At 40.8% G+C, this 72,089-nt stretch overlaps 1 protein-coding gene across 1 annotated transcript; it reads right to left on the bottom strand.

Moving 5' to 3' along the window:
• Window positions 1-44,288: 44,288 nt before the first annotated feature.
• On the bottom strand, window positions 44,289-67,741 carry SPATA31E1 (SPATA31 subfamily E member 1; the record flags this gene model as incomplete). Its single annotated transcript, XM_082626623.1, has 6 exons — window positions 44,289-44,813; window positions 44,903-46,559; window positions 46,836-46,896; window positions 47,476-47,533; window positions 48,277-48,569; window positions 67,669-67,741. The coding sequence occupies 6 exons, from the start codon at window positions 67,739-67,741 to the stop codon at window positions 44,289-44,291; spliced, it is 2,667 nt and encodes an 888-aa protein (XP_082482749.1).
• Window positions 67,742-72,089: the final 4,348 nt, after the last annotated feature.

Raw genomic sequence — 72,089 nt, 5'->3', positions numbered from 1 at the left:
TCATGGGCTCTAGAGCACAGGCTCAGTAGTTGTGGTGCACAGGCTTAGTTGCTCTGCGGCATGTGGGATCTTCCCGTACCAGGGCTTGAACCCACGTCCCCTTCATTGGCAGGTGGATTCTTAACCACTGCGCTACCAGGGAAGACCCAGTCTGTGTCTTTGGGTTGGAGTGTTTAATCCATTCACATTTAAGGTAATTATTGATATATGTGTTCCTATTACCATTTTCTTAATGTTTTAGGTTTGTTTTTGCAGGTTTTTTTCTTTTCTTGTGTTTCCCACTTAGAGAAGTTCCTTTAGCATTTGTTGTAGAGCCTCGTTTGGTGGTGCTGAATTCTCTTAGCCTTTGCTTGTTTGTAAAGCTTTTGATTTCTTCATTGAATCTGAATGAGATCCTTGCTGGATATAGGGTATTCTGGGTTGTAGGTTCTTCCTTTATCATCACTTTAAATATATTGTGCCACTCCCTTCTGACTTGTAGAATTTCTGTTGAGAAATCAGCTGTTAACCTTATGGGAGTTCCCTTGTATGTTATTTGTCATTTTTCCCTTGTTGCTTTTAATAATTTGTCTTTGTCTTTATTTTTTGTCAGTTTGATTACTGTGTGTCTCGGTGTATTTCTCCTTGGCTTTATCCTGCCTGGGACTCTGTGCTTCCTGCACTTGGGTGGCTATTTCCTCTCCCATGTTAGGGAATTTTTCGACTATAATCTCTTCAAATATTTTCTCAGGTTCTTCTCTCTCTCTTCTCCTTCTGGGACCCCTATCATGCGAATATCGGTGTGTTTAATGTTGTCCCAGAGGTCTCTTAGGATGTCTTCATTTCTTTTCATTCTTTTTTCTTTATTCTCTTCTGCGGCAGTGATATCCACCATTCTGTCTTACAGGTCACTCCTCCGTTCTTCTGCCTCAGTTATTCTGCTATTGATTCCTTCTAGTGTATTTTTCATTTCAGTTATTGTATTGTTCATCTGTGTGTGTTTGTTCTTTAATTCTTCTAGATCTTTGTTAAACATTTCTTGCGTCTTCTGAATCTTTGCCTGCATTCATTTTTTGAGGTCCTGGATCATCTTCACTATCAATATTCTGCATTCTTTTTCTGGAAGGTTGCCTATCTCCCCTTTATTTAGTTGTTTTTCTGGGGTTTTATCTTGTTCCTTCATCAGGGACATAGTCCTCTGTCTTTTCATTTTGTCTGTCTTTCTGTGATTGTGGTTTTTATTCCACAGGCTGCAGGATTGTAGTTCTTCTTGGTTCTTCTGTCTGCCCTCTGGTGGATGAGGATCTCATTTTAACTGTGTTTTATCTTATTTGGAGCTGGTGATCTTCTTGGATGTGTAAGTTAATAATTTTCAGCAAATTTGGGATGTTTTCAGCCATTTAAAATATAGTTTTTCTGTTCCTTTCTCTCTTTCCTCTTTTCTGGTACTCCTATCACATATTTTGGTATATTTGTTGGTGTCCACATTTCTCTGAGGCTTGGTTATTTTTCTTCATTCTATTTTTTTTCTGTTCTTCAGATTGTATAATCTCTATCTATTTATATGTCTTCAAGATTGTTGATTGTTCCTTCTCTCAGTTCAAATCTACTGGTGAGTCCTTCCAATGAATTTTTATTTTTATTAATATTTATACTACTTTTCAATACCAAAATGTCCATTTAAAAAAAAATAATTTCTGCCTCTTTATTGGTATCTCTGATGAAACTGTGTCTTCATATCAGGCTTTACTTCTTTAAGCATGATTTACTTTAGTTGTTGAATATATTTTTCAATGGTTGTTTTGAAGTCTTTGTCTGTTAAATCTGGTCCTTCTCAAAGTCAGTTTCTGTTGCTTGCTTTTTTGCCTGAGTATGTGTCAAACATTCCTCTTTCTTTGCACTTCTCATATGGTTGTTTTTGTTGTTGTTGAAAGCTGAACATTTTGGGTAATGTATTATAGCAACTCTGGGTACTGATTCCCCTCCCTGCTCCCCTGGCTTGTTGTTATTTGCTTGTTTATTTGTTTTGTGACTTGGCTAAGATTATTTTTGTGAAGTCTATTTCTTCCACAGTGTGAAGCAGTGTGAAACCTCAGAGCGTCCATGAATGGGTTCATGAAGCTTCTCACATTGTCAACCTGGAAATGGACTTTATATGTTGTGTCTGCTACTAAGATTTTTCTTATGTTTATCTTGAATAATTAAAAAAATTGGAAATAGCAGCGTTTATTATTCTGATTTTCTCTTTTCGTATTCTAAGCATGTTCCTTTTTAAAAATAGCATTTTTTTTTTAAGATCATGATTTTAATGGCTGCTCTGCCATTTTACCTGTTGGTACAACCAATTCTCTAGGGAGACCCTTAACCATTCTTGCTGTTACAGTTTTCTGTCTTCTTTGCTCTGTGATCCTATGCTCTGTTAGCAGAGTTGTCGTTCTAAAGCAAAGATATGATCTTTACCAGGGTTCTGTTGTATATAAACAAGGCTACTGGCTATGGTGACATATGGCTCAAGCTACTCACTTCCAAGGTGCTGGTCCTGAGTGCAGGATGCAGTTCCTCAGCCTTATCTTGGCACTTAAGACCTTCACATACTACCCCAGCAACTTCTTTAGCCTTTCTCATGAATGAATCCTTCATTTTCTACCTGTATGCGCTACCCCAAATATTCTTGCCTCTGTGTTGTGGTTTTGCATTCTGTCACCATAAATTCTTATGGGTTGCATTATGTCACCATAAATTCTTATCTCCCTTCTGTTAGAGAATTACTGCTACAGACATTTTGCTGGGGCTTCCAGCCAAAAAACTATTCTTTCTCTCCTGTACTCTAGTAGGTCTTTGTGATGAGTATTTTCTAGGGAGATTTGTGCTCAGTCAAAATTATCACTTTAGATGACTGTAGTCATTTAGTAATTACTTTAGGTGTCTGGTCATTCTCTCCTATTTCCTTCCTCCTTTTTATTTGTTAAAGACCTCCTCTGTGCCTAGCACCTCGCTATGGAAGTGCTGTCATACCTTTTACACCATTAGAATAACAGTGTAGAGAAATGGACCTACATTAATTTTCTTCCTAGGGCAATCATTGTGGTTTTTCAAACTTAACATCCTTGTTTTTCATTAATTAAAACACATGGAATGTTTTATTCTTCATAAAAGACCTTGGTTGTTACTGGCAATTGTTTAATTTTTTCAAAATTGAAAACAATGTGGGGGTGGTATGGGGTATCAAGCAGTGAGTGTCCCTTTCAAAGAATAGCAGGGCACCGTGAGACCTGACTGTTTTGGGTGTAGATGTGGCAGCTTCTTTTTATGAAATCTAAAAAGAGTTTTATTCTGTAGACAAAAGGAGAAAAAAACTTTAGAGACACAGATACTAACAGGTAACTCTGTATTCATTAAATAACTATGCATAGGATTGTGACCCAGTAGCTTACAGATCAAAATTTGAGTCAGGCTATAAGCCTGCCTCCTTCAGGATCACCTCATAGACTATTTTTCAAGTATGCTTCTGATGTTGGTGGAGAGGGCAGGTGTATCAAGAAAAAGGAGCTAATTAAATACTTTGTTACTGCTGTGTTTAGTGAAATTGAGATAAATTCTTGCCAGGAACGTTTTTCTTTATTAACTTGACCTTAAACGACTTTTTCTCTGACTCTACCCAGGACATCTTAAAAGCCTATGCCATTTTCTCCCTACAAAATATGCCTAAAAGGATCCCAAAATAGTACAGACTGTCAAGACAGAGATGTCTTCTGTTTGCTCTTTGGGTGGAAGGCTTTTAAGCACTGCAAGCTTTGCTAAGAATCTGATGCCCAATGCCTTAGGTAAAGGCACTTAAGCGTAAAGAAGGTAACACACTGTAAAGATGCCCAGAGGTGACATACTAATCCGCTCGGGCTGCTTTAACAAAACACTACCGACTGGGTAGCTTAAAGAATAGATATTTATTTCTCATAATTCTGGAGGCTTAAAGTCTAGCATCAAGGTGCTGGCAGATTCAGTTCCTGGTGAGGACCCTCTTCCTGGCTTGCAGGTGACCACCTTCCTGCTGTGTCCTTACACAGTGGAGAGAGAGTGAGCAAGCTCTATCTCTTCTTATAAGGACACTAATCCCATCATGGGGGCCCCACCCTTATGACCTCATCTAAACTTAATTTCCTCCTGAAGTCCTACCACCAAATAGCATTACTTGTGGGCTTCAACATATGAATTTGGGGAGTGCATAAACATTCAGTACGTAACAGGTGATTGCCCCCACATTTATCATTGGATTTTAAGGTAATCATAGAGCCCACATCCCCAGCTTATGTAGGATGTGTGCACCTGTACATTGGGAGAGGGTTAACCACTCCTCTCTGAGAATCAGAGTTCAGTAGTCCTGAGAGAAAACTTGGCAGGCTGGAAACTCTCTCTCTTTCTCTCTCTCTCTCTCTTTCCTCTCAGGCCTCTTTTGGGATATAATCACATACCATGCAATTAATCCATTTCAAGTGTATAATTCAACAGAGGAGTCCCTCTTTGTAAGTGTTGCGGGAAGGCTATTCTTAAATGAAACGAAAATGTGATAAAGGAGAATGTTTGGGAATCTTTCACACATAAAGAGAATTGATTAGTGACAATGACACCACCAGCTCAAAAACAGGAACACTGATGCTGTGAACTAGACACCTAGGTTATTTTGTGAGAAATGCTTCATAGATAATTCTGAATGAATGTTGGCTGTTGTTCTTTGTTGGTTTAAATATAGGTCTTGGCCATTTGTATGCTTATATTGTTTTGGATGTTTTCTTGTACTCAGTTCAGTTCAAAATGGGGTTATATGCAGTTGAACAAAATGGGGGATCATTTCACTGTGGGTCTAACATTTGGCTAGGACACAGGTCAGATGAATGTTATGAGAAAGAGAGTGGAGGCATTGGCTGGGTCCGCACTGACTGAGTCTCTAACAGGAAAGCTTCTGGGTTTAGTTTGGAGTTTTGTAATGTACACTCTAATTCCATTGTCCGTCTTGTTTAGGCTGCTTTGGGGGGATGGTGACTGTCTTTTTCCCTGTACTCTGTGTGCTCTCACTACCTGCTGCCTCTGTACACAGACAGGCAGCTGCAATAATGAGGTGTGATAAATCAGGTGCTGAGCTCATGGCAGGAGTTACAAATTATTCAAGACTTTCACAGGGGAGCTGGGACTAAGACTATCCAGGTAATGCTGCAATCAATCATAGAGTAGAAAAACTGCCTCAGTCTGCCAAGCGAAATCAGAGAAGGCTGTCTCAGAACATTGCCAGGTGACCTTGTGGTGGGTGAAAGCAGCATGAAAATCATAAGGTGGTAGGATACTATTTGGGCTGCCTCTCCTAATGGAAATTTTGAGTATATCACCTGGACTTGCTCTCTCTTCTAGCAGAAACAATTGTGATAAAATTACCTTGGAAGAACACTGGAAGTTTATTTTTGAGACTAGTCATCTTTTGTTCAATAGTAAGTGAATTTCACTATGCTTGAAGTATTATAATCAGTTTGAGTTATAAACAAATGCAAAACACATAGTCTTTAATTAGGAGATTCAAAAATTCCAATATTTTCTTATTTCTATCCCTCTTGTCAAGGAAACAAAAACTGCACATTGTAATATAAAAATCAGAGTTATTCATTTGTTCATGGTCAGTTACCTTCAAGTGTCTGAAGGAGGAGGGGAAAAAGTTATATGTTTAAATAAGTTGTTTCAATCTAATTATATAGGATTTGTACTTTTTTTTTTTTTTTTTTTTTTTTTTTGCGGTACGCGGGTCTCTCACTGCTGTGCCCTCTCCCGCTGCGGAGCACAGGCTCCGGACGCGCTGGCTCAGTGGCCATGGCTCACGGGCCCAGCCGCTCCGTGGCATGTGGGATCCTCCCGGACCGGGGCACGAACCCGTGTGCCCTGCATCGGCAGGCGGACTCTCAACCCCTGCGCCACCAGGGAAGCCCAGGATTTGTACTTTTAACTGATGCCTTTAAAATTAATGTCAAATGCAAAAAGGTGTTATGTTAATCAGAAGTCCTCAGATGCTGCCCCTAGTAGCAGGGAATAATTTTGGAACAAGGAACATGCTTATTATTATCCTTATTATCTACTTTAGTAATTCACATGGCAAGAGTATTGTACTTAGCCTGTGTGGTAAAAATGTTAAGTTATCAATATAGGTGCTGTATAAACATGTTTAGTGATAAAACTAGTATGTTTAGAGTTTAGAGATTTCTATATGAAATCAGGAATATTTACACTGTGAAAAGTGAGAGTGAAAAGAAAGGATCTTTCAGTTGTGAAAATTAGATATTTGGAGTCCTAAATGTTAAGACATTGTTAAATTGATGACTACCACAAGTCTCCATTTCCTGTATACACACCTCTTTGAATACATGGCTTTACTGTCCATCTTTTTAAGAGGTAGAGTCTTTTATCCCATTTATTTACCTAGAATGGCCTTGTGACTGGCTTTGACCAGAAGAATGTGGAGTGAGTAATATTTGTGACAATCTGATCTAGGACTCAAGGGGACTTGTAACTTCCTCTTACCCCACAGAATGTAGTGTGTCTGTGTGAGGAAGCTTGGAAGAGCCTCATAAAGGGTGAGACCACGTGGAGCTGAGATGGGATCTTCCAGCTGAGGTCCCTCTGGATGAATCAGTCCCCAGTTGAACAGCCACATGAATAATCTCAGATGAGACAAGCAAAAGAACTTTTCAGTTGAGCCTGGCCCGAATAGAACTGTGAGCAAGTATAATCCTGTTTTAGCCCCTTCTGGGGTACTTTGTTATGCAGTGATAGATATCTAACGCAGTTATTCTAAATGCCAGCATGCAGGGTTAAGTCTAGTAAAAGGACTAAGAATTCATGATCTTGCTCTTTGTTTCTCTTAAATGCTCCATTTAACTAGTTTTCTGTTTGTGATCAACTGTTGTAAGGTACTACATGGTTAGGAAAGCTCAGCATTATCAACTTACAATCAGCTGTTCTTAAGGCATTTTATATATTAGCCAATCCCACTATATGACTCCCATTACCTCCCTATGTTTAATCATACCTCTCCTTCCAGTCTGGCGTCCTCTCTTTGTAGACAAAAAGACTACAGGGTCTATCGTTTGTTGATCTTTCTGTCTCCGGTTCTCAGCAGAGTGCCTTCCACATGTACTGTTCAGTGGGCGATTATTGATTGATTGGGTACATCTTTGTTGAGCTTCTGCCAGAGTCTGTGGTCTTTGCTGGCAGGTAACTCGTTCTCTGACTCCACGATCCAGATAGCTGCCTGGCCCATGACAGTTAATCAATGCATTCTTGGGATTGATTGATGCCTTTTGCTTATTTCTCTAATCTCTGTCAAGGAAAAGTAGAGGAAAGTTACATACAGAAATAAATGATTTTACTTTTATGAGAGCCAAAAAAGTACAGTGTGAATCCATCACCTTCAGTGAATTCCTGGCTCAGACCACTGCATGTTAAATGGTAAAGTAACTGCAAGTACTTGAAGACGTCTGCAGTGGGAAGGGGAGCACCATTTCAGGAACAGATGATTGTAAGTTACCTTTTTTTTTTTTTTTTTTTGCGGTATGCGGGCCTCTCACCGCTGTGGCCTCCCCCGTTGCGGAGCACAGGCTCCGGATGCGCAGGCCCAGCGGCCATGGCCCACGGGCCCAGCCGCTCCGCGGCATATGGGATCCTCCCAGACCGGGGCACGAACCCGTATCCCCTGCATCGGCAGGCGGACTCTCAACCACTGCGCCACCAGGGAGGCCCCTGTAAGTTACCTTTTAAAATCTCCAGTTGGTGCATATATTTAAAAGTGAAATATGCATTGCTAGTGGGCTCCATCTCACAAAAGTGAGAGCTTCCTGCTCTTCCTGTCAGTGCCTGACAGTTCATGTTTTTCTTAATACTCATCAGTATCCCTTCTGTCCCCTACTAGAATAGGTGACTTTAAGAAGAGGACCTCCACTGTGATGGTGACATGGACTGGAAGGATTCTGAGGGAGATGTGGGAACAAATTGCCTCACTTCCATTCTGCAAGTGAGCAGAAGCACAGCCAAGTAGTAGGGAAGAGCCAGCAGGGCTCTTGGGTTGTAGGCATTGTCCCATTGTGTTCAGAAAATCCCCTCTGGCTTTGCTGGATATTCCCTGTTAGATTCTTTTTCTAAAAAAATATATTTATTTTTGCTATGTTGGGTCTTTGTTTCTATGCGAGGGCTTTCTCTAGTTGTGGCAAGCTGGGGCTACTCTTCATTGTGGTGCGCGGGCCTCTCACTGTCACGGCCTCTCCCGTTGTGGAGCACTAGCTCCAGATGCGCAGTCTCAGTAGTCCTGGCTCACGGGCCCAGTTGCTCCGCGGCATGTGGGATCCTCCCAGACCAGGGCTCGAACCCGTGTCCCCTGCATTAGCAGGCAGACTCAACCACTGCGCCACCAGGGAAGCCCCCACCCTGTTAGATTCTTTAAAGTAACAAAACAACCCTCTGTTTTGAGGAAGAGAGGAAAGTGACTGATGTGTGACATATGGACTGCCCACATACTCATTAAGGGTCATATAAAGTATGCAGTCAAAACTTTGGAATTAATGAAAAGAATGTTGGTGGTAGAAATTTAGGAAGGATCTAGAAGCAGGTACTCTCTTCAGGGGGTTGCACGTTCTAGTGACCACCTAAAGAGCTAGAACTCATGCACGTGAATCATTAGCATCAGGCCAGTGAAAGAGGATTCTGGGAACAAGCCAGCTTGAAGATGGAAAAGCATTCCTTTTACCAGATAAGTATGACCCTAGGCCTAAATGAAATACATTTAGATCTCACTTAGATTGTGACATCCAGATGTATGAATTAGGAAAATTACAGGTTTGCTGGATGTTCCTGTTTCAATATGGATTGAGGGGATAAACATCACATGCAAAGATTTTTGGGAAGTACAATTTGATGACCTCAGCATGCAGGGAATAGACCAGAATTCCAAATCTCACAGGTGTTTTCTTTTGGCTGATATTAAAAATAGTCCTTCCAAACTTTGTTTTGGTTTGTTCTCGCCTTTTGGCTATTGTGAGTAGTGTTGCTATTAATATGTATATAGAAGTTTTTACTTACACACCTGTTTGGAAAATATACCTACGAGTAGAATTGCAATTCTAAGTTTAATTTTTTTAGGAAATGTCAAACTGTTTTCCATACTGATTGTACCATTTTCTGTTCCCACTAGCATTGGACAAGGGTTTTGATTTTTCCACATCCTTGCCAACAGTTGATATATATATTCCACTGTTATGATTATAGCCATCCTAGTGGGTGTGAAGTGGTATCTCATTATGGTTTTGATTTGCATTTCCCTAATGAATAATGATGTGGAGCACCTTTTCATGTGCTTGCTGGCCATTTGTATATCTTCTTTGGAACAGTATCTATTCAAGTGCTTTGCTTATATTATAACTGAATTGTTTGTCTTTTTTGTCATTGAGCTTCATGTAGCTTGATATTTCCCATTCTTGTCCTTTATATGAGTGAGATGGTGCAGAATGTACTCTCTTGTCATGGGTTCCTTTTGCATAATATTGTGTTTTTGTATTCATCTGTATTATTACACATAGTGGTAGAGCATTTATGCTTGTTGCTGTGTTGTTTTCCACTTTACATTTGCAGTTTGTTCTCCTTTATGTTTTTGATGGACATTTCATAGTTTCCAGTTTTTGGCTATTCCAAACCACACTTCAATAACAGTTCTAACGGCTCACAGTGAGCATTCCTATACATGCCTGTTGGTCCTGGCAGCTGTGGAAGGATTGACTGACAGCAGTTTATACCACAAAGCAATTAGTCTGAGTGATCTGGAGCCTTGGACACAGATGTTATCATGGGTTATTATTTCTGACGGAGTTGTTTCCTTAAAGGAGGACTTGTGACACTTAGCAAGCACCTCTCTCTCCAGTTGAAAGCATGTCGATGCATAGGTGTCTGCACCTCCAGGTTATAGTGTTTCTTTTTTTTTTATTGAAGTATTCTTGATTTTCAATATTATATTATCAATAGTTTCAGGTGCACAACATAGTGATTCAATATTTTTATAGATTATACTCCATTTAAAGTTATTATTATAAAATATTGGCTATATTCCCTGTGCTGTACAATAGATACTTGTAGCTTACTTATTTTATACATAGCAGTTTGTGCCTCTTAATCCCCTACCCCATTTTACCCCTCTCCCCTTCTGTCTCCCTATTGGTAACCACTAGTTTGTTCTCTATAACTGTGAGTCTCTTTCTGTTTTGTTGCTCATCTGTTTGCTTTATTTTTTAGATTCCATATATAAGTGAGAACATACAGTATTTGTCTTTCTCTGTCTGACTTATTTCACTGAGCACAATACCCTCCAGGTTCATCCATGTTGTTGCAAATGGCAAAATGTCCTTTTTTTTAGTGGTTGAGTAATATTCCATTGTATATATATACCACATGTTCTTTATCCTTTCATCTGTTGATGGACACTTAGGTTGCTTCTATATCTTGGCTAATCTAAATAATGCTGCTATGAACATTGGGGTGCATGTATCTTTTGAATTAGTGTTTTTGTTTTCTTTGGATATATACCCAGAAATGGAATAACCGAATAATATAGTAGCTCTATTTTTAGTTTTTTGAGGAACCTCCATTCTGTTTTCCACAGTGGCTCACCAGTTTACCCACCACCGTGTGTTAAGATTCCCTTTTCTCCACATCCTCACCAACCAGGTAATAGGATTTCTCAAGGTCAGAAATAGTCTTATTTTTGTTAGTTCCTCTGTCACAAACAGGATTGTGCCTTCTGTAGATTTAGTAGATGCAATGGAGGCGTATGGACTAGATACTTATGGAATATTAATAAAAATGAAAGATCCTCATACAATAAACATCTTAAGACTTGCTAAGGCATGGTGTTTTCTTTCTTTTCTACTTGTCCCTAGAACTTTTGAGTCTGTAATTTCTTGGACTCCGGTATGGAATGCCCTTATATGCAGCTAATCAGCATCTTTAACTCCTGCTCCATGTGGAGATTCAGAGTGTAGACTTTCTGTAGCAGTCCTCTATGGACATCTTTACACTAGTACTAGACAGCTATTTCTTAGCACTTTAGCACTTTAAAAATACTTTAGATTAATAGTGATGAGAGTGGACATCCTTGTCTTGTTCCTGGTCTTAGAGGAAATGCTTTCAGTTTTTCACCATTGAAGATGATGTTTGCTGTGGGTTTGTCATACATGGCCTTTATTATGTTGAGGTAGGTTCCCTCTATGCCCACTTTCTGGAGAGTTTTTATCATAAATGGATGTTGAATTTTGTCAAAAGCTTTTTCTGCTTCTATTGAGATGATCATATGCGTTTTTTTTCTTTCAGTTTGTTAATATGATGTATCACATTGCTTGATTTACGTATATTGAAGAACCCTTGTATCCCTGGGATAAATACCACTTGATCATGGTGTATGATTCTTTTAATGTGTTGTTGGATTCTGTCTGCTAGTATTTTATTGAGGATTTTTGCGTCTGTATTCATCAGTGATATTGGTCTGTAATTTTCTTTTTATGTGATATCTTTGTCTGGTTTTGGATTCAGGGTGACGGTGGCCTCATAGAATGAGCTTAGGAATGTTCCTTCCTCTGCAGTTTCTTGGACGAGTTTGAGAAGGATAAATGTTAGCTCTTCTCTGAATGTTTGATAGAATTCGCCTGTGAAGCCATCTGGTCCTAGACTTTTGTTTATTGGAAGATTTTTAATCACAGTTTCAATTTCATTACATGTGATTGGTCTGTTTATATAATCTATTTCATCCTGGTTCAGTCTTGGAATGTTATACCTTTCTAAGGCTTTGTCCATTTCTTCCAGGTTGTCCATTTTATTGGCATACAGTTGCTTGTAGTAGTCTCGTATGATGCTTCGTATTTCTGTGGTGTCTGCTGTAACTTCTCCTTTTTCATTTCTAATTTTATTGATTTGCGTCCTCTCCATCTTTTTCTTGATGAGTCTGGCTAAAGGTTTATCAATTTTGTTTATCTTCTCAAAGAACTAGCTTTTTTAAAAATTGATCTTTGCTACTGTTTTCTTTGTTCCTATTTCATTTATTTCTGCTCTGATCTTTATGATTTCTTTCCTTCTACTAACTTCCATACTAGCACTGGAAGTCCTATCCATGGCAGTCAGAGAAGAAAAAGAAGTAAAAGGAATCCAAATCGGAAAAGAAGAAGTAAAACTGTCCCTGTTTGCAGATGATATGATACTACACATAGAAAATCCTAAAGATGCCACCAGAGAACTACTAGAACTAATCAATGAATTTGGTAAAGTTGCAGGATACAAAATTAATGCACAGAAATCTCTTGCATTCCTATACACTAACAACAAAAGATCAGAAAGAGAAATTAAGGAAACACTCCCATTCACCATTGCAACAAAAAGAATAAAATACCTAGGAATAAACCTACCTAAGGAGGTGAAAGACCTGTACACAGAAAACTATTAGACACTGATGAAAGAAATCAAAGATGACACAAACAGATGGAGACATATACATGTTCTTGGACTGGAAGAATCAATATTGTGAAAATGACTATACTACCTAAAGCAATCTACAGATTCAGTCCAATCCCTATCAAACTACCAATGGCATTTTTCACAGAACTAGAACAAAAACCCTTAAAATTTGTATGGAGACACAAAAGACCCTAAATAGAAGATGTGGTACATATGTACAATGGAATATTACTCAGCCATAAGAAGGAACAAAATTGGGTCATTTGTAGAGACGTGGATGGACCTAGAGACTGTCATACAGAGTGAAGTCAGAAAGAGAAAAACAAATATCGTATAGTAACACATATATGTGGAATCTAGAAAAATGGTACAGATGAACCAGTTTGCAGGGCAGAAATAGAGACACGGATGTAGAGAACAAACGTATGGACACCAAGGGGGGAAAGTGAGGGGGGGGAATGACTTGGGAGATTGGGATTGACATATATACACTAATATGTATAAAATAGGTAACTAATGAGAACCTGTATAGCACAGGGAACTCTACTCAGTGCTGTGTGGTGACCTAAATCGGATGGAAATCCAAAAAAGAGGGGATATGTTTATACGTATAGCTGATTCACTTTTCTGTACAGAAGAAACTAACACAACATTGTAAAGCAACTATACCCTAATAAAAAATACTCTACCTTATTTTGTTAGTTATTTCATAATGACTCTGAAGCAGATAATATTCTTGTTTGTTTTTTTTTTTTTTCTGTATGCGGGCCTCTCACTGTTGTGGCCTCTCCCGTTGTGGAGCACAGGCTCCGGACGCGCAGGCTCAGCGGCCATGGCTCACGGGCCCAGCCGCTCCGCGGCACACGGGATCCTCCCGGACCGGGGCACGAACCCGTGTCCCCTGCATCGGCAGGCGGACTCCCAACAACTGCGCCACCAGGGAAGCCCCAGATAATATTCTTAAGCGATGAATTTGCCTTTATTTCCTTCAAAGTAAGAAAAAACATCAGCATGACTCTTCTTTTCTTATTAGGTTGGAGGATAAAAAATACTTCTTGATTTATAGTTTGAAGGGACAGGGTGTATAATATGTATGTCCTTATCATTATCTTTTTATCTTGTATGCCACTACTAAAGAGACCAAACAAGATGTCTTTAGAAGAAAAATATCCGAATGGCAAAATAACATATTTTTGCAAGAAAACTTTTCTTAAAACTCTCACTTGGCCATATGAGTTTGTTTTTTTGGAAGTTCTATTCCTATGACTTTGAAAACATCTCTCTATTCATCATGAACATATGATACGTATGAGATATTTATTTAGTCCATTTATAAACTATTCTCTGTCCTGGCTTAATTGTGGTGTGTTATAGATAATTTAGTAGATTTATTTGTTAAATGTATGTGCCTCCTGTTCTCAGACACTGCTTAGCATAGTGAAAAAGTGGGGATTTTAGAATTGGACAGACCTAGATCCCTTTATTTGTGGAGTGTCCACTGACAACTTACTTAATCTCCCTGAGTCTTAGCTTCTGCATATTTAAAATAGGAATGATAACATTTGCCCTGGAGGGTTGATATGAATTAAATTCCATTAGCAAAAACAGTACAAAGAGCCCACAACACACTAATCAAGGAAGAATTACCTTTCCTTGCAAAAGTGTTCCATGCACACAGGAAAGAAACATGGTACCTAAAAACAAGAAATGCTAAACACCTAAGGATTTGAAGGAAGGGTTCACAGAGAGAAAGATGAAACATTGCCAGAAATCAAGGGCTGGCTCAGTCAGGATTAATGTGAACATGGGAATTGGTCTTTCTCTGACTGGGTGTGGTGTTTGTGAAGGTAGGGTCAGTCTGGGTCGGACCTGCAGAGCTGTGTGCACGGTGGGGTTGGCTGTCCTCACTTCGCCCTCAGGAATGGATGCTCCTGGGAGTGGACATTGGGAGGGGTCCTTAGAAGAAAGAAACTTAGAAGGGTTATATTTCTTTAGAGTGTTTTTAATTGATAAGCCCTGCAATGTGCCTTTGGTGAATAGATTCTCCCATTCTTGGAGGATGAGAGCAGGCAGGAGGAATAGCCATCTCTCAGGAGACAGAAGGATCCCATTCTCCTTCCTTTTCATCTGACTTGTACAGAGAATCTGTCTTTCTCAGGGGTACACAGAGTAAAAAGACCTTCTAAAAATCAGTCAAGCCAGAGCGACTCCAAGTTTTGGAGAAGTGGCTGACAACTGTGGCAGCTGTAGTCAGAGCCTCTCCTGGGAGCCCTGAGACCCACCACTGTCCTGTAACTTCCAGTGCAGCTCCTCAGGCTCTTTTCCCAGGAACCAGAGTTCTTGCTCTGCTCACTGACTTGGTGGCCCTGCCTGTATCATCATACTTTTTTTCTGGGCCCTTCTTCCTTGGTTTTATAAATATAATGCATCCTGAACAACATGTAAATAGTAAAATATGCATCATCAGAAGTTAATTCCAAGCTGTCTTCATTATTTATCCCTTATGTAGTTTAGGAAGGTATTTTAGACTTTCCAGGGTGCTGCTACCTGCTGCCTTGTTCTCTGATGATGAGTTAGGGCCATGGTTTCTGTTTATTACTGGGTCCATTGCATATTCTGAGCCACTACTCTCCATGTGAGTTATAGCATTGAGAGGAGGTTTCAAGGTACGTTGCTCTTGCAGTAGATGCTGGACAAATCTTGTCGAAGGGGCACAGTATGTTTACCTAGTAACTCTCAGACACAGTGAGCCCTGCCTAGAGGTGAGTTCTTTTTCTTTTCTGAGCATGTCTCTGGGATCTCTTCTTTCCATTTTTACAAGTAATTCTGCTCTGAAATTGGGAAGGCAATTCAGTTATGTTTCTGGCCACATATTGGGTGTCTTGGGCATTGCTTCAGGCCCTGTGTCCTAACTACTTTACTAGAATGGACCTGGGTGTATTTCTCTAAAAAGTGGCACTTTGTTATGTGACAACTGGAAAAGGTTGACATGTAAAATTCTTACTTTCTTAGCATAGAATTTCATGTGGTCTATCATGATCCATTTTTTAGTACCCTTACCTTACAGAAAGAAAAGAAAAGGTAAGTCAATCAGTGCTGATGTTTCCATTTGCTTCAGTTAAGATTGATGTCAGGAATAAATCATAGATCCCAGGTCTAGGATCCCTGGAAATCATTCCCTCTAAATTCTCTGATGGTGAAATCATCACTTACTTTGCTCTCTTCCTGGTAGAACACTTTTGTATATAATGGAAGTTAAATAGTATTGTTTATCCACTGGCTTCGTGCAGCAAATCGTGTGAAGGTGGTTATGTTATTATAATTGCTGTTTTTGTTTTATACATTCAGTCATTATTTAGTGCCTCCCATATGTCAGGCACAATTCTTGGCATCAGCTATATAATAATGAACAAAATGGCCCAAGATCCCTGCTCTCAGGGAGCTCTGTGATTGGAGGTACTCCAGCTTCATGGAGAAATAAACACAATGCAGAGAGATTATGTAAATTGCACAATCACCACCATTTAGTTGGTCAACAAAGTTGGGATTTAAGTCTGAGACTTATCTTAAAGCTAAGATTCTATTGATTTGTCTTGAAATCTGTAAATGATCCAAATAGTGGGCATAAAAAAACACGTTCCATGGGGAAAAAGTAGTATAAATATTATTTTAAGTGTAAAAAAAAAGGGAAGAACAAATCCCCACTAAAAAGTTTATGATTTATTCCTGACTTCAACCTTAACTGAAGCCAGTGAAAACATTGGCACTGATTATGTTTCCTTTTCTTTTAGTAAGGTAAGAGTACCAGGAAAATGGAGGCAGACCTATTTTAGGGAATATGCCAGATAATAGAAGTGGTGGGGACAGGTAAGTGTATGTCAACCACTGAGTGTAATTCACTCATAGAAGAACATTACCCCTCACGGATGAACTGCTAGACCTCACAGGGGGACAGTGAAGCAGAAGGAGCCTGCAGAGGAATTCAAAATACAATCATATCTGCTTAATATGATAGAATTTTCTGAGGGCCAGAAAAAGAAAATCAGTGGGGAAAAAAGTTATTTTTTCAGGCACTTGGTAGAAACCAGAGAGCAATTCTCTGGACTTGGGGTATCAGTAGAGAAGCTGAAATAGATCATGAGTTACTTAGTAGGGACATAATGTTATGAATAGGCATATTATCTGCCCTTCACAGCACTCTGCTTTTCTAGAATAGAGACGTGCTTGGATTAATGATAATGAGGCCATGGTTTTTCTTGTCTCAGTAATTAATGTCCTGTCACTTGGGAGGCTGCTTGATACAGTACTCCATTCCCATATCTGTGGGTCTGGAATAGCAGGAGATGGCTTTCTGAGGAGCAAAAAAGTTGTAACAGTCAAAGGCTTATAATATTAAAAGGGATGAGATATTTTTTACATTGCCTGCTTTGGTCAGTAAAATGTTTCAGTATTAAGAGGGGAGGGGAATCCTGTTTTCAAAGTGAAAACATAATGCATTCAGTAGAAAAACAAAGAGATAAAAAGAAGATCGTACACTTTCCTTTGGCATTTGGCAAAAATCAGTGAGTTGATTTTTAATATTCTTAGAAGGTACCTGTTTTGTAGTCTGGCAGTTTCTTAAAAAGCCAAGCAGACACCCATCATACAAAGCCATCATATAATCCAGCCATTCTGCACCTAGATATTACCCACGACAAATAAATCATATATCCACACAAAGACTTGTGTATGGATGTTCATAGCAGGTTTATTTGTAACAGCCCAAACCAGTAAATAACCCATATATCCGTCAACAAGTGAATGGATAAAGAGAGTATGATATATGCCTGCAATAGAATAATACATGACAATAAAAGGAAGTAAACTGTTGGTACACACAACAGCATGATTAATCTCAATTATGCTGAGGGAAAGAAGCTAGAAAAAAATACTGTATGAGTCTATGTGTATGAAGTTCTAGAAAATGCAGATAAATCTGTCATTACAAAAAGTAGTTAAATGTTTGCCTGGGGATGGAAGGAATGAGGGGAGTAGGAAGGGGTTACAGAAGGGCATGAGGAAACTTTTGGGAGTGATGGATGTGTTCACTATCTTAATTAGGCTGATGGTTTCATGGGCACACATTATATTTTGAGCTCCAGATAATGTCACATTAAGAAATTTGGGTTTTGTCTTTTAGACTGAAAAACCACTGAAAATTTTGGATCAGAAACTAAGATTAAGAAAGCAGCCTTTCTCTTGGTCAATGTGGTCTTCTTTCTAGAGTTGGGGTATTACATTATATACACCATGAAATTCTGGAAACAATCAGAGATAGTAAATCCTGTATATGCCTCTTCTACCTTGAGTTGATGTTCAGTGGTCATTCAGTCAAATGCTTTTTAAAAGAATACTTCTGTTAAAACTGCAGTAATTCATTCAGAACAGTATAGCAACTGTACTTACATTATAGTGCCTTGGATAATTAACGGATTCTGCCTTTCCAGCGTTGTGTTGTTTAATTTTCTGGAGTTACTGTTGGGCATATCTGGTTATTTTTTCTCAGGTTAACATAAAGTCAAAATGAAAATAAGTCAGGAGAAGCATAGTGACCTTAAAAACTGTAACTTTAAAAAGTACTTCTGTGACTCTTATGAAACTTCTATCAAGGATTTTTATCTATTATGTTGATCATTTTTTACTGTATAGGTCCAATTTAAACACTTCCTTTAAAATTTATTGCCAAAAAAACTTTCTCTCAATTGACATATAGTTGTAGTTTTTGTTTCTAAAAATCAGTATTCTCACTTGTTTATCTTTACTTCAAAGAAATTGAGGATCTTTTCTTTATAGTGGTAAAATATGCATAACGTAATATTTATCATTTAAACTGTTCCAAAGTGTGTAATTCAGTAGCATCAAATACATTTGCAGTGTTGTGCAATCATCACCACTATATCTGAAACTTTTTTGTCATCCCCAACAAAAACTTTGTATCAATTAAACAATAATTCCTCTTTTCCCTTAAACTCTATTCTACTTTCTGTCTCTGTGAATCACCAAATGATTGTTGTTTTGTTATCTGGACAATTTCACTTAGCATAATGTTTTCAAGATACATCCATGTTGCAGCATATATAAAAATTTCATTTCTTTTTATGGCTGAATAATATTCCTTTGTATGTATATATCACAATTTGTTTAGACGTTCCTTTGCTCAAGGACACATGTTATTTACACCTTTTGGCTATTGAGAATAACTTGGCTATGAACATTGGTGTACATATATATGTTCAAGTCCCTGCTTTTAATTCTTTTGAATGTATACCTAGGAATGAAATTGTGGGTCATATGGTAGTTTCATGTTTAGTCTTTTGAAAAAACAACAAACTGTTTTCAACAGCAGCTGTACCATTTTACATTCCCACCAGCAACGCACAAGAGTTCCAATTTCTCTACATCCTTGTCATCACTTGTTTCCCTTTTTTTTTTTAAACCCATCCTAGTAGGTATAAAATGCTATCTCATTGTAGCTGTGATTTGCATTTCCCTAATGACTAATGATATGGAGCACATTTTCATGTGCTTATTAGCCATTTGCATATCTCCTTTGAGAAATGTCTATTCAAGTCCTTTGCCCGTTTTTGAATTGGGTTATTTGGTGTTATGGAGTTGTGGGAGCTCTTTATATATTCTGGATATTAATCCCCTATCAGATGTTCTTTGCAAATATTTTACCCCATTATTTATTTATTATTTATTTATATATTTTGATAGTATCCTTTGGTGCACAAACATTAATTTGATCAAGTCCAATTTATCATTTTTTTCTTTTGTTACCTGTGCTTTGGTGTCATACTCATTAAGTCATTGCCAAATCCAATGTAATGAAGACTTTAAAATTTTTTTCCCTGAGTTTTACACTTTGAGCTCTTAAATTTAGATCTTTGATCCATTTTGAATTGACCTTTGCGTTTAATAGGAGGTAAGGGTCCAACTTCTTTTGCATGTGGATATCCAGTTTTCCCAGCATCATTTGTTGAAAAGACTTTCTTTTTCCCATTGAATGGTCTTGGCACCTTTGTCAAAAATCAATTTACCATATATGTGAGAGTTTATTTCTGAGCTCTCTATTCTATGCCAGTGGTCTATATGTCTGTCCTTATGCCAATACCATTCTGTATTAGCTACTACAGCTTTGCAGTAAGTTTCAAAGTCAGGAAGTATGAGTCTTCCAGTTTTCTTTCTTTTCTGTAGGACTGTTTTAGCTATTTAAAGCCCCCTAAAATTCCATTTTTGTGAAAAGAACTATTGGTATTTTGATAGGGATTACATTGAATCTGTAGCTTGCTTTGGGTGGTATTAACATCATAAAAATATTAAGTCTTCCTAGCCATGAATATAAATATCTTTCCATTTATTTGTGTCTTCTTTAGTTTCTTATTTATTGATTCATTTATTTTTTGGCTGCGTTGGGTCTTTGTTGCTGCAAGCCGGCTTTCTCTAGTTGCGGTGAGTGGGGGCTACTCTTTGTTGCAGTGCGCGGGCTTCTCATTGCGGCGGTTTCTCTTGTTGCAGAACAGGGGCTCTAGGCACGTGGGCTCAGTAGTTGTGGCACGCGGGCTGTCGAGTGCAGGCTCAGTAGTTGTGGTACATGGGCTTAGTTGCTCTGCAGCGTGTGGGATCTTCCCGGACCAGGGATCAAACCCCTGTCCCGTGCATTGGCAGGCGGATTCTTAACCACTGCACCACTAGGGAAGTCCCTTCTTCAGTTTCTTTCAGCAGTATTTTGTAGTTTTCAGTGTACAACTCTTTCACCTGCTTGGTTAGATTTACTACAATGTATTTAATTCTTTTAGGTGCTATTATCAATAGAATTGCTTTCCTAATTTTTTTTTGCCTTTTTTATTGCTGGTATTTAGAAATGCATCTGATTTTTGCGTGTTGATCTTGTACTCTGCAACTTCGCTGAATTTATTAGTTCTAGTAGCTTTCTACTTGGTGTATTCTATATATTGGATGGTGTCATCTGCAATAGTTTTAGCTCTTTCTATTTTGGATGCCTTTTATTCACTTTTCTTTTCTGATAGCTCTGGTTAGAACTTCTAGTAGAATGTTGAATAGCAGCAGTGAAAGTGGGTATTCTTGTTTTTGTTTCTTATCTTAGGTGGACAGTTTTCAGTCCCTTACCATTGATTATAATGTTAGCTGTGGGTTTTTGTAAATATTTTTTAATATGTTGAGGGATTTTCCCTCTATTTCCAGACTTCTGGAAGTTTTTTTTATCATGAAAGTATGTTTGATTTTGTCAAATGCCTTTTCTGCATCAATTGGGATAATCATGTGTTTTTTTTTCCTTGTTCTATTAATGTCACACATTACATTGATTAATATTCTTTTTTTTTTTTTTTTTTTTTTTTTTTTTTTGCGGTACGCGGGCCTCTCACTGTTGTGGCCTCTCCCGTTGCGGAGCACAGGCTCCGGACGCACAGGCTCAGCGGCCATGGCTCACGGGCCCAGCCGCTCCGTGGCATGTGGGATCCTCCCAGACCGGGGCACGAACCTGTGTCCCCTGCATCGGCAGGCGGACTCTCAACCACTGCGCCACCAGGGAAACCCACATTGATTAATATTCTTATGTTGAATGATTCTTACATTTCAGGAATAAATGGTATTTGGTCATGGTAAGTAATTATTTTAAAATGCTGTTGGATTCAATTTACTAATATTTTGTTGAGGACTTTTGCATCTATCTTCATAAGGGCTGTTGATCTGTGATTTACTTTTCTTGTGGTATTTTTTTTTCTGGCTTTGATATAAATTAATGCTGGATTCATAAAATGAGGTAGGAAGTGTTCCCTCCTTGTCAGTGGTTTGGAAGAGCTTGAGAAGGATTGATATTACTTCTTCTTTAAATGTTTGGTAGAATTCTTTTGTGAAGCCACCTGGTCCAGGACTTCTCTTTGCTGGTAAGTTTTAGATTAATAATTCAGTCTCTTTACCTGTTATAGGTCTGTTGAGATTTTTATTTGTGAGTTGGTTTAGGGCATTTGTGTGTTTCAAGAAGTTTGTCCATTTCTCTTAATGGTTATCTAATTTGTTGGCTTACAATTGTTCATAGTATTCTTCTATAATTCCTTTTTGCCTCTATAAGGTTTGTAGTAATACTTCCACTGTTATTCTGATTTTAGTTATTTGTGTCTTCTCTTTTTTATTTTGTCAGTCTAGCTAAAGGTTTGTCAATTCTGTTTATTTTTTCAAAGAACCAAATTTTAGTTTCATTATTTTTTTTCTATTGTTTTATTTCTCCAGTTTGTTAACTTTGCTCTAAACTTTATTATTTCTTTCCATCTGCTAGCTTTGAGTTTGGCTTTATTTTCCTTTTCTAGTTCCTTATGATGTGAAGCTGTTGATTTGAGATCTTACATTTTTTTTACAATGTAAACATTTACACCTATTGATTTCCCTCTGAGCACTACTTCCACTGCATCCCATAAATTTGGTATGTTGTGTTTTTATTTTGATTTGTTTCTAAGTATTTTCTAATTTATCTTGTGATGGCTTCTTTAAGAGTATGTTGTTGAGTTTCCACAAATTTGTGAATTTTCCTGTTTTCTTTGTTACTGATTTTTAACTTCATCCTGTTGTGATTGGAGAAGGTACTTAGTATGATATCTGTCTTTTAATCTATTCAGACTTATTTTGTGGTTTAACATGTGATCTGTCCTGTAGAATGTCCCATGTGCACTTGAAAAAAAACTGTATTCTGCTGTTTTGGGGTAGTGTTCTATATAACTTTTATATCTAGTTGGTTTGTTGCATTTTTCAAGTCCTCTATTTTCTTACATCTCTTATGTCTGACTGATCTATCCATTACTGAAAGCGGGGCATTGATATCACCACCATTATTATAGGGCTCTCTATTTCTCACCTTCTGTTCTATCAATTTGATGCTTCATATATTTTGAGGTATTTTATTAGGTGCATAAATGTTTGTAATTTCTATTTTCATTGTGATATCGAACCTTTTTTAATTTAATTTTTTATTGAAGTATAGTTGATTTACATTTTATTAGTTTCAGGTGTACAACATAGTTATTCAGTATTTTTACAGGTTATACTCCATTTAAAGTTATTACAAAATAATGGCTATATTCCCTGTGCTGTACAATATATCCTTGTTGCTTGTCTATTTTAGATATAGTAGTTTCTATCTCTTAATCCCATACCCCTATCTTGCCCTTCTGTCCTTCTCTCTCCCCACTGGTAACCACTAGTTTGTTTTCCATATCTGAGAGTCTGTTTCTAATTTGTTATATACCTTTGTTTTATTTTTTCAGATACCACATATGTGATAACAAAGAGTGTTTGTCTTTTTCTGTCTGACTTACTTCACTAAGCATAGTACTCTCTAGGTCCATGAAGTCTGATGCAAATGGCAGAATTTTATTCTTTTATATGGCTGAGTAATATTCATAGTATATATATACACCACATCTTTATCCATTTATCTGTTGATGAATACTTAGATTATTTCTTGAGACTTTTATTAAGATACATCTTCTTTGTATCTTGTAAACTTTTTAGAGTTAAGGTCTATTTTGTTTGGTATGAGTATAGCCACTCCAGCCCTATTTTCGTCACCATTTTTATGAAATATGTTTTTGTATCCTTTTACGTTCAATCTATTTGTCTTCAGAAGTAATGTCTCTGATCGAGAGCACATAGTTGGATTATGAATTTTTATTCATTTTGCCAATTTCTATATTTTTATTGGAGAGTTTAATCAATTTACACTTAAGGTAGTTACTGATAAGGAGGGATTTCCTTCTGCCATTTTTCAGAAAACAAATGTTTTCTCTATGCCTGTAGGTTTTTATGTCCCTCATTTTCTCCATTACTGCTTTATTTTTAGTTAACTTTTGATAGTGAAGTGTTTCATTTCTCTTCTCAATTCTTTATATGTATATCCTGTAGATATTTTCTTGGTGGTTACCATGGGTATTATATTTAATATCCCAAAGTTATAATAATCTAATCTGAATTGATGCCAACTTAACTTCAGTAACATAAAAAAGCTCTACTACTATACCATACCACCCTCAGCTTCTGTTATTAATGTCATAGATTACATCATTACACATTTTGTGTACAATAAACTAGATTCATAATTTTTATGCATTTGTATTTTAAACCCTTTAGAAAATAAAAGTCAGGCTCAACCAAAATTACAGTAATAGGAGCTTTTACAGTTGCCCATACATTTACCTTTACCCTAATTTCTTTATATGGCTTCAAGTACCATCTTCCTTTCATTTCAACCTGAAGCACTTCCTTTAACATTTCTTGGAGGGAAGGTGTGGTGGTAATGACCTCCCTCAGCTTTTTAAAATCTGGGGGTGTCATTTCTCCCTCATGTTTGAAGAGTAGCTTTATTGGATATAAAGTTGTCCATCGACAGTTTTGTTTTCCTTTAAGCATATGGGGTATATCAACCCACTGGCTTCTGGGCTTCAAGCTTTCTGATGAGAAATTGACAGATAACCTCATTGGGGATCACTTGTATGTGATGAGTCACTTCTCTCTTGCTGCTTTCAAGATTGTCTCTTTGTCTCTTTCAACATTTTGATTATAATGTTTCTCAGTGTGAGTATTTTTGAGTAGATTCTAGTTGGAGTTTTTGAGCTTCTTGGATTTGTAGATGCATTTATTGCAATTTCAATCCTTTAAATTTGGGGAGTTTTCAGGCATTATTCATTTCGTTCCTTTCTCTCTCTCTTCTGATGACATTTCCACAATGCCTATGTTGGTCCACTTGATGGTGTTTCACAGGTCTCTTAGGCTCTGTTCAATTTTCTTCATTCTTTTTTCTTTCTGTTCCTTAGACTTGATAATTTCAGTTGTTCTTTCTTTATGTTCACTGATTCTTCCATTTGCACAAATCTGCTTTTTAACCCTTTTGAGGTATTTTTCATTTCAGTTATTATACTTTTCAGCATCAAAATTTCTTTTTGGTTCTATTTGAAAATAATTTAATCTCTTCATTGATATTTTTTAATGTATTATTTTCCTTTGTCCATGTCTTCCTTTAGCTCTTTGAGTGTCTTTAAAACAGTTGTTTTAAAATCTTTGTCTAGTAATTTTGACATTTGTGCTTCCTCAGGTACATTTTCTGTTGGTTTATTTTGCTGCCTTTTTTTTTGTGGTACGTTGGCCTCTCACTGTTGTGGCCTCTCCCGTTGCAGACCACAGGCTCCAGACGCGCAGGTTCAGTGGCCACGGCTCACAGGCCCAGCCGCTCCGCGGCACGTGGGGTCCTCCCAGACCGGGGCACGAACCCATGTCCCCTGCATCGGCAGGTGGACTCTCAATCACTGTGCCACCAGGAAAGCCCTATTTTTGCTTCTTTGAATCAGCTGTACATTCTTGTTTCTTTGTATGCCTTGTTGTTTTTTTACTGAAAATTGGACTTTTGAATTTGATAACATGGAAACTGGGGAAATCAGATTTTCCCTTTTCCCCAGAGTTTGGTACTTCTAAAAGTTGCTATAATGTGTCTCTGTATTGGAGTAAAAGCTTAAGATCTTCTTTTCTGAGCTCCATATTTCCCTAGGTATGCATGGTGGGTTTCTAAGTTCCCCCATATACATAGTTGCTTTTGAATATCAAAAACAAACAAACAGCAAGCAAACAAAAAAACAGGTGGCTCTTTTAAATCTCCTGGAAATTACTTCAGCTGGTGGAAGTTGGAACATTGGTGGCCAGCCTCGAAATCCACACTTCAGCAGTGAGAGCGGTAATTCACAGTTAGAACCAAGGACCCCTACATGTGGATGACAAGGATCTTATTGGCCACCCTGGCTCCAGAGGAAGCTGCTCCAGATATTTGGGTTACGTTCTTCACAGCTGCCTGATATGGGGCTGGGTTAGGGTGCTGAGTAGCTGCAACCACGCTAATGGCTGAAATAAACCAAAATGAATGAAAATGTCCTAGGCAAGCTATCCCCTTGAAGTTACAAGTGTTCAAATAAACTCCAAACTTCCAAAATATCCACCTCTGATAGTTTCTCCTAGTACAGTTGCTGTCCAGGTAGAGAGATGAATTCTTGGTGCTTCCAACTTCACTATCTTCCCTGACTTTATTCTCTTGAGGTTTAATCTTAATAGTAATACACGATAACTTTTTAAACCATATTGGTTTCCCTGTATTGGAGATCCTGATTTTCTCTTTTATTAAATTTAGTGTCTATGACCTGTTTATTGGCTACATTAAATACATAACTTTAAGAAACCTAGGTATTTTAATAAATCAGAAAATTACAGTGCACTAACATCCTAGTCAATCAAGTGTCTTCATGGCACTATAGTACCACTTTGTGGGGTAACTGAAATCACTTTTCTTTGCTATTACTAACTATCATGCAGTATGAACTAATTTAAAAAGTATAAAGGTTCTTGAGGAGAGCAATTTACCTGTGTTCTTTTAAAAAAACTTTTATTGGAATATAGTTGATTTACAATGTTGTGTTAGTTTCAGGTGTACAACAAAGGGAATCGGTTATATATATATATATATATATATATATATATATATATATATATATCCACTCTTTTTTTTTTAAGATATTTTTCCCATATAGGCCATTACAGAGTATTGAGTAGCATTCCCTGTGCTATACAGCAGGTTCTTATTAGTTATCTATTTTATATATAGTAGTGTGTATATGTCAATACCAATCTCCCAATTTATTCTTCCCCCCACTTATCCCCTGGTAACCACAAGTTTGTTTTCTACATCTGTGATTCTACTTCTATTTTGTAAATAAGCTCATTTGTATCACTTATTTAGATTCCACATGTAAGTGATATCATATGATATTTGTCTTTCTGTGTCTGACTGACTTCACTCAGTATGACAATCTCTAGGTCCATCCATGTTGATGCAAATGACACTATTTTGTTCTTTTTTATGGCTGAGTAATATTCCATTGTATATATATATCACATCTTCTTTATCCATTTCTTTGTTGATGGACATTTAGGTTGCTTCCATGTCCTGGCTATTGTACATAGTGCTGCAAAAAACATTGGGGTGCATATATCTTTTGAAATTATGGTTTTCTCTGGGTATATGCCCAGGAGGGGGATTGCTGGATTATACTGTAGTTCTACTTTTAGTTTTTTAAGGAACCTCCATACTGTTTTCTGTAGTGGCTGTACCAGTTTACATCCCCACCAACAGTGTAGGAGGGTTCTGTTTTCTCCGCACCCTCTCCAGCATTTTTGTTTGTAGGTTTTTGATAACAGCCATTCTGGCCAGTGTGAGGTGATACCTCATTGTAGTTGTGATTTGCATTTCTCTAATAATTAGTGATGTTGAGCGTCTTTTTATGTGCTTTTTCGCCATCTGTATATCTTATTTGGAGAAATGTCTATTTAGGTCTTTTGCCCATTTTTGGATTGAATTATTTTTTTTTGATATTGAGCTGCATGAGCTGTTTGTATATTTTGGAGATTAATCCCTTGTCAATTGCTTCATTTGCAAATATTTTCTCCCATTCTGAGTGTTGTCCTTTTGTTTTGTTTATGGTTTCCTTTGCTGTGCAAAAGCTTTTAAGCTTCATTAGGTCCCATCTGTTTATCTTTGTTTTTATTTTCATAACTCTAGGAGGTGGATCAAAAAAGATCTTCCTGCTATTTATGTCAGAGAGTGTTCTGCTTATGTTTTTCTCTAAGGGTTTTATAGTGTCTGGTTTTACATTTAGGTCTTTAATCCATTTTGAGTTTATTTTTGTGTATGGTGTTAGGAAGTGTTCTAATTTCATTCTTTTACATGTAGTTGTCCAGTTTTCCCAGCACCACTTACTGAAGAGGCTGTCTTTTCTCCATTGTATATTCTTGCCTCCATTATCAAAAATAAGGTGACCATATGTGTGTGGGTTTATCTCTGGACTTTCTATCCTGTACCATTGATCTATATTTCTGTTTTTGTGCCAGTACCATACTGTCTTGATTATTGTAGCTTTGTAGTATAGTCTGAAGTCAGGGAGCTTGATTTCTCCAGCTCCATTTTTCTTTCTCAAGATTGCTTTGGCTATTTGGGGTCTTTTGTGTTTCCATACAAATTGTAAACGTTTTTGTTCTAAATCTGTGGAAAATGCCATTGGTAGTTTGATAGGGATTGCATTGAATCTGTAGATTGCTTTGGGTAGTATAGTCATTTTCACAATATTCCATCTTCCAATCCAAGAACATGGTCCATCTCTCCATCTGTTTGTGTCATCTTTGATTTATTTCATCAGTATCTTACAGTTTCCTGAGTACAGGTCTTTTGCCTCCTTAGGTAGGTTTATTCCTAGGTATTTTATTCTTTTTGTTGTGATTCTCTATATTCTTGGCATTAACATTTACTAATAGAGTGAGTTCCTTCTGGGAAAAATCAGCTTAAGTGAGTTCAAAGTTTTGGAGAGTACCACCATGGTAAAAATAGGTGGGTACGTATAGATAGATTTCAGTGTGAAAAATTATCAATTTGCCTTTAATAGCCCTGAGTTTGGTGCTCTAAGTGCACTTAAAGGCATGACTTAACATAGAGGGATTTAGAAAGGAAATGCCGTTGACTTCCCAAGCTGTGCACTTCATGGGATACAGTTTTGTAATAAAGACCGTAGAAAATTATGAACCTTCTGAAAGAAACTTCCTGTCTGTGTATGTATATGTGTGTGTTTACAGTTTATACTGGATTAGGATTATAAACCTTGATAGTGTCTAAAAATACTAAAGGGGAATATGAGGATGTGAGCCAAATAAATGAGGCGTGCTAGAATGCTTAATTGTGTATTAGTCTTTTTTTTAGCAGTGTATATTGTTCAGGAAACAGCTGCCTGAGAACCCATCTCCTGAGAGAAAACAGTTCTGAGTTTGAAATTCAAGGCTCTCAGAATGAAAAATGGTGACCCTCTAGAATTTTAGTCTTATCACTAAATTTGCAAAGTTGGATTAGACCAAGCCCAGCTACTTATCAACTGCATTATTACTCTCTCCCTTGGGCCTTGGTTAACTCATCCATGGAATTGCGGAGTCACACTCGATATCCTTAAAGTCCCTCTTAAATGCATGTCCTCTGGTCACACACATGTCAATCCTCTAGTTAAAACTTTCTGTGCCACAGATGGTGTTTTGTATAGCATCCTGCAAGTGTTTCCCAACTCTGCTGAGAGGGCTCCAGGCAGACCAGGAGAGTCTGGGTTCATTACAAACATCCCTCTTTGAAAACTAATATCCGTGGTATTCACCTATCTTTTCTTAGCTAGTTGGATCTTACTTCCATATGTTACTACTCCTCCTTTAGGTCTTATACTTTCAGCCAGTCTTAGACATGTCCGTTGAGTTCTAAGGACAAGATTTCAGAATGCTCATCTCCTGTTTGTTTTCCTCTAGAGCTACATTTGTTCATTAATGTGCCTTTTGTAATGTGGTATTCACCCTGACTGAAGCTACTAAAATTGTAGCTACTAAAATAGTTGCTGTGATCCTTCAGTGGTTAGACGTGTTCTTCATACTTACTGGTCAGTATGAATTTTAAAATTAAAGTGCGTATTTAATCTAGTATTTATTTTTCCTCCTTTAGTCCTCTTAAAATATTAATGGTGTCTCTTATAATCAATAATTCTTGTGCTGAAAAAGTAATAAATTGCTCTGATGTTTGCACAAATTTCTAATAATAATGTACTAAAAGATAAAGTATATAAAGTACAACTATCTTGCCATAATCAGTCCTAAGGAATTGGTTTTCATTCTGGAATTACACTTGAATTTCAATTTCTTATTAAACCCAAGCCCATTTTTCTCCCCTGTGATATATATATATATATATATATATATATATATATAATCATATGGGTATTATTTTAGTTGTTATAGAGCCTGGTAACAGCTATTTGATGTTGACTGTCCGCTTCTGTTCAACTGCTAATGATAGCAAGAGCTCTGTGGTCCCATAGGACTCATATTTTATTATATTGCTATTGCTGCCATGCTTGTTATTTCCTCAGCCTCTTCTGCAGAAGGAATTCCGTAGGAATGTTTACGTAATTTCAGTTTTGAATTTTGTTTAACATAACAGCATGCTCACTGTTAAAAATAAAGGAAGGAGACTGATTTCTACTCTTTGCCATCCTATTTATTTATTTATTTGTGGTCTAGTTGATTACAATGTTGTGCCAATCTCTGTTGTACAGCAAAGTGACTCAGTTATACACAGAGACATTTTAAAAAATATTATTTTCCATTATGGTTTATCCCAGGAGATTTGGTATAGGTCCCTGTGCTGTACAGTAGGACCTTGTTGTTTATCTATCCATCCTGTATATAATAGTTTGCATCTGCTATAAAATAAAATTTGTTTAAAATAAAATTTATTTTCAGCTATAAAATAAATAAGTCATAGGGATGTAATGTACAGCATGGTGACTACAGTTAATAATACTGTACTGCGTATTTGAAAGTTGCTAAGAGAGTAGATCTTGAAAGCTCTCATCAGGACTTCCCAGGTGGTGCAGTGGTTAAGAATCTGCCTGTCAATGAAGGGGACATGGGTTCAATCCCTGGTCTGGGAAGATCCCACATGCCTTGGAGCAATTAAGCCAGTGAGCCACAACTACTGAGCCTGTGTGCCCTAGAGCCCACGCACTGCAACTGCTGAAGCCCGTGTGCCTAGAGCCCATGCTCCACAACAAGAGAAGCCACCGCAATGAGAAGCCCCCACCTGCCGCAACTAGAGAAAGCCCACATGCAGCAACAAAGACCTAGCACAGCCAAAAGAAAATAAATTAAAAAAAGAAAAGTTCTCATCACAAGAAAAAATTCTTGTGTATGGTGATGGATGCTAACTAGATCTGTTGTGGTGATCATTTTGCAATATATGTAAATATTGAATCATTATGTTGTACACTTGAAACTAATACAACGTTCTATGTCAATTGTACCTCAATTTAAAAAAAGAAAATTTCAAGTGTATATGTAAGTTGGAGAAGAGAAATGGAGAGAGTATTTAGAGGTGGATATGGAGGTCAAAAGAGGTATTATGTACGTATGTATTTATTTATTTTTTTGTGGTACGCGGGCCTCTCACTGTCGTGGCCTCTCCCATTGTGGAGCACAGGCTCCGGACGTGCAGGCTCAGCGGCCATGGCTCACGGACCCAGCTGCTCCGCGGCACATTGGATCTTCCCGGACCGGGGCACGAACCCGTGTCCCCTGCATGGGCAGGCGGACTGTCTACCACTGCGCCACCAGGGAAGCCCTATGTATTTATTTTTTAAGATGCAAAAATTATGGTACCATTGTATGCTGATTGTAATGATTAAATAAAATTTTTATTGTTTATCCATGAGGTGGTGTTGGTGATTATCTGGGGCAGTATACTGCCTTGTATCTTTCTGTTGGGGAGAGTAGATAGATTCTGGTGCAAAGTGGAAGGTTTGGTCTCTGCAAGGGGCATGGACAGTGAATCCACTGTGTCAGGAGAGAAGTCAGGGTGCATGGACACAATGGCTTGTAGGTGGGCAGATGTGGGGAAAATAGGGAAGTTGCCTTCCGATTGCTTCTGTCTTCTCAGGCCTATGGAAATGTCACATACAAATTGGCACTTGCCATCTACCTCTACAAAAATTAAATTATGAGACGCTGCATCTGCTGACCTTCAACACCCCCTGAAAGGAATTCAGGGTGGAGGTCAGAAATGAGGCACTCTGTGCTCTGGAAAAAACTGGCAGAACAGGTCCTTAGACAGTTAGATATTTTCAGGAGATGATTTTATGAGCCCAATTCTTGCATCTCCTCATATCTAGAAAAGCACTAAAAAATTCTTCATGGTGATGTCTGCTCCTTGTGACTAGCAGTAACCTTCACGAAACTAGCAGAACCTTCTGGAAAAAGTATCTGCTTGATTGCATGTACTCCCCCTTCACCAAAATCATGTATATACTGACCTTCCCTACTTCCTCTTTGGAGCAGTTTCTCAGAGCTATTTGATATGCTGTTTCCCAGGCTATAGTCCTCATTTTGCCCCAAATAAAACTTAACTCACAGCTCTCACGCTATGCAATTTTTTTTAGTCAGCAGAAGCAAGTCATCAGCTGAGAGTGGTCACTGAGGAGGAGAAGACTTGGGAAGTTTTCAGAAAGAGAAGGTGTGAAGTATGAAATAATTGAGGAGCGTGAGAGAGTGAGCAGACAAAGGAATATGTTAGAATTGTCGGGCAACAGTGAGGGCCCTTGTGAAGTTACTGGTCATGAGTTAAAGCGAGACCAAAACTTAGACATCTTAGAGGAGGTCTGGTCCAGATCAAACCTGGTTGTTCCTGTTAATTAGATTCATCACCTGGACCAGGTCCATTAATTGATGCCTGAGTCCCATGGAGGAGAGGACAAAGAGTTAGACGTGAAAACAAAAAAACTGTCAACAAAAGCTCTGAAATTTTGATACTTCTTTAAATTTTGTAAACCAAAGCAGGAAAGAAGACCATGTCCGCTCTCCTGCCCCTCATCAAGGGGCACCTCAAGGAATCTCCTGCTTTGCCACTGGTGGAATTTTCGGCCACACCAGGTGAGGATGGTAGTGTCTTTGAGGAAGTTTATGAAACCTGATGAATGTGGAAGAGCTGGAGAACATCGCAGGCCCCAGGAAGATGTAGAGGATTAATGTGTAAATATCACATGGTAACTAACTAGAATGTTTCATCATCAACTACAAGACCCCTCTGGGAAATCCCAGAAGGGCTTAAATGCACTTAACTTATTACAGGCTGTAGCAGGAAGATTTCTAAGCCTGGTCTTCCAAGATTCGTGTTCTCTGATTCTTCATTGAAACACTATTCTGGATACTGCTGTGAAGAGAATTTGCAGTTGTAAAACTGAATGGATTGATCTTAATACATAGAGTTTATCCAGGTGGACTGGACCCAATCAGGTAAACACTTTACGTACAGAGTTTGCACCAGCTGGCAGCAGAAGAGAAGATCAGAGAGATTTGATGTACAAGGTGACTTGATACATCATTGCTGGCCTGAAGGCAGAGGAAAACACATGAATAGGAATGTGGGTGGTCTTAAGATGCTGAGAGAGGACCCTGGGTGACAGCCAGAGGACAAGGGACCTAGCACTTCCAACAGCAAGGAACCGTACTCTAACAACCTAAATGAGCCTAGAGGCACATGTCTTCCTAGAGCCTCCAGACAAGGAATCTGCCTTGCTAACACCTTCCTCTCAGCCTTATGATACTCTGACCATTGAATCCAGGCTGCTGTAAACTATACGTTAATAAACGGGTGTTATTTGAAGCCACTTAGCTTGTGGTAATCTGTTATGCATCAACAGAAAACTAATCCATAGTCCTTTACATTTCGTTTGCTCAGGAGCGAGATGAGTTTCAGAACTGGGTCATTTGTGCCTATGCAGGTGGCACTCAGCCAAGTAAACTGCAGCCATGTGCTATCAAGTTCTCTCTCAAATTCACCAATATACCTGGGAGTTGTGCTGGTCTCCATAGCGGTTCAGTTAACGAGGTCTTTTTCTCAAACTTGGTGGGTTGATTTTGAGCATGATTCAATTGCAAAATTATTGTTTAACATAACTCTATCCATAAATTGTGATTTGTTTATTAATGGAGAGAGATTAAAACTTTTTTACAAAGAAAATAAAAATCTTCACTTTCAGTTTTATGTTTCATTTTTTTTTTTCACTTTACTAATTTCGTTCTTAGAGAGGAAGCCTAGTCTTTTTAACAAATGATGCTGGAGAAAACGGGTGTCCACAGGCTAAAAAAACTCAACCCAAACTTCACCCCTTTCACACTAATTAACTCAAAATGGAGCACAAAATTAAATAAAAAATATAATACTATAAAACTTTTAGAAAAAATCCTGGGAGAAAACCTCTGGGATCTAGGGCTAGGCAAGGAGTTCTTTTTTAAGTACATTTTAATGAAATTTTCTTTTCAATTGTAGATTGATGTGTACCTTCACTTATTCTGAGAAAAAATAACATGTATTCAATTTGCCCTTCCAGGTTTATAGACAAATCACATGAATTGATCATATTATAAACCCATAGTTGGTCAGCAGTAGAACCATGCAGTGTTTTCCTGAGGAGAAACCTTTCTTTATGTTCATGAAATTTTTGGAGGATTAGGGCTGTAACTAGAGGGTCGGGGTAAGCTGGGGATTCTGCCAGTGGAGGTGAGAGCAGGGAGGGAACTCACCAAACCCAAGGACGGGCAGACCTGTCAGAAACTGCTGGAGAGAGAGGACAGTTCCTTGGGATTCAAATCTGATCAGCCGTGGTGTGCTATGTTTTGTGGAACAATAAAAATAGTATTTTCCAGCAAAAACTGGAGTAGGTAATGCAAGTTTAAGGATGCTAAAACGCACACATATGTATATGTGTATATGCATACACAAAACATATATATGTATACATGTATATATCTGTATATATACGTCTGTATTTTTTCCAGCTTTATTGAAGTATGACTGACAAATAAAAATTGTATATGATTAGGTTGTACAATATAACATTTTGATCTACATACACATTGTGGAAGGATCCCACAATCATTTCGCAAAGTGAAATCAGGAAATCATACCATAATCAAGCTAATTTACATATTCATCATTTCCCATAGTTATCTTTTGTGTGTGTGTGTGCCTATGTGTGTCTGTGTGCGTGGTGAGAACGCCTGAGATCTATTCTTCTAGACAACTTCAAGTATACAGTATTGATTGGTATTCTGTGACACCTTTTGGTATTTATGTCCAGGCTTACCTCTGGATATCATCAGGGCTGTTGTTGTTTTTGCTTTTTTTTTCTCTCTCACAAGACAAATGAAGCATGGGAGAAGCATTTAGCTTCCATTGGAAGGCGTCATTCTAGAATTTTAGAAATCAATGGAAAAGTACAGGTCTTCTAGCCAAACCCATACATCTGTCTGTATGAAGGACAAACAGATTAACAGAGTAAGTGCATTGTTAGCTTGAATGTATTTTCTAAGATTTGCTTAGCTCCCCTACTCCCATATTTTATACCTGTTATATTTTGATCTAGTAAAAATTCATAAATGTGAAAACCACCAGTAAGATTTCAGTTCATCCATCTTCCCTTAAATACTTTCTCAGCCTGGGAGTGTTGATTCCCTTTGCTTAGGATTTAAATCTCTTATCAGTACACCTCCCCAACTCTATTCAGTAGGAAACTGGTGAAATGATATCAGAGTGGGATGACATAAAACAAAGAAGACATCCACATGCACAAAAAAAACTGTCTATAAAGTCTGCTCATAATTTGAATACAAAGTGTTTCAATAAAAAAGAATTTAACCCCTGCTAAATTATCCATATACTGAGTAAAAGGAAAAACGTTACCCTAATAAAAGGAGTGTAGACATGATAGCCCATGAAGCCATGTGGGATGAAATTAAAAATAGAGTATGTCTCCAGAGATTATCAGGCAACACTTTTTTCAAGTTTGTAATGTGTAGTATTTTTTTCACCATTCCTTTTTGTGTTGATAAATCAATCATGTCATATTGTATCATATATTGTGTATTATATATCATTTCATATATCATATCAATCAGTATTTTTTACCATTCCTTTGTATATTGATACGTTAATCATGTCATGTCATATTATATATCATTTATTATATATCATATCATGAAATGTTTCATTTGATGGTCATCTATCTGAGAGCAAGTTGCGAGATTTTCATACTTTCACTTGAGTCCTTCACTGACATCCAGCTTGACCTTGACAAGTATATCTGACCTCCCCGCTGTGTTAGAGATCAGAGTGTGTGAAATAATGACAACTACTGAAGATTACTGGGTAATGTAGACAGTGTGCAGTGGATCGATCAGTATAGACTCTTAAGTCCATTTCCTACATCTAGTAATGTGTTCAAGTGATTGATTTTGGCATCAAAACCGAAATACTTCTCTTTCTCAACTTGCTGTTCACACATTATCTTCCAATGGCAAGTGCTGACAACTACAGATGGTACTTTCACTAAAACTTCATTATTGACTAAACTCCCCTCATCTTAGCTTAAAACCCCTGAATTGGGAGAAAGTGTATCCGATCTGCCTGTGCTTAAGCTGGATCACAGCAGTTGCTTGGCCTAATAGCTGAGACCCTTTCTCAATATGCCAGTTTGTGGGTGTGATCAGTGGTTGTGCACCCTAGGTATATTGATCTGATGTTTAATTTTGTCTAATAGTTTTACTCTCCTGCTTACTAGTCAATTCACTCTATCCATAAATTTGACTTGATGAGTCCATTTTTCTTTTCTTTCTTCAGAACTGTTTACCTGATCCAAAACACCTTCCAGTGGATTTTCTCTATGTAAAACCTGTTTTTAAAATGAGTAACTGAAACTACTGCCTTCAGAATTTTGCCTCGAAAGCAACAGGCTACTTTCAACCATCGAATGTAAATGCAAACCACTGCATTCTTACCTAAAAGCCATTCTCCTGGGTATGGTGTGTGCTGCTATTCACCAATCTCTGCTAGATGGTGCCTGAGGTCCCCCTTGCTTCTACACCCTCACACATTCCCCCTGCAGCTCTGATGCTGCTGGAAGGTCCGGAAGGTCCTTCACTGTATTCTCACTGGATCTGTGCTCTTACTACGGACTTTGGGTCCCTACCAATCCACAGCTGCATGGTGTTTGCAGGCAAGTGGGGGGAGAATGGTTCACTTACCTGTGTAATCTGCCCTCTGCCTACAAGGTGAAACTCAGGGCTGACAGGGTCCCTCTGAATTTCAGAGTTTGGTGAAACCGATATTCTAGAGTTTATTCATGGTTCACCTTCTCCCTGGACAGGCCACACACATGTGCTTTGCCTGACAGAGCCCAGAGCCCATGGCTGTTTTGGATTCTGGTTTGATTCCTTAGAAAAGGCCAGGAATCTGGTTCATGTTAGTGTTCTCCAACACTTCTATCCTTCTCTTACTCAGGAAAAAGTTTTCTGAGCATGAAGATCCAGTGTGTCTATTTATGCATTTTCAAATTAAATGCATGGACTATGGTTCCGTAATTTATATGCAAGACAAAAATTATACAGATATAGGAATTTTAAAAGAATGAGATGAGAAAGAATACAAATGGAAGTTCTAATATTTTCTTCCTGCATCCTAGTATACTGTGTTGTCCACCCTGACTGGCGGGCTTCCCCATCAAGAAGTCTCTTAGTGAGCCTCCATGCCGCTCAGGTGAGGGTGTGTGTGGGGACATGGGGGCAAAGCAGGGATGGTGTTTCCAGGAACTGGATTTTGTGTACTTTGGCCTTCAACTCTCAAAATCTGCATGGATGACCTTGAATTGCAGGTGGATTCAGGATTCAGAGAGTTATGTTTTTCATGATGGAGTTCTGTCCAGAGAAGTGGATGTGGCTCACACGACATTTCATTGTTTTTCCTGGAAGTTTCTTTCTCTTGTTATTCTTTTCCTTTTAAACCATGTTATGATGAAAAATCACAGGCTGCTATCCAAGAAGGGTAGTATACTCTTAAATACTTTAAGTGGCAAAATGAATTTTTTTTTTTTTTTTTTTTTTTTGCTAAACCAGTACTCTGTGCCATAACCTCGTGGTGGTGGAAATAACTTACACTAGGTTTATCATCTGGATGATCTGTGAAAAGGATTCTTTCACACAGGTTATATGATGTAGCAGAGGAAGCATTTGGTCTGCGTCAGTTGTGGAAAGCGAATATCTGTGTGGTTTGGGGAATCTCTGTCTGTCTCAGGGTCCGCATTTGTTCATTAGGTGACCAGACTAGAGAAGAGGCCACAGTCATTTTTTGGTAATGACTTTGCTTCATCATCCTCCTTCTCCTGTTCCCTCCCCACTCCTGCTCTCCTCCTTCTCCTCTTCTTCTTCCTCACCGAATCTCCTTCATCTAAAGTCCCCAGTAAGTCCACAGACAGACAATGAAGGAGGGCTATAGGGTGTAGGGTGGTGAAAGGCAGTGTCATCTAGGAGTAAATAGAGGGAAGGAGCAGCACCCATCACTTTGGCCAAGTTGTGGTTCCTACTTCAATTATGGACAAATCTTTTAGGTGGTATCCTGGCCGTGGTCAGCAGACCCTAGACCTGCCTGTCCTTCTTGATCTACTCTTTGCAAATCCTTTCATCAAGTAGCTTTGGGGGAGTCCTTCCAGTTTTAATAGACTAAAATGTATGTACTTATTTGTGGGGCAGATGTATCTCAGCTGCCTACCTGAAGTCTCCACCTTTTTTCTTCTACTGGGAAAGTTCAAGGAAACGTCATCGTTTTTCCAGAAACTCTTTGTGCTGGTTCTGTTTACCCTCATATTCCATTCCATAAGGGATAAGAATGGCCAAAGAGCCTAATTTATAAACCCCATATCCTATGCATCACTTATGTAAAAATATTCTAGCCCACACATCTTAAAAATAGAATATTAATGCATCCAATCCAGAGGACCAGCTAAAGCACACACACACACAAATGCTTAGACCAAAGAGCTGTGTCACTCAAATTTCTTGTTATCAGGATGAGATGAGGCAACTGTGTTTTCCTATGAAAGACGCCAGTATTTCCTAAATCCTCATGTACTTGCTTGGGGATTCCATTATTTTATAATGCCTCTTCCTCGAATTTAGTTGTGTCTCAAACACATGGTTTAGAAATATTGGCTTAAACTTCCAAAAAGAGAGTGTCATTTTCATGAATGTGAGTGAGATGTTGTAGGTGTGGGTATCTATAGGAAAACGATGAGCTAGTCTAGTTAGTAAATATTATTGATTGGCTATTAGAGGACATCTGTGGCTACTTTCCAAAGTTCTGTGATTCCATAACATAAGAAAATGTCACAAAGGGAGCATATTTTGAAAAATTAATAGCTATGATTTTTAAAAAGATTTGACAGCCTGAATATTTGTTTTTCTTAATTAAAAAAGACACACAGGGCCCTCACATCAGCTCACTCCTCTCTTTTGAGAGAAAGGACCATGACACTCTTACCCCACAGAGTGACCTGAGAGACTTAACCAGACATAATACTTGACATCTGTACATTATCCAGACTTTACCATGTAAAGGGCAGCAGAATTTATGACCAATGAGAAATATGTAGTCTCAACGGAGGGCACAATTTGGAAAGTATTAGGCAGACAATGAGACCTCTATTATTATTATTATAACAGAAATGCTGATTAAAGGTATACTTTCTTTAACAGATGTTAAAATGCCAATTCCCAAGCAATATGAGGTAATATATATTTCAAGCACCAATTAAGTGACATATTTTCTAAGATTTCAAAATTCTTTTAAGCAGTGTATCCTTTTTGTAGCCCTATAATAAATAAGTAAAATATAAATTTCCTGAGTCTTGGAAAATGCACATTTCTTAGAATTATATAAAAATATGAGTTCTTCTAAATGTCCAAAAGTTTAAGCTATCACAGGTGAGCATTAGGATTTTTTCATGTTCTAAATACATGCATACCATACAACCATCTTGACTGTACTACTATATTTTAAAAGGAGTAAAATAAACAATATCATGTAATATTAGGCAGTTAAGTACAAATATGCCAGATAATGTAATAGAGATATTGCCAAAAATCTGTCACATTTGTGAATAAGCTTCACGTGTTTGATAAGGTGGCTCACTTCATTGAAAAATGAAGCAAACCTGACACAAGCTATTCTGTGTGAAATCCCATGCCATTTGCACAGCTAGGAAGTAGGGGTTAGCTGCCTCTTTGCTGGTTCATTTCTCCATGGATCCCACTTGCTGTAGGCCTCTCTACATCATGTTTCCAAAGGAAAGAAGTCACTTTGAGTGCAGGAACTTGTCCCCAGCAAAACAAAGCATGTGATCCCCTGATGCCATTTGACCGAACGATAGTTAAAATTGGACAAAGATTTTTCCCTCATAAGATGATGGCACAGTTTTGCTCCTTTTCAAAGTCTGTTATTCTTTCAACTGTGAGTCAGAGCTCAAGCTAAGTAAAACCTGTGAAGGCAAGGATTTTGCAGGTTTTCATGGGGAATGTGGAATTCTTGTTTTTCAGAAGTAATTAAAAACGACACAAGAATGTTCTCTATGGGCACTGGTACTGATCTCCTCCCGCACCTTCAGTTTGTTACATGGCTTGGGATGCACTCAGAGCCGGCTGGTGGCTCAGGCTCATTTGAGTGGGTGTCAGGCCGCTGTTTCAAGGGTCTCAGTGGTCTCGGTGGGGCACTGGGGCCTGTGTGTGGACTGCATGGAACTGTGTCTCTTGAGGTCTCTTGATATTTCTCTTCTCAGAGAGGGCTGTGTATAAGGCTCCTGTGAGAGGTCTCTGTGAAGTCTGTGTATTACCTCTGAGAGGTCCATGTGTGGGGTGAGTGTGGGTCCCCGTGTGGGGTGAGTGTGGGTCCCTGTGTGGAATCAGTGTGGGTCCCCGTGTGGGTTGAGTGTGGGTCCCCGTGTGGGGTGAGTGTGGGTCCCTGTGTGGAATCAGTGTGGGTCCCCGTGTGGGGTGAGTGTGGGTCCCCGTGTGGGGTGAGTGTGGGTCCCTGTGTGGAATCAGTGTGGGTCCCCGTGTGGGGTGAGTGTGGGTCCCTGTGTGGAATCAGTGTGGGTCCCCGTGTGGGTTGAGTGTGGGTCCCCGTGTGGAATCAGTGTGGGTCCAAGTGTGAGGTCACTGTGGTTCCCCGTGTGGAATCAGTGTGGGTCCACGTGTGAGGTCACTGTGAGTCCCCGTGTGGGGTGAGTGTGGGTCCCCATGTGGAATCAGTGTCAGTCCATGTGTGAGTTCACTGTGGGTCCCCGTGTGGAATCAGTGTGGGTCCACGTGTGAGGTCACTGTGGGTCCCCGTGTGGAATCAGTGTGGGTCCACGTGTGAGGTCACTGTGGGTCCCCGTGTGGAATCAGCGTGGGTCCCCGTGTGGGGTTAGTGTGGGTCCCTGTGTGGAATCAGTGAGGGTCCCCATGTGGGGTGAGTGTGGGTCCCCGTGTGGGGTGAGTGTGGGTCCCTGTGTTGGGGACTCTTAGTGAGGGGCCCTCCATTGCTGGCCTTTCTGCACCTCACAGCAGAAGGGCAAAGGGACTTGCACCTTCTTGTTTCTTGCTGTTGTGTCAGTGTCCCTCTGTGTCACTTCTCCCGACAGGTGCCTTGGGCGTCCAGCACCCTCAAAGCCAGCACTCACCTCTTGGTGCCCCTGAGAGGACCCGGCAGCAGTCAGGCTCAGGGTCTCCACTCTGTGCCACCGTCTCCTGAGCTCTGGAGGTTGTTCTGTGCTCTGCATCCCAGCCCCTCCCTCAGGCCCTGGCTGTGCCCCCAGTGCTGTGTCCGCCCTGGAGGATGGGGCCCAGAGGTGAGACCTGGCTCCAGGGAGAAAACGCAGCACAAGCAGGCCTGTGCCCGCTCCCCCCCAGCTGGTCCTGGTCCCGCATGTTGGGGTCCTGACAGGTGTAGGGCAGGGCCATTCAAGCTGTCACCTGGATCAGGGGACCCTCCTGGAGCAGGACTCTCCAGCACGGGAGTGACTGTGACACAGAGCCCCAAATTGCTCTGTAGAATTGCTCCTGTCTCCCTGGTTTCCTGTGTGGACGGGCCAGGGAGGAAAGCTGACGGCACCCTCGTTCTCCACAGGTCACTTCCCGCCCGCTGGGTGACACATCCTTTCTGCTGGCCTCTTGCCCCTCCAGGCTCTGGGGTGAGCAAGGCTGATAGCAGGTGAGACTTGCTACGACCCCAGCACAGTCCCTGAGCCTGTTAAGTCCCACCTGTCCCCTGGGAGCCTCCTTGGACCACACGTGTAGGTAAAGGTCACAGAGCGCGAGTCTGTCGTGAGCTCCCAGTCCTGTGAAAGTTGATGAAACACACTGTGGGGAAGTGAACCTTCCCTGCTTGGCGGCTCCTTGGCCTCTGGGAGCCTGGCCCTCTGTGGAGGAGCTCCAGGCGCCTTCCCTCTGTCTGGGCTCTGGGAGCTGGAGTCGGGGGAGAGTCTGGGCTGGGGCCACCGTGAGCCACTGGCCCCTAACTTCTTTTCTCTGGGCCTGTACACGGTGGTGGGTCGCCAGGGGCTCCTTGGTCACTGTGCCATTTCTGGGCACCTCTGCCACTTGCCTCCGTCCCCTGCATCCCACCCTAGGGGCACATGACAGACAGTGAGGTGACTGCACACACAGTCACACCCCTGCTCGCTCCCCGGGGGAGGTGGGCACTGTGAGTAGGGCTGTCCTCTCCTCTGGGGCAGGAGTGGATGGCCCTTGGCGGCCTCCATGGTCCTCACCTCACACCCTCAGAGCTGGGGGTGCGTGGTCTTTGTTTTCACCGCTGCTCCAGAGTGTGAGAAAGGCAGAGGCTGGGTGACGCTCCCGGCCCATCTCAATCCCAGGTCCATGGGGGAGAGAAGGAGCTTCCAGGGCAGGCATCATCTATCCCCACCAAGACATGGGGGCAAAGTTTCTGCCACCTCTGGACTCTGGGCTCGCACTGCCCCCAAACTCCCCTCCTTATTCTGACGTGGGAGCTTGTCTCTGACACTTTCTGGAGCCTGAGGGGAATTTCAGCCTCTGCAAACCCCTCCCCTACAGTCCCACAAGTTCCAGGTAGAGAGAGAGCAGGAGAGGACTGAGCCGGTTCCTGAGAAGGGGGAGGTCTTTAGGTTTAGTTCACCTTGACACGTCCTGAATGCTGCTGCTTGTTTCTGTAATGCTGCTATTACGGAAACTTAAGTGCAGTGAGGGAATTGAGGTGAGGATGTGTAGTCCACGCTGGGACCAGCCTCCCTCCATGGCCCTCTCCCATGTGGAAGCCAGAGCAGGCACCTGGGAAGAGTGGACCCTGACCCCTTCCCTTCCCCCGAGCAGGGCACAGACAGAGGCCACCACCTCTCATGAGAAAAAACATGTGTCTTGGTAAACAATAAAAATTGTGGTAGGAAGAAGCCATTAGCACATAGACGATTTATTAACATGAGAAGAAGCAGGTTTTCTTTACATGAACTGAACTTCTTTGGGCACTACTTTCGTGCCAGGAAAGGCATGAGAAGCACACTCTGGTTGACCAGAAGGAACACATTTTTGAGGACATGTTGGGGTAATGACGCAGGTGGCCTGAGTCACCTGCCACCCTTGGTCTATGCTGGCAGGTCTGACTGGGGACTCCAGTTCCCTGGGTGGGCAGGCTAACTTGTCGCCGCTGCCTCTGGTATGCCTGCTCTTGTTAACGTAGCTGTGGTCCTTGGGGCTGCCTTGGTGACTGTAAGCTGTATCTTTCAACACTCTCTGTTCTGAAAAAGAGAGAACCCTGTGTTAGTGGGAACACCCCTATGCTGGGACCTGGAGCTGTCCTGGGTGCTGATTTAACTCTGAGGCACAGAGTCTTTGGCGAGGCACCAGTTTCTCTCCTAGGACCTGTCCAACAGCTCTTCCAATCACACAAGGATCAATAGCCCTGCTCTCTACACCCACTTTGCCTTTGATCGGATTCTGGTGGTGAGCAGTGGCTGATGCAGGCTTGCCTTTTTGAAGGGATTCTTCTATTCCTTTGCCTTTTTTATCGTGGCTAAAATACTGCAGAAAGTGCTGCATCCTTTTTGGGCTTTCTGGTGAAAGCTCTCTCTTCCCTGGCGAGAGCTGCGGGTGTTTGCTCCCAAGGGACTCTCCTCTTTCCCTGACCTGAGAAGTGTGGCTCATCCCACTTGCTTGAGAAGCCTTTAGTCCTGAAGACCTTTCTTTATACTCTCCCGGTTTGGGCCTCCAGTCGTCCTCCCTCTCATCAGTCGAGGCAAACTGGCCCTTCCACGGGTCCCTGACTTTTGGTTTCCTGGGTTCCTGTTGTCCCTGGTTGCTTCTCGTTTCTTCACGTTCTCCTGGTTGGAGTCTCCTAACGCACCTCCACTCCTCAGCTGGGGCAGGCATCTTGCTCTGGCTTTTTGTTTCTTCATGCTGTCCTGGTTGGGGCTTCGTGAAACCCCTCCACCCCTCAGCGGATGCGAGCATCTCCCTCTGGCTCTTCATTTCTTCATGCTTTCCAGGTTGCAGCTTCTTACAGCCCCTCCACTCGTCAGTTGGGGCAGACATCTCACTCTGGCTCTGAAATGAGTCCTTAAGTATTGTTTTTTTGAATTTCTGCTGCCCCTGGCTGCTCTGTTCACTCACATTGAGGTCATATGGCACCACCTGGAAAGCTGGCGCATCCTCAATAGCATTTTCCCTCTGGGAACTGGAAAGAGACTGGTGAGAAGCCAAGATGTGTGCAAGAAGGAGCACTTCAGTGTGAGAGTCTTGAAGGAGCTCACCAGTGGCACGGCCTTGAGCCACCTGTGTTTTAAGGCATGGCTCCTTTGGATGTTGGGCAACTGACTTTGTTGGTAGTGACAGGGTTTTCCTAGTGGATGGAAACCCCAAGACAGTCCCATTCTCCCAGCGTCTGCCCATGCAGTTGACTGTGGGCATCTGATAAGGCAGTCTGCCCTCCTGTCCAGTCAGAGGGGCCTCTGAGGGCCCATAACTGTCACCAGGTGAAGTCTTTCCTCAGGCCCTCTGAATTTCTTTCTTTTTTTTTTCTTTTTGCGGTACGCGGGCCTCTCACTGCTGTGACCTCTCCTGTTGTGGAGCACAGGCTCCGGATGCGCAGGCTCAGCGGCCACGGCTCACGGGCTCAGCCTCTCCGTGGCATGTGGGATCTTCCCGGACTGGGGCACGAACCCACGTGCCCTGCATCGGCAAGCGGACTCTCAACCACTGCGCCACCAGGGAAGCCCACCCTCTGGATTTCTGTATGCTCAGGTGAGGGAACAGGGTGGGAACTCGCCAGGGTGGGAACTGTTGCTTTTGTTATCTATCACTTTCATTCCCTGATGGGGCTGAGGTTTTCCAGAGAACTTATTAGCCAGGTCGGCTTTTGAGTGTGCCCCAGATTGACAGGTGGCAGAGGGGGAAAAGGTGGACCTTGGAGAGGACAAGGGTTGAGCCCCACATGGCTTGAGATTTATGGGCTCAAAGGCCTGGTTGGGTAAGCCCCACCTGTGGCTTACCTGCCACCTTATAACATGTGCTTCCAGCATGTGCCGAATCCTTGGACTGAGGAAGGAAAGCTCATGGGAGGAGTCTACACAGGGTTTCCAATGCTTCAAGGATGCTAGATTTCTGAGTTCCTTGTGAGGGTGGGGCTTAGAAAAAGCACATTTGGCAACAAGCCAGGATTGACGCACAATCACAGGTATGAAACCTTGACTAATCTGCCTCAACTTTGTGCTCAAATGGGCTTTCAAGTTTTTTTCTAGATGTTTCTCCTCTGGGCTACTCCTCTGGGTAAATAGTGTCCAGAGTCACTCTTCAAGGGTGTCATCAAGTATCTTTCTGACTTCTTTTCAGAGTTTCTGTGCAGAAACTTCACTGGGAGCCGGGCCCTGGAGGAAGCTTTTGAGATCCTCCTCAGACATGGCCTTAGACCCTTGCCGAAATCCTTCCCTGGTTGGAATTGCATTTGACCCTTCCTGTGGGATCTCCTAGGGCACCTGGACCTTATCTTCTGTCGGTCCAGTCTCCTTTTGCCTGTAAAAGCAGAGGGCTGCCAGGGTCCCTGCTTGCCCTGTGCCTGATAAGTCCTTAAAAAATGGCACTGAGGGGAACTCAATTCCAGAGACAGAGACAGGTGGATACTGAGGGCCAGGCCCCTCTTGGTTTCATCTTTGATGAGCCTCTTTTGAAGATGTTGCTTCTGGAGATCAGGGCCAATTAAGTCCTCATGATGAATGGAAACTGACCTTTGGGCCTGAGAGCGCCCCCTCTCTTGGGGAAGGTTGAGAATGAGTTGGCTAAAGGCTTTCTGAGATCTTTTGACCACAGAGGGTGAAGGCGCCCCACTTTTCAGTTGCTTCTGCAACAAGGGGCATTTCAGACATTGAGTTTCAGTTGGGATAAAACTTAGTGTGTTGTTCTGAAATGTAGGACAACCTAGTCCACAGGTACTCATCTGGGGTGGAGAATAAGGTGGTCTGAATAGGAGAGAAGATGGGAGGTAGGGCTGGGCCTGGATCTGAGCCAGAGGTGGGGGCTGGCAGGGAGGCCAGTTTTGAGTGAAAGGCTGGGGTGGGACCCCCGGGCAGGGCAAGACTGGGGCCTGGGTAGGACCTAAAGTTATTCTAGGTTGAATTGAAAGTGGAAAACCATTAGAAACTCCACTGAATGAAACAAAGGGTGCCTGCTGTTGAGAAGAGCTCATAGTAGCCACCAGGGACTCACTGTGCATAGAGGGGAGACCCCAGTAGAGCTGGCTGTATTTCTGTTCCAAGTGGTCCCTCAAGACCTCGGAGTGTAAGAGCTGCCGAGGACCGGGTCGCTGCTCTGTTTTGTCTTTCATGTTCCAGAAAAATTGAGGGGTTGTGTTGTCCTGCTCAGCACCCAGTGATTTCCGCATATTCCCTAAAGTGTTCAGGTGGTAGTCTGAGCTCATTTGTTCTGAGAATGACCCATCCTTTTCTTTCTCCTTACAAATGTTTGGTTTTACTTTCTTGGTGATTAGAATCTGCAGCAGCTTCTGGACTTCAGGGTTGACAAATGGGGGGCTACCAGTCTTTACCTGCTTGTCTGTGGGCCCTCCCAAGAACGGGGCCCCTGGTGGCTGGTGGGACAGGTGTTCTTGCCAGGCCTCACTCTCTGATGAGGTGAGGAAGAACAAGGCCTTGGTAGTCTTCCACCAGAAGGACAAGAACAAAATGGGATAGCACGCGAGGCCAAGACTCAAAATGTCTGCAATGATAGATGCGAAAAAAGAGTTACCTGGAGATGAGCTCTTTGCAACAGTGCCAAGGGTGATTCTGTTCAAGTTGGATGGGTCTTGATGTTCTGTTGACAGGGTGGAGGCCACAGGTAAAGAGCCCTGGGTTGGAGGAGCCAGGGCAGCTGATGGGCAAATGGCAGGAACAGCCTCTTCTGCAGGTTCCCCGCAGGGCTGGTGGGCTCCAGCAGGCTCTGCTTTGCACATCTCACAAAGGGGGTCTTGACAGGAGAGCTGATGGAAGCCGCTGTTGTCACGGAACTTCTCCAGGTAGCTGCAGGAGACATGAGGCACAAGCTGCAGCCAGGAGCCCCCAGGGCCCGGAGGGCTGGGCAGGGCAGGCAGGGGTGGGCACCTGTGGCCCACCGCCCTCCACGGCCCCCATGCTGACTTCACAGTGCTCCTGCTGTCCCTCACCCCAGGGCTTTAGACATACGCTGTCCTCAGGGCTTCCCCTCGCATTTCAGCCCCAGGCTCCCTGCAGCCCAGGTGTCACACCATAGGCTTGGGGTGGAAGAAGAACCCAGGAGAGAAGGGAAAGATTCTTTACCTATGCAGAAGTGAAATCAGGGCCCGAGCCACTTGCGCGTCTTCCAGGCAATGTGCGAGATCTGGAAATCAGCAGAGTGGGTCATGATGGTGAAGGCAAGGGCCTAGGGGCTCTTACAGGAGCCTGAGTGCAGTGTCCCTTTAAGGGGACACCATTGGGAGATTGGAGCCCAAGCACCAGCGTCCAGGGCCACATGATCCCTGACAGTGATGGCAAAGCTCATGAAAGGATTTATCATTTACAAAGTACTTCCATATCCATTACCCCTTGCTTCCCTCACATCCTCCCTGTGGGGGACAACGGGCAGGGGTCACCTCACAGAGGAATCTGAGCAAAGTTAAATAACTTGTCCACGGTTGGACCTGGAGGTCCCACCTCCCAATCCAGGTGCTATTGGTCCACTGTAGCCCACACACCCCTGCTGGGCCACACCCTTTTTCCAGGCCCCTTACCGCTTCATTGTGCCCATGGAATCTGGGAAGTATCTGGGTTCTGCTCTCCTTCCCAGGAGCCTCCCTGAGGGTTCTGTTTCTTGAGGGACAGGCCCTGCCACTGGCCTCCTGGGAGCCTCTGGAGCTGGGCCCTCAGGGCTGGGAGAGATGGGGGCTAACACTCGGGGCACATGAATGGCACAACTTACCTTCCCCAGCTCTGTTTTTCTTGTTATTCTTGCGTCTCATCTTCGGCTCTTTTTGATGCTGAGAGACAGAAAAAACGAGGACCTGGGACCCAATTCTAACTCTCCCCTCTCTAGACGAGCCTCAGACACTCAGCGACCATACATAATATGACTTTCTACATTTAACTAACAGAGCTTTGTGGTTTTCTTTCCTTTCACTCATTTTTAAAGAGGATAAAAATATTTTCTGTTTTCCTTCTCTGAAGAACATAAAGAAGGATTTTCAATGTGAGATTCACCCTGGATTTCTTTCGTCACTGATCCTCTGCTCAGGAAACACTCACATTCTCTGAACTACGGGTTGATCTGAGCTCCAACAGGTGGGTCTCTGCTTCCCGAGGCCAGGGCCACTCCAGCCCCTGCTCTGTGAGGCTGCCAGGGCCTCAGCACTGCCAGCAGATCAGCCCTCATCCGAGACACCTGTTCACAGCTGGTGATCCAGTGCTCATGGGCCTGTTCTCTGGCTGAGATTGAACTCGGTATCCAGTCCTCGCCCTCCGGTCACCGTGTGTGAGACTTGCCCTGGAGCCCTCTACCATACCTGGGCAACTGGTCTGAGATCTTTGGATAGAAATCCTAGTGTTCACTCTATCCCCTGCCCGGGCTGGCTTGTCCTTACAGGGATGATGTTCTATTCTTGGGAGTAGATGTCCTATTCTTTCCCATTTCAGGAGTGTCTGTAGTTGATTCAGAAAAGTGGAAATAAGAATAGAAAAGAAGAGAGAATCATGTGCTTGTGCGTCTGGTCCAGGGGTTCCTTACCTTCCTGATGTCTTCATGTTTCCTAGGAGGTGGTGAAGATACATTATTCTTGAGGTAGGGGAGTAACAGGACAAAGAGCCCCAGTCCACACAGAGAGCCGATGATGATGTCAGTCACCCAGTGAGTGGGACAGGGGCACAGACTAGGATCAAAATGGCTTTTCAGAAAAAAGAGAGGATTCTCCATCATCTGAATCACACTGCTGCCCACAGGCAACTGAGCACAGAATGTGCACTTGGTGACTAAAACACTAGGCTTAAATGGTAGAGCTGTGGTTTGGTCACAAAGGGCTCCTGAGGGTGTGGGAGGGAGTCATAGAGGAGCAGTCATAGAGGAGTCATGGCCCCTCCCCAAGCATCTGCCCCACAGCTGTATCCTTCCACCCTCATGGGTCTTCTAGACCTTAGTCAATTTTCTATTCATTCCACCTGGAAATCACATTTTTCCTGGTTCCTCAGATCTCTTGGGGATCTCGGCTTGAACCCACCATTTTCATAGCCTTTGAAACTCTGAAATTCGCCCAGGATTTTGGCTGTTTCCCAATGATTTAGACTCTCAGAATCTCCTTTGTTCACAATTCCATGGTTTTTTCATCTCGCATATTTACATTTAAGTTGTATCAATACGTTCTCAGCAAATTTCAGTTATACAATACAGTATTATCAACTCTGGTCACCATGTTGTACATTAGATCCTAAGACTTTCATCTCATACAAAGTTTGTACCCTGTTGCCACCCTCTCCTTATTTCCCCCAACCCTAGCCCTGGGCAAACACTCCTCTGTTTCTATGAGTTTGACTTTTTTTCTTTGTAGATTCTGCATATAGTTGATAATAGGCAGTGTTTGCCTGTCTCTGTCTGGCTTTCTCTTAGCATGATGTCCTCTAGATTCATCCACATTGTTGCAAATAGGAACACCACTTTTCCCATATAATAAGTTTTTGACTTTCATCAACCCAGAAATAGAACTTTTTTTATACTTATTTAATTTTGAATATTTAATTGGTTATAGTTTCCATCCACCTTTGCCAACTTCACTCAGAATAATTAACACAAAAATTCAAACTAATGATTATTATTTCAAATTGACAAAACCAAGTATAATAAAAAGATAAGTAATTAAACTTCTAAATGATATGTTTTGTGTTAGTAACCTTTTATACTTCTGAAGTTAGAAAAGCTTCACAAAGACTGTACACACACACACACACTCCGACAGACGAACGCAGTATATTCAAATCCAAAAATTGAGCATGTCCTCATTTTCTCTAAATCTTTTGTATATTGTCTTGACCACATTTCTTCTCACTCTGCCCCAAATAGACAGTCTCCATTCTCCAGAGTTTAGAAACATGTGTGGAACACCCAGAAGTCAGAAATGGGTCAGGTGAGCTTAGGTTCTAATCTTTAGAGTAGGCCCTGGGACTGGAGGACCAAGGCCTGGGTTAAAGTCATCTACAGTAGCCTTTTCTGATATCCCTAGTGTGTTCTACACATATTCTCTTTTTCAGAATACACCTTGCCTTCCCCCCCCTACCCTACCCCCTCCAGACCCTGGAGCTTCGAGTCTTGCCTGTACCTTCTAGACAGGGCACTTTGAGTCTTATAGGAAATCCCCTATAACATCATTGGACATCCCTTTTGGCAGGTGGAATTGGGTATTCACTTAGGGATTGTACTTTTTCATCACTACCTGGTTAATTTTTCTTAATATGTGAAATATTTATTTGGCTCTACTGTCATGAATGTACATGTTCAAGAACACGTCTCTAGCATCTACTGTTGCTTTTATTACAGTCTCTTCACCCTTTATGATATTGTCACTGGGGCATGACAGTCCTCAGTGTGAACAGCTAGGGTACCTGAGGAGCATGGAGGTCCCTAATTTAGACAAGTAGAATCACTGGAGATCATGGTGGGTCCTGATTTCTGCTTCATTTGCACGGGGACTTACGGATGACTAGTTGAGAGGGAGAAAATCCTGGAAGCCAGAGTCTTGGCGGGTGTTCCCTTCAGGAACCCCTGCAGGCTCTCATGGTGAGGATGGAGAGAGGTGCCCTGGTGGCTCTGGAGGGGGTGGGGACGAGGGGGTGGCCATGGAGCTTTGTGTGTAGCAGAATCTTACTCTCCAGAGAAAGGACTTGGCCAGAGTGCAATTCTGAAATCTCATCCCAGCTAGAGGAAATAAATTCTCCCCCAATGCAGCCTTCTCCCTCTTTCCTTTTTCATGTGATGCAGTGTGTTGGGGGAACATATCAGCAGGGGATAGGGCTTCAAGGAAATGCTGCAGCCAAGGCAAGGAGTAGGGGCAGGGGAAAGAGCCATATCCCTGGGGAGAGTCAGAAACACTTGTGAAGGCCACACCCTCAAACAGAGGCCCACTAGAGACTGGGATTTACTGCAAGATTAGAGAATGTCTTCCCTCCCTCACAGTTTACCATCACACCCGCAGGCCTCCAGGACAGTTAAGAGTAGATCACCGCCAAAAGAACTGCAAGACACAGACTCAAGCTGAGCAACAGTACTTAGGGAAGCCCCAACGTCAAGATGAGAGACAAGGGACTTCCTTGGTGGTCCAGTGGTTAAGACTCTGTGCTCCCAATTCAGGGGGCCCAGGTTTGATCCCTGGTCAGGGAACCAGATCCTGAATGATGCAACTAAGACCCGGCTCAGCCAAATAAATAAATATTAAAAAAAAAAAAAGGAGAAACAAAAACAAGCACATTAGAGGAATTTGAAGTCTTTGGCACTTATGTTACCACAAACATTAAAAACAGAACAACTGACAAAGATCAGAAAATTATATCTACATAAAGGAGGAACTTCCAAGGAGAAATGAATGCTGGTAAAATGAAATCCTTGAGTTTTCTGCTTCTTAATCAATCTAAAAAAGAACTGTTATCAGCCCTGGTGGCCTAATGGATAGCATATAAGTGTTTTAAGGGCCAGTAGTAACAATGTGTTAAGGAATTATGGCACATGGATAAGTGAAATTAATGACAGCCACGTCACAAGAATGGGAGAAAAGAATTGGGAATACTATGTTATAAAGTTCCTGAACCCATGAAGTGGTGTGGTGGTATTTCAAGGTGGGATTAGATTATTTTAAAAATGCATATTGTAAACTCTAAGGAAACCATAAAAAATGTAAGAAGTATAACTTACATTCTTAAATGAGGAGATAAAATGGAAGCATTAGGGGAAACTGGGAACTGGGTACAAGGAACAGTCTGTACTATTTTTGCAACTTTGCTGTTATTCTAAAATTATTCCCAAAGTAGTAGTTGAATATGCTCCTTAAGTGTACCTGCTTAATTATGAAACTCTGTCAAATAAATTAATGGTGCATCTCTTGCCCTCAGTTCTGAATTTTAGAAAAGTAAAAAATCCTGGAAAAATGAGCACATTTAAGTCAGTTTCTCCACCCCACTCCAGGTGATTCTCTCCACATGGTCCCTCATTTGGCTATATAGATTATTTAGTTCTTTTTAGGATGCTAATACAGCTGTCACTCTAGCTACATATGCCCCATTAATGTATGTAAGAGAATATGCCCACATAGATTGCTGGATATATATGCCCTTATTCATGTTTTCCAAGACAAAAAATAAACAAGTAAGAGGATTGATTTTATTCAGGCTTTTGCAACAAGAAGATCAGAATGCCTTGCAGGGTGGTTTTTGCCTTAGACTTTTTTAGGGAAAGTAGAAAAGTTACAGGTGGGGCTGATTTACAGTTGGAATTATTTTGCAATTAGGTGAAGTCTCAGTTAGATGAACAGGAAGGTTCATCTCTGTGTCTGGCTAGTTTTAGAAGGACAAACAGTTCTGAGCTCAGCTAATCATTTCATGAAACAAAGAAAGGGAAGTTGAGAGATCAGTGCCTGGTCTTATGAGCAGGTCAAGGCAAAAGGGGAAAAGTTGGTATTTCCGTGGTCACAGATAAACAAGGGAGTGATCTCCAGGTCTTAGGGGAATCCTGAGAAGGTCTGGGTAGCAAATCTTATCTTAAGTGGGGTGGTCCTTTGTGGTACACAAAAGGTGGAGGATTTCAGAAAACAGAGGATAGGGTGATTTCTTAACTCTTGCTATTTTCTGAGATCACAAATCACAGGTAAAATTCAAAACTGTTGGGCCTCAGTTTTGTTCAGGACTAATAAGTGTCATTCACACTTCTTGAACATCACAGAGACAATCATAAACCTTTGAGTGGATCAAATCTGGGTCTGAGGAATAATCTCCTGAAGACTCTTGTTTGGCGTTGTTCCTGCAAAATGAACAATTGTTGAGAAGAAGTGGAAAAGATGAGCGTTTTAGAGTTCTGGAGATGAGGCGTCTTAAAAGAGAGATTCTAAAATGAAGAAGAGAAATATTAACCTAAAATATTATAGTAAGTAAAAAGTCTGTACCCTCTCTTTTCCATGTGAAAATCAGAGGCAAAATCATATCAACTTAAAATTATGTTTAGTAACTAATTTTCAGTATTTTATCTTATTTAAAAATGTATAGGTATCTAGAGAATATTATTATTTAACTCAGTTTAGCATAAGTCTAATGTTTTAAGTTACCTAAAGATCTTGGAAAGTATCTTCATACCACAAAGCATAAGCACTGTTAAGATTGGTTTGAATAATGATTCAATTTGGTTAAAGAAAAATTTACATTTTTCATAATCTGACACATCTGGTAGATACAATGCTCGTTTATTCAATCAGAAAAATTTTATAAGTTTAGGAAGAGCATATCCAGGTAGAATAAAAATGTTTGATGTTGAAAACATAGCTGTTTTTATTAAACCAATAATATTAAACGAGTCTTTTTTGACAAAGATTTGCCTTAATTATGTAATCTTGAATTTTAAAAACTTTTTAGTTAGTTTCCATAAGAATACTTTTTTAAGCATATGAAAATCTCAGAAGTTCAGTTTCCTTAATTTCTGGTAATTTTAGAACTGTTCCATTTATGTGTGTTTGTTTCTGTTTAAGCTAATCCAAACAGAATTCTCTTTAAGAAATGCCATAGTGCAATTTTGTAATACCATCCAAAGGTAGACACTTACTACACATTCCTAGACAAAAATACATACAGACAGACACAGCTAGAGAGCTTCAAGTCTACAACTTTAGCCATGCGTTGGACAAAAGCACAGAAATACTAATACATGATCCCTGGGCCATATAAAAGAGTTAGCTTTCATCCTTGTCCCACTGATACTTGCAAAAGAGATCTTCAAGATTCCCTTTGTCCTGATGTGTAATCTGATGGATGCTGTGTAGTAAATTTTCGGCAAGTAGCCAAGAAGAGACCAAGTGGCCATCTGGGTGTCTCCAAAATCCATCTGAGTGGCAAAATATCCAGCTTGTTTCCAATGAGATTTTTCAGCCTCAGGTATTAGCAGGCTGTTGTGCTGTAGGTTCCTTAAGTAGAGTTTCCCATGTCTAAAAAAGAGTGAGCAAGGGGAAGCATGTAGGTAGCAGAGGACAGATTTTCTTGGGAAGTGGCTCTGTTAACATGTTTTTTTTCTTTTTTCTTTTTTTTTCTTTTTCTTTTTTATTTTTTTATTTAACAAATTTAATCAGTTATACATATACATATGTTCCCATATCCCCTCCCTTTTTCATCTCCCTTCCACCCTCCCTATCCCACCCCTCCAGGCGGTCACAAAGCACTGAGCTGGTCTCCCTGTGCTATGCGGCTGCTTCCCACTAGCTATCTACCTTACGTTTGGTAGTGGATATATGTCCATGCCGCTCTTTCGCTTTGTCACAGCTTACCCTTCCCCCTCCCCATATCCTCAAGTCCATTCTCTAGTAGATCTGTGTCTTTATTCCTGTCTTACCCCTATGTTCTTCATGACATTTGTTTTCTTAAATTCCATATATATGTGTCAGCATACAGTATTTGTCTTTCTCTTTCTCACTTACTTCACTCTGTATGACAGACTCTAGGTCCATCCACCTCATTACAAATAGCTCAGTTTCGTTTCTTTTTATGGCTGAGTAATATTCCATTGTATATATGTGCCACATCTTCTTTATCTATTCATCCGATGATGGACACTTAGGTTGTTTCCATCTCCAGGCTATTGTAAATAGGGCTGCTATGAACATTTTGGTACATGACTCTTTTTGAATTATGGTTTTCTCAGGGTATATGCCCAGTAGTGGGATTGCTGGGTCATATGGTAGTTCTATTTGTAGTTTTTTAAGGAACCTCCATACCATTCTCCATAGTGGCTGTACCAATTCACATTCCCACCAGCAGTGCAAGAGGGTTCCCTTTTTTCCACACCCTCTCCAGCATTTATTGTTTCTAGATTTTTTGATGATGGCCATTCTGACTGGTGTGAGATGATATCTCATTGTAGTTTTGATTTGCATTTCTCTAATGAGTAAAGACGTTGAGCATCCTTGCATGTGTTTGTTGGCAGTCTGTATATCTTCTGTGGAGAAATGTCTATTTAGGTCTTCTGCCCATTTTTGGATTGGGTTGTTTGTTTTTTTGTTATTGAGCTGCATGAGCTGCTTATAAATTTTGGAGATTAATCCTTCGTCAGTTTCTTCATTTGCAAATATTTTCTCCCATTCTGAGGGTTGTCTTTTGGTCTTGGTTATGGTTTCCTTTGCTGTGCAAAAGCTTTTAAGTTTCATTAGGTCCCATGTGTTTATTTTTGTCTTTATTTCCATTTGTCTAGGAGGTGGGTCAAAAAGGATCTTGCTGTGATTTATGTCATAGAGTGTTCTGCCTATGTTTTCCTCTAAGAGTTTGATAGTGTCTGGCCTTACATTTAGGTCTTTAATCCATTTTGAGTTTATTTTTGTGTATGGTGTTAGGGAGTGATCTAATCTCATACTTTTATATGTCCCTGTCCAGTTTTCCCAGCACCACTTATTGAAGAGATTGTCCTTTCTCCACTGTACATTCTGGCCTCCTTTATCAAAGATAAGGTGACCATCTGTACGTGGGTTTATCTCTGGGCTTTCTATCCTGTTCCATTGATCTATCTTTCTGTTTTTGTGCCAGTACCTCACTGTCTTGATTACTGTAGCTTTGTAGTATAGTCTGAAGTCAGGGAGCCTGATTCCTCCAGCTCCATTTTTCGTTCTCAAGATTGATTTGGCTATTCGGGGTCTTTTGTGTTTCCATACAAATTGTGAAATTTTTTGTTCCAGTTCTGTGAAAAATGCCAGTGGTAGTTTGATAGGGATTGCATTGAATCTGTAGATTGCTTTGGGTAGTAGAGTCATTTTCACAATGTTGATTCTTCCAATCCAAGAACATGGTACGTCTCTCCATCTATTTGTATCATCTTTAATTTCTTTCATCTGTGTCTTATAATTTTCTGCATACAGGTCTTTTGTCTCCTTAGGTAGGTTTGTTCCTAGATATTTTATTCTTTTTGTTGCAGTGGTAAATGGGAGCGTTTCCTTGATTTCACTTTCAGATTTTTCATCATTAGTATATAGGAATGCCAGAGATTTCTGTGCATTAATTTTGTATCCTGCTACTTTACCAAATTCATTGATTAGCTCTAGTAGTTTTCTGGTAGCATTTTTAGGATTCTCTATGTATAATATCATGTCATCTGCAAACAGTGACAGCTTTACTTCTTCTTTTCCGATTTGGATTCCTTTTATTTCCTTTTCTTCTCTGATTGCTGTGGCTAAAACTTCCAAAACTAAGTTGAATAAGAGTGGTGAGAGTGGGCAGCCTTATCTTGTTCCTGATCTTAGTGGAAATGGTTTCCGTTTTTCACCATTGAGGACGATGCTCGCTGTGGGTTTGTCATATATGGCCTTTATTATGTTGAGGAAAGTTCCCTCTATGCCTACTTTCTGCAGGGTTTTTATCATTAATGGGTGTTGAATTTTGTCGAAAGCTTTCTCTGCATCTATTGAGATGACTATATGTTTTTTCTCCTTCAATTTGTTAATATGGTGTATCACGTTGATTGATTTGCGTATATTGAAGAATCCTTGCATTCCTGGAATAAACCCCACTTGATCATGGTGTATGATCCTTTTAATGTGCTGTTGGATTCTGTTTGCTAGTATTTTGTTGAGGATTTTTGCATCTATGTTCATCAGTGATATTGGCCTGTAGTTTTCTTTCTTTGTGACATCCTTGTCTGGTTTTGGTATCAAGGTGATGGTGGCCTCGTAGAATGAGTTTGGGAGTGTTCCTCCCTCTGCTATATTTTGGAAGAGTTTGAGAATGATTGGTGTTAGCTCTTCTCTAAATGCTTGATAGAATTCGCCTGTGAAGCCATCTGGTCCTGGGCTTTTGTTTGTTGGAAGATTTTTTATCACAGTTTCAATTTCAGTGCTTGTGATTGGTCTGTTCATATTTTCTGTTTCTTCCTGATTCAGTCTTGGCAGGTTGTGCATTTCTAAGAATTTGTCCATTTCTTCGAGGTTGTCCATTTTATTGGCATAGAGTTGCTTGTAATAATCTCTCATGATCTTTTGTATTTCTGCAGTGTCAGTTGTTACTTCTCCTTTTTCATTTCTAATTCTATTGATTTGAGTCTTCTCCCTTTTTTTCTTGTGAGTCTGGCTAATGGTTTATCAATTTTGTTTGTCTTCTCAAAGAACCAGCTTTTAGTTTTATTGATCTTTGCTATCGTTTCCTTCATTTCTTTTTCATTTATTTCCGATCTCATTTTTATGATTTCTTTCCTTCTGCTAACTTTGGGATGTTTTTGTTCTTCTTTCTCTAATTGCTTTAGGTGCAAGGTTAGGTTGTTTATTCGAGATGTTTTCTGTTTCTTAAGGTAGGATTGTATTGCTATAAACTTCCCTCTTACAACTGCTTTTGCTGCATCCTGTAGATTTTGGGTCATCGTGTCTCCATTGTCATTTGTTTCTAGGTATTTTTTAATTTCCTTTTTGATTTCTTCAGTGATCACTTCATTATTAAGTAGTGTATTGTTTAGCCTCCATGTGTTTGTATTTTTTACAGATCTTTTCCTGTAATTGATATCTAGTCTCATAGCATTGTGGTCGGAAAAGATACTTGATACGATTTCAATTTTCTTAAATTTACCAAGGCTTGATTTATGACCCAAGATATGATCTATCCTGGAGAATGTTCCATGAGCACTTGAGAAAAATGTGTATTCTGTTGTTTCTGGATGGAATGTCCTATAAATATCAATTAAGTCCATCTTGTTTAATGTATCATTTAAAGCTTGTGTTTCCTTATTTATTTTCATTTTGGATGATCTGTCCATTGGTGAAAGTGGGGTGTTAAAGTCCCCTACTATGATTGTGTTACTGTCGATTTCTCCTTTTATGGCTGTTAGTATTTGTCTTATGTATTGAGGTGCTCCTATGTTGGGTGCATAAATATTTACAATTGTTATATCTTCTTCTTGGATCGATCCCTTCATCATTATGTAGTGTCCTTCTTTGTCTCTTCTAATAGTCTTTATTTTAAAGTCTATTTTGTCTGATATGAGAATTGCTACTCCAGCTTTCTTTTGGTTTCCATTTGCATGGAATATCTTTTTCTGTCCCCTTACTTTCAGTCTGTATGTGTCTCTAGGTCTGAAGTGGGTCTCTTGTAGACAGCATATATATGGGTCATGTTTTTGTATCCATTCAGCCAATCTGTGTCTTTTGGTGGGAGCATTTAGTCCATTTACATTTAAGGTAATTATTGATATGTATGTTCCTATTCCCATTTTCTTAATTGTTTTGGGTTCGTTATTGTAGGTCTTTTCCTTCTGTTGTGTTTCTTGCCTAGAGAAGTTCCTTTAGCATTTGTTGTAAAGCTGGTTTGGTGGTGCTGAACTCTCTCAGCTTTTGCTTGTCTGTAAAGGTTTTAATTTCTCCATCAAATCTGAATGAGATCCTTGCTGGGTAGAGTAATCTTGGTTGCAGGTTTTTCTCCTTCATCACGTTAATTATGTCCTGCCACTCCCTTCTGGCTTGTAGAGTTTCTGCTGAGAGATCAGCTGTTATCCTGATGGGGATTCCCTTGTGTGTTATTTGTTGTTTTTCCCTTGCTGCTTTTAATATGATTTCTTTGTGTTTAATTTTTGACAGTTTGATTAATATGTGTCTTGGCGTGTTTCTCCTTGGATTTATTCTGTATGGGACTCTCTGTGCCTCCTGGACTTGATTAACTATTTCCTTTCCCATATTAGGGAAGTTTTCAACTATAATCTCTTCAAATATTTTCTCAGTCCCTTTCTTTTTCTCTTCTTTTTCTGGAACCCCTATAATTCGAATGTTGGTGCGTTTAATGTTGTCCCAGAGGTCTCTGAGACTGTCCTCTGTTCTTTTCATTCTTTTTTCTTTATTTTGCTCTGCAGCAGTTATTTCCACTATTTTATCTTCCACCTCACTTATCCGTTCTTCTGCCTCAGTTATTCTGCTATTGATCCCATCTAGAGTATTTTTCATTTCATTTATTTTGTTTTTAATCAATGCTTGATTCATCTTTAGTTCTTCTAGGTCCTTGTTAACTGTTTCTTGCATTTTGTCTATTCTATTTCCAAGATTTTGGATCTTGGAAATAGAATCTTGGATCATCTTTACTATCATTATTCTGAATTCTTTTTCAGGTAGACTGCCTATTACCTCTTCATTTGTTAGGTCTGGTGGGTTTTTATCTTGCTCCTTCTCCTGCTGTGTGTTTTTCTGTCTTCTCATTTTGCTTATCTTACTGTGTTTGGGGTCTCCTTTTTGCAGGTTGCAGGTTCGTAGTTCCCGTTTTTTTTTGGTGTCTGTCCCTAGTGGCTAAAGTTGGTTTAGTGGGTTGTGTAGGCTTCCTGGTGGAGGGGACTAGTGCCTGTGTTCTGGTGGATGAGGCTGGGTCTTGTCTTTCTGGTGGGCAGGTCCACGTCTGGTGGTGTGTTTTGGGGTGTCTGTGGACTTTTTATGATTTTAGGCAGCCTCTCTGCTAATGGGTGGCCTTGTGTTCCTGTCTTGCTAGTTGTTTGGCATAGGGTGTCCAGCACTGTAGCTTGCTGGTCGTTGAGTGAAGCTGGGTGCTGGTGTTGAGATGGAGATCTCTGGAAGATTTTCGCCGTTTGATATTATGTGGAGCTGGGAGGTCTCTTGTGGACCAGTGTCCTGAAGTTGGCTCTCCCACCTCAGAGGCACAGCACTGACTCCTGGCTCCTCAATTTGGGATGATTTGTTGTCTATTCATGTACTCCACAGATGCAGGGTACATCAAGTTGATTGTGGAGCTTTAATCCGCTGCTTCTGAGGCTGCTGGGAGAGATTTCCCTTTCTCTTCTTTGTTCCCACAGCTCCCGGGTCTCAGCTTTGGATTTGGCCCCGCCTCTGCGTGTAGGTCGCCGGAGGGCGTCTGTTCTTCGCTCAGACAGGACAGGGTTAAAGGAGCAGCCGTTTCGGGGACTCTGGCTCACTCAGGCCGGGGGGGGGAGGGAGGGGCACGGAGTGCGGGGCGAGCCTGCAGCGGCAGAGGTCGGCGTGACGTTGCACCAGCCCGAGGCACGCCGTGCGTTCTCCCAAGGAAGTCGTCTCTGGATCACAGGACCCTGGCAGTGGCGGGCTGCACAGGCTCCCCGGAAGGGGGGTGTGGATAGTGTCCTGTGCTCGCACACAGGCTTCTTGGCGGCGGCAGCAGCAGCTCCAGCGTCCCACGCCCGTCTCTGGGCTCCGCGCTTTCAGCTGCGGCTTGCGCCCGTCTGTGGGGCTCCTTTAAGCAGCGCTCTTAATCCCCTCTCCTCGCGCACCAGGAAACCAAGAGGGAAGAAATAGTCTCTTGCCTCTTCGGTAGCTCCCGAGTTTTCCCAGACTCCCTCCCGGCTAGCTGTGGTGCATTAGCCCCCTTCAGTCTGAGTTCTCGCCGCCAGTCCCAGTCCTCTCCCTGTGCTCTGACCGAAGTCCGAGCCTCAGCTTCCAGCACCGCCCGCCCCGGCGGGCGAGCAGACAAGCCTCTCGGGCTGGTGAGGGCCGGTCGGCACCGATCCTCTGTGCGGGAATCTCTCCACTTTGCCCTTCCCAGGTATGTGGGGAGTTTCTTTTGGGAGGTCTGAGGTCTTCTGCCAGTGTTCAGTAGGTGTTCTGTAGGAGTTGTTCCACGTGTAACAGCTATATTTCTGGTGTATCTGTGGGGAGGAAGGTGATCTCCGTGTCTTACTCTTCTGCCATCTTCCCCGGAAGTCACTGTTAACATTTTTGTCAGTCAGGTAGTTTCCTTGGCTTTGGGAGTTCTGGCTTCCAGTGTGAGCTTTGATTTTGAGAATAGCTAATAATTTGGTTTGCAATGTCTTCTAATAGGTCAGTGACTTGTATTCCGTTTTTGATGGGTATTCCTGCAACTGTCATTGAACACTCTCTGTTTTCATTAAAGGGGGCTTAGGGGTCTTGATAGAAGCAAAAGAAAGGCAGGTGGTCAGTGAGAGCAATTCAGGGGCAAAGGTGCCTATGCAGAGTGAGGGGCCCAGAAGTTAAAACCATTGGGAGAGCAAAGAATACTGTTTTCCAACTGGAAAATTATTCTCTTCCCAGAAAGTTTACTGCAATTTTGGGGCTAATGTTGGGTAAATCATGCCAGGTAGTAAGAAGTTCTAGTGAGACAAAGAGGTTTAGATAAAGGCAGGTCACACACAGCATTAATTTATGTCAGTTCTAGAGTTCTCTGCGCCTCCGTGGGCTGCATGGCCTCCTTTAGAGAGACCTCCTGCAGGAATGCAGCTTTCTATTCTTCTGCACAGATGGCCAACCTGCTACTGCATGCTGAACCCTTGCTCTGAGTGACTTATTAATTTTTCTTCTCCACTTACTTCTGCTTTTAGTAAGTGAGCCAAGTCACCCCATTTCCTATTGTAAATTAGATAAACCAAACATTAGAAACAAAGAGAGGGATAAAGAGCCAGTTTCTTGGTTAAGCTTGGCCTCTTTTATGTGTTGTTTTGTTTTGTTTTTTTGTTTTGTTTTTCTGCTTTAATGGGATGTGGTATTAATAGGAATAAAGTCAATGAGGCAAACAAGTCTGAGAGGTCTGAACATCACATAATAAACACTGAAGGAGGGCTGGTTTCCATAGTTGTGTGTCAGCATCACTAGGCACAGAACATTCTAGAGACACCTGAGTGGTTTGGGACCACTGGGTCAGGGATAGCAATTATTGTGTGAGAAATTACAAATAAATAATTAGCATGTGTTTATGCAGAAGAAACCCTATTCACAGTAAACCAATTAAGGGTGCCTGAGGATAGGAGCACAATAGAGAATCACTGTACTTAGAGATAAATAGAAAAAGGAGACTACAGAATATGCCTCTATATTCGTTTAATTTGTAAATTAAAAAAATATTGTGAGGTATTATATGAATAAAGAAAATGTGATATATTCAAATACATATATATATTCCACATATATCTATAGAGACATATATTGAAATATTATTTATCCATAACAAAGAATGAAATCCTGCCATTTGCATGAACCTGGAGGACATTATGCTAAGTGAAATGAGCCAGACACAAATAGGTAAATGCTGTGTGATTTCACTTACATCTGGAATCTGAAAAAGTTGAACTCATAAAGCCAGAGATTAGAATGGTGGTTTCCAGAGGCTTGGACGTGGACAAAATGGAGAGATGCTGGTCAAAGGGTACAAACTTCCAGTTATAAGATGAATGAGTTCTGGGGATCTAATGTACAGCCTGGTGACTATAGTTAATAGTATAATGTATACTTGAAATTCACTAAGAAAAGCTAACTATATGAGGTAATGGATGTGTTCATTAACTTGATTGTGGGAATCACTTCACAATACATATGTATATTAAATCATCACATATGGCATTTAGAAAAATCACGTGTACAACCTAAATATATACAATTTTAATTTGTCATTCATACCTCAATAAACTGGAAAAAATACTGAAAAAAAAAGTGGAACGATAAACCACAGACTGTGAGAAAATATCTGCCATTCGTATCTGATAAAGAACTTGTAGCCAGGATATATAAAGAACTCTTAAAAACTCAATAAGAAGAAGATAAAATCATTCAATTTAAAAATGGACAAAAGATTTGAATAGACATTTCCCCTAAAGAAGGTATACAAATGGTGAATGCCACATGAAGAGATGTTCAATATCATTAGCTATTAGGGAAATGCAAATTAAAACCCCAGTCACATCCACAAGAATGGCTAACAAAGAAGAGAAAGAAGATAAATATTGGTGAGGATGTGGAGAGGAACATTGCTGGCAGGAATGTAAAATGGTACAGCCACTTTGGAAACCAGCTTAGCACTTTCTTAAATTGTTAAACAGAAATTTACCACATGTCCTAGCCAAATTCCACTAGTAGGTAACTACTCAAGAGAAATGAAAACATTATGTCTACAGAAACACTCAACACATTACTGTTCCTGGTAGAATTATTCATAATAACCAAAAAGTGAAACAACCCAAACATCCATCAAAAGGTGGGTAAATAAAATGTATAAGTGGTTAATTAAACCTGTGATAGTAATAGCAAAAAGGCCCAAGGGGAGAAAACAGTACACTGCTGTAAGGTTCTTATACTACCTGTGAAGTGGTATAATAAAAGCTGAAGATAGGCTGTGATAAGTAAACATGTATATTGGAAACCCTGAAGCTACAGCTGAAACAACACAACAAATCACAACCAGTAAATTCTGTTCCAGGTGATGCTACCCACTGAGTTACAACAAACCTGCCAATATCTAACAAAAGGTAAAGTAAAAGATAGGAGATTTTTATACCTGCTTTCACTTGGCTTTTTTTTGTTTGTTTGTTTGTTTTTTGTTTTTTTTTTTTGCGGTACGCGGGCCTCTCACTGTTGTGGCCTCTCCCGTTGTGGAGCACAGGCTCCGGATGCTCAGGCTCAGTGGCCATGGCTCACGGGCCCAACCGCTCCACGGCATGTGGGATCTTCGCGGACCGGGGCACGAACCCGTGTCCCCTGCATCGGCAGGCGGACTTGCAACCACTGCGCCACCAGGGAAGCCCTTACTTGGCTTTTTAGGTATCTGAATTCATTGACATAATATATGTCTTGTGTGAAGAAGATGGCAGAGAATAGTATTGAGTTGTTTTCTGCTCTCCGTTTTTACATTTTTAAGGAACTATTTAACCTTTACCCTCTCCAGTCTTAGGCAAAATTGCAACACTTTGCTCTCTATCTCCACACAATTAGCCTTTCATGTACATTAACCATACAAGATTATTTACTATAACACTATTTGATAACCATAATTCAATGTGTTTTAAAATGAGGTATGCTCTGCAGAAAGAAGAGTCAATAATGCTTCCCATGTGAGAAGCTAAGAAGTATGAATAATGATTGTAGGACTCATATGGCTTTGTTATTACAAGGTTTATAAAGCTAAAGCTCCCCAAAGACTTTACATGCTTTAAAACCCTGAACTGTAGTCAATCTGAACTTGTTTAGATTGCACATCTTTATTCAGAGTATTAAAAGTAAAATGTACATATATACCTTTGAAATATACTCACAGTGAAAACTCAAAATTCAAAACTATGTTACAGTTTGTACTTCACTCCTCCCCATACTCTCTGAGGTTTTTTCGTTCTCCTAAAATCTGGGCATTGTCAATCCCTGAATGAATAAAATAATTTTTTTCAAGTCAGGTGCCCCTTGGGAAATCACATCTAAATTAATCGAGCAAAATGTAGAAAAACGTTCCATAAGGAAAACTTTTGAGATACACAGAAAACCTCTGTTTAAGCCATGTAAAAACTAACCAGAATAGCCAAGAAGTTCGGGAGTTGGAAATAAGAAGACATAGACCACAACACATGCACAAATATACATCTCAATATTTTCTTGTTTTCTATTTATAATCAGAGTAAAGAATTTTCACTAAATGGTTATGAAGGAATTTTTAAATAAATCTGATATTATAACTATTGAGATAAATTAGTAAATCAAACTGAACCAAAAACGTGTTCATGGGGGCAGGGGGCAGGCTCATTCAAGGAATGGTTTTGGAGAATTAAAAATACAAACTAAATGGAATATTCTTTATTGAAAAATATTGTGAGGTTTTAGTTTGTTTATAAACAAAGTCCTTTAAAATAATCTCTTGAGCCAAATAATTCTTATTTCCCTTCAACATCATTAGGAAAACCAGTGAGCTATTCTTTTTTTTTTTTTTTTTTTTTGCGGTACGCAGGCCTCTCACTGCTGTGGCCTCTCCCATTGCGGAGCACAGGCTCCGGATGCACAGGCTCAGCGGCCATGGCTCACGGGCCCAGCCGCTCCGTGGCATGTGGGATCTTCCCAGACCGGGGCACGAATCTGCGTCCCCTGCATCGGCAGGCGGACTCTCAACCACTGCGCCACCAGGGAAGCCCCAGTGAGCTATTCTTATACATGGTAATTGATAGGTCAGCATATTGATTAGAAACCCAGATGTATTTATCATATTTCATTGTTATGCAGACATCAAAGACTGTAAGCATCTTATAGCAAATTTGATATATTTTATTTCTAAGTGGCAGCTAAGGAAGTACATTTTCCAACTCCCCCTTCAAAAGAACCTACTGTGAGGAGTGTGAGAAAGTGACAGCCTCCAGCTGCTGTGCCTCTGGACCTTTGAGACCTCCAACAGCCTTTACGCTGAGGCTATGCTCTCCCCAGGCTGCGCCCAGCCAATGTTTGGATAATGGAACAGGGCCCTCCCTGCCCTGTGTGGGATTACCATAGCTGGCAGCCTTTGCTCTGGGACTCCCTATATGTGTAGCCAAGACTTTCTCAGAGCTGCATTGAAGTCTGAGGCTCTTCTTCCACAATCCTCCCTCCTTCCCTGTCTCCTTTCACAGGTGTCAGATCCACAGGGCATGTTGAATGCTTTTCCCTCCTACTCCTGCTCCATCACTTCTTTATCCTCCACAGGTGTTTCCCCAGCAGATCACTTACACGTCTGATTTCATCTTGGCATCTGCTTGCAAGAGAACCCTGAGTGATCCACTAAGAAAAATTTCCTCTGGGCTCCTCTAGACTCCACTGATCAATAGCAAGTGAATCCTTTTCTAGGAATTAATGGCGACACTCAACTCAGCTTAACATTCAAGGTAGGAAAGCAAGAATTATTTTTCACTCCAGAAAATGAATGACCCATTGGGACTGCAGATAATAAAACTTGGGGAGTAATAAGAGGCATTTCCAAAGGACTGGAAATGCTTCATCTAGATTTAACAGACAGGGCACTGTCCTATAAAACCACACAGATCTTAAATTCAATAGATCAAAATTTGTTTAAATTGTGTAAATCTAGAAAGATCTTAATTGTTCTTTCAAGTTTAAAATATTTGCATAATTCATGACGGGTTAATTTTTTTCAAGGATTTAAAAAAATTTGTTTTCACATGGGATTTTCTTTTTTTTATAATGCAAAGTAATTCAGATCCTAATTAAGAGAATAAATAGGCACCATATATGGCTCCCTACACACCCCCTTTTCATACCCAAAGTTCTGTTTTCTCTTCAACACCATCTGTTTAAATCTCCCAGTCTAGCTGAGGTCCTTCTGGCCTGTTCTCTAACTCATCAACTAAAAATACTTAGTTTCAGCACTTAAAAGGAAAGACTGTTCTGCCTCTTCTCAGAGCTGGAACCCACTTGTTCTGCCCTGCATCCCTCTGCCTCTACCTCACTACCTGGCTCACCCCATCTTGTCACTTGTTTCTAACACTGATGACCCTCCATGGGGAGACCTCTCCCCTGATCCTTCTTCCGAAGTAACCCCTTTCCATCTTTTTCTCCTTGACCTGTTTATTTTTCATGGCATTTACTACTAACTAAAATTATTTTTCTTTGTGTGCTGCCTTAGTAATTAAGGAAATGTAAATTAAATCACAGTGAGATACCATTTCCCGAACAACACCAAATTGGACACATTTAAAAAAGGTGACATTGTCTTTAAACTGCTTGTAGGGATGTAAATTGTTACAACCACCTTGGAAAACAGTTTCTCATAATTTAGTAGGTGTGAATGTGTAAACATTTTGACACAGCAATTGCACTGTATATAACCTAGAGAAATTCCAGCTCCTTTATATAGAAAACTCATTTAAGAATATTCATAGCTGTTTTTATTGTTAATATCAAAAATCGGGGAAAAGCAATCCAACAATTGGAATGGATGCATTTACTTAATATAATTTTATAAGGGATACAATAAAGCAATGACAATAGACTACAGTAAAAGTTTTGTAATAATGACTATTATAACACTGAGCCAAAAAGCAAGTTGCAGAATACATACAGTATGATTCCATTTTTTTGAAGTTCAAAATATGCAAGTCAAAGCAATATCTTATTTAGCAATATATTCATATTGATGAAACTGTAAAGAAAAACAGTGGAAATAACAAACAGGTTAGGATTAAAGAAGGACCAACAGAGGCCTTCAAAGATATGGGTAAGTTTTCTTTTTAGGAAGAGTGGTTACACATGAGTATTCATTTATTTTTATTCTTTACATCTTCTGCATAACTTTCACACATTATTTTGCAAGTTTTAAAAGACAGGTCAAAACAATAATGTCAACAAACAATTGGGGAAAAGGAATATAGCAATAACAACAAGAAAATGTGAGCCGTATCTGCTAGAAAGTATTACAGAGGATACAGGAAAACACATTCAAATGGCTTCTTTGTACACCAGAGCCAAAGCTTTGTTTCACAACATCTTAATGATTTCAGTGAGGTTCCTAGCTTTTGAAACAGTGATTCTCTGTTCCCTCCCTGCTACCTTGTTTATGACAAGGTGGATTCGACTAAGATACTTCTGACAGCTTTTAAACCTAAAACGCAATATAGAACTCTATTTCTTCTTTGACACATGCCACTTACATCTTTGTTTGGAGTTGGGCTGTAGTTGTTTCATAGATGTGGGTCTTATGCCATGATCTGACCACACCCGGTCCCTGGTGTGCCACTGCAAAGCCTCTTAGGATCAGGAGACCCTCACAAATGGAAAAACTGAATTCATAATGAGATGTCAGATCAATTGTGTATGACATCAGTCTAGTGGCTTTCTGAGTTAACCAACCCTGGGGTATATATGCGGTAGCCATAAAAGGTACTTTTAAGGAGATTAAAATGTACACTACTGAAAAAGATCAAAATTAAAATAAATAACTGTCTTCACAGAAATTTAAATACCATTTTTATACATAGATTGTTTTGTTTGTGTAGTTGTAACAAAATAATCCTGAATATGCATAACATGTTCTGTTTTGTAAGACAACTGTGAAGATTGTAGGTATTTATATTGAGTAGTGAGAATGATAGCATTTTACAACTGGCTTTGACATCCCTCATCTCACACACTGGATAAAAAAACTGATGATCAGAGAGATTAAGTAATTTCTCTTCAGTCAGGCACCAAGCTGGGACCAGAACCTGGGTCCTCCTGACTCGGGGGTGGTTCCTCCTTTTCACCGTCCAGCCCTGTCTGAAAAGGTTTACGGTCCATGGCAATATCATATAGTGTATCTCATACCATCTTGTTCTCTGTGATTAACACTGTTATTTATGAAGCTTACTCAGTGGTCCAGAATGCAACTTCCCATAATCTATGAGTGCTTCTACATCATTTACCCACATCCACAAGACAGTAAACTAAGGACTTTCCCCAAACTCTAGGCCGTAGTAGTAGGTATCCCAGGCAGTAAAACATGTCCTGGGATAGAGAAATTCTTATGATTCATACCAGACTGCTGTAGCCCTGTTGGATTCCCTACAGCTTTAAATTTCATATTCTTAATGCAAGACTCTGCAAAGCAGCTTAGAAAACAATGTAAAGATGTTAGTAAATTAAGACAGTGGTTTTGTTTTCTCCCATTTCCTACTTATTGAATGTTCTTGCTGCAAATAAATCAGATCTCTTTATTTTCCTATGAAATATCAGTGCTCTGCAAGAATGTTGGAATCAGATGATTCCAGTGTGTCTGACATCTTGTTGTTGGTGTCCATTGAGTGTCTTTGTCCTTTCTCATATATGTTGTGATCATCTTGGTTCTTACTATGAGTGCTTCTCAATAAAAACCTGGGTGTTCTGAGTATTACGTTATGAGATTCTGGATATTATATAAATTTTCTGTTTGACTTGCCTCTTCTGACACCACTCTAGCAGGGGATGACAAGCCATCTCATTACTGCCTGGTGGAAATGGGGGGCCAGGTCATGGTCTCCAGGTTTTGGATTTGTCTCTGTTCTCACCCAGGGAGCGAGGGGTTCCTTGTTACTGCTCAGTAGGGTTGGGAGTTCTGGCTCCCACTGGACCTTCACTGATACCCCCTGCTGGGAGGGGCATGGGTTCCTTGTTCTTGCTCCTCCTTTTGACATCACGGAAGAGCCTCATGACCTTTGGATGGTGGTGAGAGTCCTGACTCTGAAACCACCTCTGCAGGGAGGGGTCAGTGTGCCTTGTTCTTGCTGGGTGGAAGTGGAAGTCCAGGGTCTCTGTGGTCTTCAGGGACACTGCTGAGATGGTCACGCATTACCACCGGCATTACCACCTGCTGAGGATGAATATCCTGGCTCCTTATGTTACAGAATTAAGTCGTATGGACCTTGTTCAGGCCCAACTTAGCAGTGGAGGGTTCTTTTTTTCGAGTAGGCGAATAACGAGAGATCCACACAGCACAAGCCTTATTCTATGGGCAAAAAAAAAAAAAAAAAAAAAAATGGAGAAGCAGGAATTAAGTTCATAGATCAACTTCTCACCCACGTGGTGAAAGTGATTTAACTGTAAAGAGTAAAGACAAAGGGAAGAGGAGTGAGGCAGAGGATGGGGAGGCACATGCCTTAGTTAACCAGGGAAGGGGCAGGGCTTTTTTGAGGGAGTGGGGTACCACCCCCTTTATATCCATTTTTGGTCCTTAATGTCTGGTCCTGGCCACCAATAGGTGTGTCATTTAATATGCTAATGTAGTAAAATCAACATATAATGAGACTCGGGGTCAGTTGGAGGTCAGATTCATTGCCATCTTGGTCTCAAGCGGTTCCATCTGTTTCTTTTTTTTCTTTTTTTTTTTGTGTGTAGCTTCCTTTCTTATCTCTGAACCCTTTAGCTTAAGGATTTATGTTCACTCCTGCTAAAGGTTGTGGGGGGAGGGTTGGAGGGTTGTGAGCAAGGACACTCCTACTAAAGTTGGAGGTGGATGGGTTTTGAGCAATGATCTGGAGTGACTCTGGCAATACCTTTTCAGGCCTTCTCTGACGCCCAGGGACTGGGGGAGTCAGCACTGGGTTGCCTTATTGCAGACTGGCAAGGGTGGAAGTCTGGACTCCCAAATTGGACTTTGCTGGTAGGGTGGGGGAGGCGGCTGTAGTTTTTCTGTGGTGTTTGGCTGGAGTAGAAAGGTTATTGCCTAAAAGTTTTCTGTATCTTTAGGCCTCACTTATTCTGGTCCTTTAGCTAGAGAGAACAGGCTTTTATTGGGATTTTATTTTACTTTGTACACTATTTTGCCTTTTCCAATTGGCATTTATGGGTGCTGACTTCTCCAGACCCAAGTCTGGAATATTAGATGCAAAAAGGGAAAACCCAGGCAACTCACTGTCACCTATAAAATTCTAACACTTTACCAATTCCAAGAGAATATGACCCAACTATTACCTGCATTTCACAGTGATTTTTCAATACAGAAATATTTTTCTCAGTAGGATCAGATTTATTCTGCATACCTACCACCTCTTATTCACCACGTAACACCTATTTGGGGGACAATTTCTATTTATCAGCTACTAAAAACCATCTTAGATGTTCCAAATGTTGCTATCTCAATCAGCAATATATCATTTGTTAATAGCCTAATGTATATAAATCATGGCTTGCAACCATTTGTAATTGTATATAAATCAAATGTATTTATATACAATTGTATATAAGTCATGGCTTGCAACCATTTGTAATTCACTAGAAATGCAGAAAGAATTTTGGGGAAAAAGTATTCAGCTAGATAGAGGTCATGGTAGATACTTTAAAGACTAGAAAATAAATCACTAGTTCTTAAGCATATGTCAGAATTACATAAATTTAAAGAAGAAAGACTGACGATTTGGAGAATAGTAACATGAGCAGACACATGTAGGAGGCCGTGAGCATAGCATGAGCGAGGGGACAGGGGCCTCCCTGTCTCTGGTGGGAAAGACATGTTCAGGGGCCACTAGGCACACAGGATAAACAGAGGTAGGCAAGAGCAGGGCAGGTTTTAGGAGACAGACATCAGCATTTTAAGGGGACTTCAAAGGTGAAGGAAACTGTCAACTATTGGAAATGAGGAAAAGGGAAGAGATCAGTTATTGGGAATAAGTGAATCTAGATACTCTAAAAGTAGTAGATGATGAGACTGAGGTCAGCAGCAAGGTTAGTTTGAGGCAGAAGATTCCTGAAGGAGGAGGTAGATGGAGTCTGGAAATAAAAGCTGAGGAAGAGGCAGGAAGCAGCCCACTGAACAGCCTTTCCAGAGGCTCTTCTCTGAAATGTTACCCAAAGCCTCCTTCCTCAATCCAGTGGCACTTCCCCAGGCCTGGCCCTCACCGACCTTCTCATGACATCCTCCTCCCAATGAATTAAAGGTAAACATAATCATCAGGCTTAGGGCAATAGAATAAAGGGAATGAGTATGAAGAAAGAGGCAGACACCTCTATCCTAGAAATCCACGAGAAAGGGACCATCTCTGACCATAACACAGGCAGGACTGAAATTTGGGGAGAAGAGAGAGGTGGATTAAAGATGTCTTAAATTGAAGGAGAGAGCAAAATTCCCAGGTCAGGGCATATGGCACATCCACTTTAGAGACCCTGGAAACCCCTTCATGGCTGAATTGAAAGATATTACATTGGGCAGGTAGATAGGAAGATGCCAGGCTGATCCTGGGGATCACCAAATCCCCTTCCCACCTAGGCCCTCCTCTTTTTTTTTTTTTTTTTTCAGTACGTGGGCTCTGTTGTGGCCTCTCCCGTTGCGGAGCACAGGCTCCGGACGTGCAGGCTCAGCGGCTATGGCTCACGGGCCCAGCCGCTCCGCGGCATGTGGGATCTTCCCGGACCGGGGCACGAACCCGCGTCCCCTGCATCGGCAGGTGGACTCTTAACAACTGCGCCACCAGGGAAGCCTGGCCCTCCTCTTTTGATTATTCATTTTTCCAGTTCACAGTTTTATTTGCTAGAAAAAGTTACTCTTGCTGCACAGATTAAAAAAAAAAAAAAAAGCCAAAATGTTTCCAGAAATGCAAAGAACTTTTCAGAGGGGCTTACAGCCTCACTGGGGAAGAAGGGAAATTTTGTCTCAGTACTTCTTTTACTTCCAAAACTCCTCACACAGTCTTCTCTGAGTCCTGAACCATCAGACCTAGTCCTCCCCCACATCCCCACACAAAGCACTGCCCTCCATATCCTTGAACTCAAGGTGGGGATGTACCAACCCCCATCCTTATTCCCTCCAATCTCAAATCCTCCAAACCCTGGGGACCAGGAAAGGTCCCACGCAGTTAATGCTTCTCTCAACAGAGGCAAAGAAATATTAATAAAAACAAAAAGAAAGAAGGAAGGAAGAAAGAAAAAGAAAGAAAGAAAAAAAGATTTATTGCTTTTTCTGTTAGATGCATGATCTCATTGCTTAACTATACCTAATGAGGCCTAATTCTTCCTTCTAGATCTGGCCTCTCAGTCAGCAACAGATTTCACCAGTCCCACTGTGTATCCTGATGATGCGCTGATAACCAAATGTCATTCTTGAAAAAACGTGGAACTTTTGACTATTTTCTAGTGCAGGAGTTTTGCAACCAGATTTCTAAAATACATAGTGAAACTG

This window comes from Mesoplodon mirus (assembly GCF_964341445.2).
Source record: "Mesoplodon mirus genome assembly, chromosome: 1".
NCBI classification, from domain to species: Eukaryota; Metazoa; Chordata; class Mammalia; order Artiodactyla; family Ziphiidae; genus Mesoplodon; species Mesoplodon mirus.
This window is presented reverse-complemented; position numbering and strand designations above follow the sequence as displayed.